The 72,089-nt window shown below is 40.4% G+C and overlaps 3 protein-coding genes across 3 annotated transcripts; 2 read left to right on the forward strand and 1 right to left on the reverse strand.

The window, feature by feature from the left end:
* The first annotated feature begins 29,005 nt into the window (after window positions 1-29,005).
* LOC138901419 (uncharacterized) lies at window positions 29,006-29,605 on the forward strand. Its single transcript, XM_070189180.1, has one exon. It carries the CDS (start codon window positions 29,006-29,008, stop codon window positions 29,603-29,605), a length of 600 nt encoding a protein of 199 aa, XP_070045281.1.
* A 27,322-nt stretch (window positions 29,606-56,927) lies between these two features.
* LOC138901420 (uncharacterized) lies at window positions 56,928-57,526 on the reverse strand. The gene is made up of 2 exons (XM_070189181.1): window positions 57,277-57,526; window positions 56,928-57,187 (listed from the first exon to the last, which is right to left on the reverse strand). The coding sequence occupies exons 1-2, from the start codon at window positions 57,524-57,526 to the stop codon at window positions 56,928-56,930; spliced, it is 510 nt and encodes a 169-aa protein (XP_070045282.1).
* Window positions 57,527-66,995: 9,469 nt separating this feature from the next.
* LOC104099205 (uncharacterized) lies at window positions 66,996-68,078 on the forward strand. The gene is made up of 3 exons (XM_009606124.2): window positions 66,996-67,304; window positions 67,347-67,551; window positions 67,669-68,078. The coding sequence occupies exons 1-3, from the start codon at window positions 66,996-66,998 to the stop codon at window positions 68,076-68,078; spliced, it is 924 nt and encodes a 307-aa protein (XP_009604419.2).
* Window positions 68,079-72,089: the final 4,011 nt, after the last annotated feature.

The raw sequence follows: 72,089 nt of genomic DNA on the forward strand, positions 1-72,089 counted from the left end.
TAGAACAATAGCTAACAATGAAACTGATTAATATGGACACTCAAATAAGTTTCTTTGTTACACTAGTTTATGCAAAATGTGACTCGATAGAAAGGATCGAATTGTGGGATACTTTATATGCATTAGCTGGAGATATGACTTTGCCATGGTTGGTAGCTAGAGCGTTTAATGTTATATGGGATGAAGAAGAAAAATTTGGGGGGCTGCTAGTGTCTCTAATTGAAGTCAATGATTTCAGGCATTGTATCAACACATGTAATTTATTTGATTTGGGATTTAAAGGAAGCATTTATACTTGGTGGAATGGAAGAGCAGAGGAGGATTATATATTTAAACGATTAGATAGATGTTTCGCTAACATCGAATTCCAACAGATGCTGCCTGGAGTAGAGATCACTCATCTATCAAAAATAGGATTTGATCACTCTCCAATGCTGCTCACATGCAATCCTACAACAGTGCCAATTAAGAAAACATTTAGATTTTTAAATTTCTGGACTAAGCATCCAACTTTTAAGGAAGTTGTTAGGGAGAACTAGACTGATGAGTTTGCTGGGAATCCATTTTTTGTGTTTAATCATAAATTAAAGAAGCTGAAGAGAGCCTTATCTTTGTGGATCATAGCTACATATGGGGATATTTTCAGAAGATTGCAAGTTTAGCAGAGGTGGTATTAATCCATGAAGCTCAATTCAAATAGAATCCAACACAAGAGAATAGAGCAAGGCTTCAAAAGGTACAAGCAGAGTTGATCAGATATTTGTCTTTGGAGGAGGAGTTTTGGAAACAAAAGGCAGGAATGAATTGGTTTCAAGATGGAGATAGAAACACAAAGTTTTTTCACGCGTAGGTAAATGGAAGAAGGAAAAGGCTACAGCTTAAGAGAATACAAAACAGTGATGGGAATTGGCTAGAAGATAATGAAACTATGGCAGAAGAAACAATCAAGTTTTAACACAATTTCATGAAGAGCAGGTTCCTACAACATTCATGTTCCAACAATGGTTGATTACGAGTAGAATCAAGAATTGATAAAACAACCTACAAGAGAGGAAGTAAAAAAGGCTGTCTATGGGCTTAATGGAGATAGTGCAGGAGGGCCAGGCGGCTTTACTGGTTGTTTGTTTCATAGATGTTGGGATATAATAGGGGAGGGTATTGTGGAAATGGTGAAGGCTTTCTTCAATGGTCAAGAGCTGCCCAAATGCATAACTCATATGAATCTGGTATTGTTACCTAAGAAGAAAGATGTGATCTCATTCTCAGACATGCGACCAATTAGTCTCAGCAACTTTGTCAACAAGATTTTCTCAAGAGTTATTCATGAGAGACTAGTAGGCTATCTTCCTAATCTGATCTCAGACGAGCAGGCAGGATTTATGAAGGGCAGAAGCATAGTTAAACATATCCTGTTGATGCAAGAAATAATCACTGATATAAGGTTGAGGACTAAGGCTGGGCCAAATGTTGTTATCAAACTATATATGGCAAAAGCCTATGATAGGCTATCTTGGCTCTTTTTGACTAAGGTTTTGAGGAAAATGGGATTTGGAGAAAGGTTCATTGGCATAATCTTCGGAATTATTTCCAAATCTTCGGAATTATTTCTAATAATTGGTATTCAATATTGCTTAATAGATAACCACATGGTTTCTTTAAGTCGACGAGAGGTGTGAAGCAGGGTGATCCTTTATCACCAACCTTATTTATTCTTGCTGCTGAAGCATTATCGAGGGGACTCAATGCACTACATATGAACCTTTACTTCTGTGGTTTTGGACTTCCTAAGTGGAGCCCTAAGATTAATCATTTAGCTTATGCTGATGATATGATCATATTTTTCTCCTCTGATGTTGCTTCTCTGTATTTGGTGATAGAAGTCTTGGCTACATATGAAGCTGCATTTGGGCAGCTTATTAACAAGAACAAGTCTGCTATCTACATGTATCACTTAACCAGTCCAGAGGTGGTAGAAAAGGTTGAAAGGATAACTGGGATACACAAGCAAGAATTCCCATTTACCTACCTTGGTTGCCCGATCTTTTATGATTGAAGAAGGACATACTACTATCAAGGACTGATGAACAAGGCATTAGACAAGTTGCAAGCATGGAAAGGTAAACTATTGCCAATTGGAGGTAGGGCAATTTTGATCTCGCATGTTCTTCAAAGTCTGCCAATCCATCTCCTTTCAGTAGTAAACCCTCTTGCTTGTGTGATTAGTAAATTGCACAAGATATTTGCTCAATGTTTTTGGTGTAATTCTGTTCATGGAGCAAGTATGCACTGGGCATCGTGGACCACGTTATGTATGCCTTGCGAGGAGGGGGGAGTTGGATTTAGATCGCTTCATGATGTATCAAAAGCTTTATTTTGTAAATTGTGGTGGAATTTTAGAACGAAGCTGAGTTTATAGAGCTCATTTATGAGCCAAAAATACTATAAAAAATTGAATCCTATAGTGGTGCCATAGAGGCAGGGATCACACATTTGGAGGAAAATGATCGAGTGTCGTGAGTTGACTGAACATCAAATTGTATGGCATACGAAGATGGGATCTTCTCTTTTCTGGTTTGAAAATTGGACTGGTTTAGGGGCTTTATATTTTGTCACACCTCCAAATTTTTTCTCTAATGAAACAATACATAATATGAGTGTTGTGGTGCAAGAAGGGCAGTGGGATGAAAATCTGATTCGACAAATCCTACCAGAGGAGATTGAAAATCATATTCTGGAGAATTGTAGACCACCAGTGATGTAGGATGTACTCGATAAACCATACTGGACATTGGAGCCTAATGGAGAATTTAGCCTAAAGTCAGCTTGGGAGTATGTGAGAATGAGAAATGAGCCATTTAATGCTTACAAAAAAATTTGGGTGACGGGTTTACCTTTTAAAATAGCCTTCTTCATGTGGAAAGTATGGAAGAATAAGCTAGCAGTAGATGACTTCTTGAGAAAACTTGGCTATTTGGTGGCTTCTAAGTGCTGGTGTTGTACTGAACCTAGGGAGGAAATAATGCAACACTTGTTCTTCATTTCAAATGCAGCTAGAAGAGTGTGGTCGTATTTTCTGTCTCATGCAAGAATTGGAATAGACGGGCTCACATTTCATCAAGTTATAATTAAGTGTTGGACTATTGAAGGAGTTCCAAGATTACAGTCCATAATTCAAGTACTACCAGCGATTATCATATGGGAGTTGTGGAAGAGAAGAAATAGTTTCAAATATGGAGATGTTGTAACTGTGAGTAGGGTGATCTACCAGGTAGCATCTACACTACAATCACTCGTCAAATTTAGGAAGCCTAGACTCATTCATGTACCTCATAAATGGCCAGATTTAGTTACGATGATGGAGCAGTATCTTCCTAAACTGAAGACAACAAAGGTGTTATGGAAACTTCCAGAAGCAAGATGGATTAAAAGTGAACACTGATGGGGCTAGCGGGGGCAACCCAGGGAGAAGTGGTATTGGTTTTGCATTGAGAAATGAAGAGGGGGATGTCATGTATGCGAGTGGTAAAGAAATTGCTGAGGGAACTAATACTGAGGCAGAAGCAAAGGCTATAGTCGAGGCTCTTAGATATTGTTTTGAACATGAATATATCCTTATTGATTTACACACAGATTCAATGATAGTGAAGAAGGCAATAGAAGGTGAATGGTATGTTCCTTGGTCTATAGCAAGAGAAGTGGAGGAGATCAAACAACTGATGACAAGAAGCAATATTACAATTTCACATACACTTAGAGAAGGAAATAGACTTGCAGATCACCTTGCAAATTACGCACTGGATGTTGGCTCTATTAAATACAGTTGTTTTGATGATTTGGATATACAAGGAAGGAGTATAGTGAACGATGATAAATCACAATGTCCATATCTCAGAATCAGAGTTGTTGGAACATAGAGGAGAAGGAAAAGAGGAGCACAAAGGGAAACAAAAAGAGCTGCAATAAGTTAGGAGGAAAGGAGGAAACAAGGTGGAATAGCAAGCAGGCGGCAACTGGAGTAGTATTATTGGAATCCCATACTCAAATCTTAGAGGAAGAGAGTAGAAGGGACTGCTTTGCAATAGGAATGATGAAGCTGGGAATCAAAAAGAGAATGGAAGGACATATAAAATGATATGATCGAGGAAATGTTACTATAATCATGCCTCATTATGTGACTATACTTCTATGGGTGGTATTAGCAATATGTGCTCATTTCCAGGAAGGGAATTTACAGTTTGCAGGTCTGAATATAAATCCATATTCTTGATGTAGCTACAGGGTTTTTGGACCTCTAGAACTGGAGCAATGTTTGAAATGTTGTTGAGGAAGCTCAAGCTCAACTATTTGTGCACAAAAACTGTCAACTGGTACTACCTCAATAAGGCAGCAAACAATATACAAAAGGTGCACACAATTGGAAGATTACTGCTTCCATTACAACTGCTACACAGCCAAATACAACATGGAGTTATCTACAGGGAAGATCTCTAACTACAAAAGAGGCAAAAAACAAAAGATCAAGCTTCACAGCTGCGCACAACAACTGTCATCTGCTTATGCTGTCTCGAAGGTTTACTGTTTATTATTTTTTTATTGAATCAATACCCAGTGGTATTAGCATGTTATCATGCTCACTCTGGGTGTTGTTCGAGAGATTACATTCTAGAGTTACCAACAGGGAAGATTTATAATTACAAAAGAGGCAAAAAATAGATTCACAACTTCTGTACAACAACTGCCAGCTGCTTATGCTCAACAAGAGGACTGCTCTGCTGCAACATAAGTATAATGCTGCACATATGATTAGCCTTGTGGTTTCACATGGCATACTACAGTACTGTCAATTTGCTGCATTCATCAACTTCATGCAGAGTCCTCATTGAAAATCCATTTGAAGTTCCATTGAAGCAACACTGTTGTTGAAGTAACGCATGCCCAAAATGCAGATGTCCAAACTGATTCGCTCCACAACTAATGGATTATACATACCTATTTGCAACATGAATGTGAATTCATTGTCGTCGGCAATAATTGGATGTTTCAAATTAATATTTGTGTACTTTTCAATTTTCATTATGCTACTACTACACTGTATTTGGTAGCAATAGCCATTGGATTTCTTTGGCATATTGTTTGTTTGCAGTTCACTTGAACAATTTGTAATTTCTACCCAATTTGATATTTGTTATATATAACAGCTACTAGGTGAATAACCTAGTAGAATATTTACTAAAAAAATGTATTCAATATAAAATTCATGATCTAATTATGTTTTGATAAATCATGCATAAGTTATGATGAGAGGTTAATGTAACGTAGGCTTGCTCGACTAGGTTCACTCGGTTGAGCGCCAGTCGCACTCCATGAGTTTGGAGCATGACAAAATAGCTTGGTTATGATGTTCTTTTTATTATTATGCTTGTCTATGTGTTGGTTTTATGGATGAGTTTATAAGCTAGAAGAAGAATGGCCACATTATTTTTTGAAGTTGTTCATGTTGTTTTTACCTCTTGTTAGGGGTGTTTAGTGTTGTTGTGAAGATGGATATAAGGTTGGAAAACCTTTATATAAACTTGTAGTTATGCTGGATATGTTATTATATTGAAGTAAAGGCTTAAGAAGGGTAAAATTGGTTCCAATTCAAGCTTGCCACTCGTCGTGTTAAATAGTAGTTTGTGCACTTGTTGTTGTTAGTTGTTTGGTGTGTTGTGGTGCAGAAAGTATATAGTTTAAGGTTTTATGTGTTATTCTTTTTTTTTTTGAATTGGGGAAAGAAAATAAGGGAGATGCTGCATGTTTTAATATAAAATAAACTTGTCATTCGTTGTACGATAGTTGTATCTTTCGTAGCTTAACGATGCGCATATCGTGGTCTGTAGTGCCAGACGGAGGAACTGGATGTACTGGGTGCCTCCTAATATCCTCTGGAGGAGACAGAGAGGTATGAGACGGCATCTCACTCTGAGGCTCACTTTGGCCTGCTATGGCTGGAGGCACCTGAATGTTACCCTCTCCTACAGCTGTATCAAGCCGTTTACTAATCGCTTGCTTCCTAGTCGAAGGCATCGCTAAAAGAAAACAAGGTGAATATTAGATATGAACACTTACGACTCAACTCTACGCACGATCTAGATTCAGGAAGAAGGTAACAACCCTAGATGTCACGTAGCCTCCTGATTATAAATGTGGCGCGCTACACATCCATAATCAAAACTCTACTAGACACGGCTCATAGACAACCCCTAGGACAGACTTGCTCTGATACCAAGTTTGTCACGACCCAACTGGAGGGTCATGACTAGCACCCGGGCCATACTTGCCGAGCACCAACGTACATTTTATCTAACCTTCCTTATTATCTTTAAGGGCCGACAAGATCAATATAAATAGTAGACATGGATCATGAACATCCAACAATGAAAGATAATGTCATGAACATACATAACATGGGACGACAAGACTGTCAAGAAACTATATATAAGGTACGAGCTATCATGATGCCATGAAAGACTATACAACAAAAATCAGCCGAAAAGGCATTCTAAACCATACATAAGTCGACACCTGTCTATGAGCCTCTAAAGGAACATAAGTGCTACAACATTGCCGGAACAGGGCCCCGACATACCCATAATGTCTATAACAAAAATGCATACCAAGACCACGGCAAGTCCGGAGAAGGGATCTCGCCAATAACCGCTGAACTGGACAGCCTACTGTGGTGGGGGAGCTACGTCTACCTGTCTATCAGGACCTGCAGCACGACATGCAGCGTCCACAAATAAAAAGGACGTCAGTACGAATAAAGTACTGAGTATGTGAGGCAAGAAAGCATAAGTAAGAACAGTAATGTAAACAGGGATAGAGAATATACAACCTGTGACATCTGGGTACCTCTGAGGGCTACTGACATGAAATACATGATACATACATATATATACATAAACTTTTAAAACATACGCCTTTGTGGGCATCACCATCATCATATCGTACCCGACCATAATAGGCTCGGTAAAACGTACCCGGCCATCATAGGGCTCGGTAGAATCGTACCCGGCCACGTGGAGCTCGGTAAAACCCAACTGATCAGTGGTTGCACAATAGGTGCCATACCCGGCCGACTATAGCGCAGCTCGGTAGAGTAAAATAGATACATATATATGATGCATGCTGGACTCATTGGAATAACATTTTGAACCTTTCGGAGTGACGTAAGGTTGGTATCCTTCGTACACGTTATTAATATTAACTCTTCATCAAGAATCTTATAAGAATCAGGAACTACCAACAACATTGATAATATAAGAATAAGAGAAGTAACATTAATATCAATCGTTTCATAAGAAGGGCAGCAATGTAAGTACTGCTAGCTTCTAAGAGTAGAGTATCTTTGGGAGCTCGTCATTACATTATGTACAATCGGAGTCATACAAAAGAATGAAGGGGATAGCCTCACATACCTTGTATATACTGCCCAACCTCAAGCTATGCAAATGTCACGACTCCTTAGTCTACAATAAGACAAATGACACTATCATTATCGTTTAAGCGTCGTAACTATTATGTATCGACCACAACCTATTTTACGATGAAACGGACAGCACCTCCCCTATTTATATGACTTCCCACAAGTCAATACAATCACCAAACAGCCCAAACAACATCATTAATAATCATATTGAGCCTCCAAAATAGTCCACCAACCAACAACATTACTACCAAGCCTTTCGATATATATTTCACAAGTTCTAGCTTCAACGACTTAGCTGCAACTTGGATAATCTTAAATATATATAGAGTAAGAGGTTCCTTACCTTTAAACAGAAAGAACAACTCCAATTTGACCTTAATTTTCCACGAAATATCCCTTCAATTCTGCCACAAGAACAAGGAAGCGAAACTAGCAATTAATTCGGGTTTTTCGGCACTAGAATTACTTTAGAAGACTTGAAATCACCTAGGGTTGATATTAAAAACTTGAAGGTGTATTTAAAGGACATAAAACACTTAAAACAACCTCCCACACGAGCTGGAAAAACACAAAAATCAGCAACAACAAGAAGAACAAGAAACTTACTAGCGCCACGGGATTCCCGACATTTGATTTGTGTTGTTTGCCCTTTGTTTGGGTCTTGGATCATGAGAGAACCTTGAGAGACTGTTTTTAGGGTTATAAGGTCTGAATATACTGAAAAATAATGACTTAAAACGGGGTTGAGGTATCTTATATATGTCCATATGTCTTAAACCGCCTTTGTGGGCCCCATAGAGAGCAGCTTGGCGCACTCTCGCAAAAACGCGAATATCTCTCTATTCCGAGATCGTATTGACAAACGGTTTAATACGTTGGAAACTAGACTCATAGATCTTCAATTTGATAGGTATATCACCCCATAATTCCAAGCACATTGGGAGAAAAATGCAGTAACATTTGAGCTAAAGTTTAAGTAAAATTATAAACCTAAGTTGCAACAACTTTTATCGACTTTTGTTTCATAACTCGCTTGACTTCAAGACTTATGATGCGGATATTATATGATTCAAATACATTAAAACAAGACCTCTTGGGACAATTAATCACCTCTAGTGTTACCCGAAAATATGGGTTACAACATCCTTGATTCGTTTAACTTCAAATACTTGTTAACCACTCTTATACACCCTTGTATCGTTTAAGACCAATAAGATTAACTTCTTTTCATATCAAAGATAATCTCTTCTTGGATTTATGTCTACTAACTTACGGCGTGATCTATGGTATGCAAATTTGGGTTGTAACAGTAAACCTCACATTACACACTATATATAAATGCCACAAAATCATTAGCGTGTGCACAATAGTTGCTAACTCCAAATCATGGACCATACAAGTCTAATCCATCAAATGGCGTGAACATAGGCAATTACTTTACCGTCCTGCATCAACACACACCCAATAACAACACACAAAGCATCACAATAGACAGTACACATCCCCAATCTTGAAGGAAACACCAAAATTGGAGCTATAGTCAAAGCGGTTTTCAGCTTGTATGTAATGACCCGGCCGGTCGCTTTAAGAGTTGTAGCCCCGTTTCCCTATTTTCTGCTTCTTTTGTGTTCTACAGCTGTTATATGACTTACCGGGTTAGTTGGTTTTGGTCCAGAGTGATTTCAGAGTGAATTGAGACACTTAGTCTCTTAATTAGAAACTTAAGTTGGAAAAGTCGACCGGATGTCGACTTATCTATAAACAACCTCGGATTTGAATTTTGATGATTCGGTTAGCTCCGTTAGGTGATTTTGGACTTACAGGCGTGCCCGGAATATGATTTGAAGGTCCGTAGTAGAATTAGGCTTGAATTGGCGGAAGTTGGAATTTTGGCAAATTTGACCGAGAGTGGAATTTTTGATATCGGGGTCAGATCAGATTTACGGAAATTGGAGTAGGCACTGGTGCCATTTATGACTTGTGTGCGAAATTGGAGGTCAATCGAACGTGATTTGATAGGTTTCGGCGTCATTTGTAGAATTTGAAAATTCCGAAGTTCATTAGGCTTGAATCCGTGTGTAATTCGTGGTTTGAGGTTGTTTGAGGTAATTTCAGGATTTGACTAAGTTTGTATTGGGTTATAAGACTTATTGGTATGTTTGGTTGAGGTCCTGGGGGCCTCGGGTTGATTTCGGGTGGTTAACGGACCTTGTTTTTGAAGTTGGAAGACTGCTGAAATTTGGACTCAGCCAGTGTAATTGCACCTATGGAAGTTTAATCGCAGGTGCGAGCCCGCAGAAGCGAAGAGGGAGGCCGCATAAGTTGGCAAGGCCAGGAAGGGCAGGGAACACAGGTGCGTAGGAGAATGCACATCTACGAGCCCGCAAATGCGTGAATGGTTCCGCAGATAAGAAGTTTGAAGGCTTGGGTATTTCTGCGGAAGCGGACGAAGAGCCGCAGAAGCGCCTCCGCAGGTGCGAGACCTGGAGCGCAGGTGCGAGCTCAGTGGCTTAAGTATTTTTTGCAGAAGTAGAGGTATAACCGCAGAAAGGGTTCCGTAGGTGCAGATGAGAGGCTGCAGGTGCGAAAGGCCTAGGCAGAACATATAAATACGGGACTTCGAGATTTTTCACTATTTTCACCACTTTGAGCTCGGATTTTGGAGTAGTTTTAGAGGGATTTTGAAGTGATTGCTGAGGTAAGCTCCTTGTGTCCATTTATCTTTAATAATGATGTTTTCCCACTGATTTTAGACCTAGTTGGTGAGTTTTTGAGGTGCAATTTGGGGGTTTAGGACTAGAGATTTGGAGAGTAAATTTTGGGCATTTGGATGATCAAATGGCATCGGATTTTGATAAATTAGGTATGGTTAGACTCATGATTTAATGGGATTTTGGGTTTTGTGACTTTTGTCGGATTCCGAGATGTGGGCCCGGGGCAGGGTTTGAGCCAATTTTGGATTTTTGCTTATAATTTCGTGTTATTTCTTATGGAATTTATTCCTTTAGCCTACATTAATTGTATTGTACTGCTTGTGGCTAGATTCGGGGCATTTGGAGACTTATTCGAATGGCAAAGACACTTTGGAGTTGAGTTTTACGCAGTTCGAGTTAAGTAATAGTTTTAAATTTGGTCTTGAGGGTATGAAATCCCGGATTATTGTATTATATGAGTATTTTGGAGGTGACGCACATGGTAGGTGACAGGCGTGTGGGCGTGCACCGTGGGAATTGGGACTTGGTCCATTCCGTGAGACTAGAAAGTTGAATAAGCTTGTTGTAAGCTATGTTCCCTTTCTGTGCTATAGAAATTTGACAGTGAATAATGTTAGAAATCATGCTTAGGCTATGTGTTGGTGCTGTAAAGACCCCCAGTGGTCGTGATACCTGTTGAACCTTCCTGTTTATTGTTACTTGTACTCAGTCATAGTATTACTTGCATATTATACTTCAGTCTCTATTATTCCCTGTTGATACACTATATCATTCTATTTTGGGCTGATTCCCCTTTATTACTAAGGGCCGTGAGACTAGAGAGGTTGATGACTGAGTGAGGCCGAGGGCCTGTTTGTGAGGTAATGACACCATAGCACATGAGTTGTCCGCGCGGATCATGATATTTATACTATAGCACGTGATTTATCGGTGCGGATTCTGATATGATACTGTAGCACGTGAGTTGTTCGTACGGATATTGATAGGATACTATAGCACGTGCGTTATCCGTGCAGTAGGTGAGTTGTCCGTGCGGATTGGAGCACTTGGACTGTAGGAGCCTCTCCGGAGTCTGTATACCCCCAGTGAGCGCAGGTACCTATTGAGTGTGAGTATTGAGGGTTGAGAGCCGAGTGTTGAGCTATTGAGAGAGCTCGAGGGACTGTTGCCATTAGAGGTTGCACTTGTTTCATTTGTTGTTGTACTTAGATGATTTATGCCATTGTTCTAAAACTTCTGGAAAATATTGTATCCAGTTCTCCTGAACTTGTTAATGTGTAACTAACTTGGCTTAAATTGCCGGAATTGAAACATGTCTACTTTCATTGCTTAAATTACTGAAATGAACTGTATTTGTATAACTCGTCACTACCTTTCAGTTCCTTAATTATTATTGTTACATACTGAGTTAATTGTACTCACGCTACACCCTGCACTTCATGTGCAGATCCAGGTGTTTTCGGTCACGGTGGATGTTGATATCGTGCGCGGTTGAGTATCGGATATTCACAAGATAGCTGCCGGCGTTCGCAGTCCTTGTCTCTCCTTCGTTGTTATCTTTTCTTTTTTGTATTTGTATTTTGATATAGACTCTTGTAGACACTGTTTCTTAGACTGGTTGTGTAGATGCTCATGACTTTGTGACACCCGATGTTTGGGGCTATTTTGTTTCTCGCACTGTACTTTGAGTTTAACTCCTGTTTTTATGAAAACTCTGTCATGTAAAAGCTTTTGACTTATCTTTTGTGAAACATTGGAAGTATTTTTGAGAATCGGCTTGCCTAGTACCATCGATAGGCGCCATAACGATAGGTTAGGATCTTGGATCGTGAAAAGTTTGTATCAGAGCCTAGTTTACATAGGTCTCACGAGTCATGAGCAGGTTTAGTAGATTCTTGCGGATAGGTATGGAGACATCTGTACTTATCTTCGGGAGGTTGCCGAACCCTTAGGAAATTTCACATTCTTGAATTCTTGTCATGCGAATCTTTTGATTTTGGTAACTAAATTTCTGTTGTTCTAATTCTCTCACAGATGGTGATGACACGTACTACGGGGCAGGATGGACAGCCACCAGTACCACTAGTCAGGGCCACGAGAGGCCGAGGTCACGGTAGAGGCCGTGGTAGGGGCAGAGGTGCAGCTCGCACATCAGCTAGGGCAGCACCGGTAGATCCACCGGTTGCCCCAGTTCAGGAGCAGGCTCCAGTTGGGGATGAGCCTGTGGAACCAGCTCAGGCACCACCTATGCCCATTGTGATTCCAGGCCTTCAGGAGGCCTTAGCTTAGATTCTGACTGTGTGCACCAGTCTTGCTCAGGCAGTCTTTGTTCCGGTCGTAGCAGCCACTTTTCAGGCCTGGGGAGGTGCTCAGACTCCCACTTCCTGCACACCAGAGCAGGTGGTTCATGGACTTTAGACATCGGGGGTACCACCAGCCCAGCCGGTTGCAGCTGCTCAGGACTATGTGGTTCTTGTCATGCCCGATGATGAGCAGCATAGATTGGAGAGGTTTGGGAGACTCCAGCCTCTATTTTTCAGTGGTACAGGGGGAGAGAATGCATATGGCTTCTTGGATAAGTGCCAGAGTATACTCCGTACAACAGGTATTCTAGAGACCAGTGGGGTCTCGTTAACTACTTTTCAGTTCTCTGGGGCTTCCTTCAGTTGGTGGGAGGCTTAAAAGAGGCGTAGGCCGGTCGGCTGTCATGACCCAAACCGATGGGCCGCGACGGGCACCCAGTGCCTTACTCAACCGAGTACCAGTGTTAAATATCATTCTTATCGTACTGACATTGGTAAATGGGCCAAACAGGCTGTCATAGGCTAACCATAATATACATAAGGGAATACTCAATATAAGACGACCCAATCTGATATAAAAACTTATACATGTGACATAAGGCTTATAAGACCAAAATAACCACTCGTACACTGAACATAGGCTGACAAGGCCATGCAATCGTTTATGCATATGACATTTGTCTACAAGCCTTTAAGAATACATAATTGTCATAAAGTTCAGGACAGAGCCTCGCCATACCAAACAATACACATCCAAATCGTGCTGGCCAAACATGCAACTTCAGAGTAAATGAAGTGCACTAACATCTTCCGCTGAGCTGATTGCCTACTTGGAGGACTCTCGACCTATCTATCGAGACCTGCGGGCATGAAACGCAGCGTCCCCATGCAAAAGGGATGTCAGTACAAATAATGTACCAAGTATGTAAGGAATAAAAATTAGTAAGTAATAGACATGAGAGAAACATGGAGTAGAAGACTCGACATGTACGCCTGCATAGCACTGTGAATAATTTTATTTTTTATAACGTCATGCATATTCGTATAAATGCCATACCATGCATAGGTATATGTGTTCATAACATCATCAAGCCTCTGAGGGCATCCCATCATATCATTTCGGCCACTGTGGGAAATTCATTAATGTATACCAACTGATCAGGTGGTGGTGCGTATATAACTCCGTAACCTTTTCCCATATCCCATATGCATATAATATATATGTATATAATGCCATCTGGTCATGGGTCAATGTATATGTATAAATGCATGAAATGCATAAGAAATATTTTAATAAGATTTCTCAGAATGTCATACAAATAATATGCCTGTCGGATGAATTTTATCAAATACGTATTTTTCTGAGACCGATGAACAAAAAATATAATAATAATTCACATGGGGAATCAAGAATATAGACACCCCTAATATTTTTATGAATAGTTATTTATGGAAATTGTGCATTTGATCGTTTCGTTTGTATCATATAGATCATACCAAAAAGAAAGAAGGGATAGCCTTAACATACCTGGAGTAGGGAAAAATCCGTGTGATATTCTTGAGAAGGATTACACCGTACTCTCTTAGAATCGAAAAATTCCGTTGCTATAATATTATGAAGTGACTATCGTCCTTGGCTTTGTATTCTGTATAACTCATTTGCCAAATGAATTTTGGTATTCATAAAAGATAAGAGTTCTTGGCTTTGCATTTTTATAACCCACTTACGAAATAGATTCTTGATATTCATTCAAGACAAGAGTTCTTGGCTTTGCATTTGTATAACCCACTTACGGAATGGATTCTTGATATTCATTCAAGACAAGAGTAGGGATAAGTATTATGCCTCCTCTTTCTATGTGTCTGCAAGAAGTGTCTTAGAAGATTATCCATGTGTCGTCTTAATTAATTGTCCAAAGTCAAGTCTTATCCAATCCTTCTCTACTTGCTGCTACGTGGGGGGGCTTTGTCCCCACCTACAATTATCCACAAATCCTTAATTACATGGTTAATCTCCCATTAAACTAATAATTAACCAATTACCCACGTAATTAAGAATTATCTCAAATTACTTAAGATACTACTTATTTTTAATACACCTTATACATCATACTATCATGGTCATATGGTACCTTGTATGGCACTAGTCCATAAATATGAGGTATTATAGCTTGGACCGTATTTTATCTCAAAATATCAAACTTCGACGAAAGTTCATTTTCTTTGATTTGATTACCCTCTCACCTTCACGAATTTACTCATCACTTGTTTGAAGTAGCATAATGCTTATAATCTCTAAATAATCTCATTCCCAAACTTTCATCAATTTATTTATGGCGTACTTTCACGTACGAAAATATGGGGTGTAATATCAGTCCCCCCCTTGGAACATTTCGTCCTCGAATGTTGACTGATGCACTTATCATTCTCATAACCCATAACTCTTGCGAATATTTTAGTACTCCTCTTGCCATCTAGGCAACTGTTCTGTGAATGAATCCCAAATGCCAGGGCATTCCGGCCCTTTTGCCTCTTTCTCATACCACGACTCGTGGTCGGAATCATTCCAATCTTGTAACTGTTGCTATCTTTTATCATGCAACCTGTACGACTCTGACTTTCTAAGTGCGCTGATGCGAATCTTCTCTCCTTTTTCCTCCAGCTTTTAGCCAATCCCTAGGCCTCATTTTGTGAACATATACAGAGCTTAATAAAATGTCCCTCTGGGCATCTATAAGTGCAATGAAGTTCTTCACTCGATACTTTATTGAACTTATGAATATTGTTATATCTTATTTTGTATACCCAGTTATCCATTCGTATGACTTTACTGCATCTAGGTAGGTCATACTATATCATAACTCTTTCTTCGATTCATCATTACTGAGGTCTGCTACCAAACTCTAGGTTACTCTCATTGCTTATCCTATAGGTATAAATCTGAGTCCTTTAACGCTTCTTCATTACAATTCATCTTAAGACTGATGGCCTAATCTCATCTCATACTTTGTGACTTTTGTCCATCCATTGTTGATTCACCTCAATATTGATCTACAATTTACCACTGATAACTTGAAATTTCTTACGTAATCACTAGGGCCCATGTTGCATCGAGGAACATTTGAAGTGATTATATGTCACGCCCCGAACTTGGGGGCGATACGATACTATATTTCCGTAACCGTATTTTATAGTATCCCAATGTGATTTTCCTCACATGAATATTTTAATCCTATACAATTCATGAAATCATTACTCAATCGAAGTTCCAAACGTCATCCTTCATTTATCACAATTACACCCTCATTCTACTACCAGGGCAGCATTCCATCTCATCTAAATGCTACTAGTCTTAGACTCCTTTTAGTTCACTCAGGCTATACTAAGCTTTCTTTAACTTAGAGATATCATTAGCTCCCTTGTTTCCATGGGCTTAATCCTGAGGACTTATCCATTCTTGTCACCTTCGCACTCGCCCTTTCTTATCCTTACTCCTGCCTTCCTAAAAACTTGTCGCTTTACTATTCCTGTATACTGAATCCCAACGCTTCTAACCTTCTATCTGTAGTATGGATTATTCGCAACCTTCTGCATTTGAATATCTCAGACGTTGTTCATATTTACCTTACTTACCTTAAAATCTCGCATCATGTCTTCTATCTCTTTCATGACCTTGCTTTAACACAGGTATAATTCACATCGACAATTTGAAGCTCTATTATAATACTTGCACCTCTGGTGCATACACAATCCGGTGAGAGCTTCATGCTGTCTTCTTATGAGGCTGGTACTCTTCTTACTGGCTTTATCGTAGAGCTGTTATAGAATATGGTTATTGTGCTATCTCTCTTGTATTTAAGAGTGATCCTGCAATGTTCTCAATCATAATGTCTATAATTTTCTGGGTCCAATAATCAGACTCCTGATTTACTTAGTTGATGTAACTCTTTAGTTTCCTCTTCCCTCTGACCAACCTTTATGTAAGCTTCAGTTGTCTTCTGATCTGTGGCTCTTGGTATTAGTTATTACTTTAGCCCTTAATGGATGCTATGGAATATCCATGATACAATCTCCTAATAATTCAATCATTTGTCTATGACCTGGGCTTAATTCTTTCTTTTAACTTACACCTGAATCTTCTACGGCTGTATGATTGTTAGCATATATGCTGCATGGATAATACTCCGAACTCTTAAGTGCACTCATAACGTAACTAACTATGGATCATTGATCGAATAATTCCTTTCATCCTTCTAAGCTTTCTTTAAATGTAAGCTATTACTTTTCCTGGTCTTTCTGTCCCCTTGTTGCATGCATACTTAGTTTATCTTAGTTCCCATGCATGCCGGAGTTTTCTTGCAACTCATATGATCTTGAATATTACTTTTGATTTTACTCCCCGTTCATTAGCCACGGTAGGTTCCACTTTCTTTTGGAGTGCATACAATTTTATAGTGAGACTGTTGTTACAAGACCCTTTCCTTTTTAGGTCATTGTGCTTAGGTTGAAGCTCTCTTCCTTATTTCCTCAACTAGTCTTTCATTGTAGTACTTAGGGAAGACCCTTTGCCTCATGTAAAGCTGAGAGCTTATCACATCATATACCTGATGGAATTTTTGATGTCCTTCCTCGCCTATAATTATCCGTAGTTACTTACCTCCACGCCCTTGTACTTGTAGGGTTGCTCCAGAACTGATATTTTTGACTGTCTTCCCAATGGTACTCTTTTTTATTTACATAACACTCATACGGTACCTTCCCCAACTCCTATCTGATTTTTGTTTTTCAACAATTGCGATCTTGTATCTGCGAGACCGAATTCCCTATCCTGAGGTTCAATACATTTATCGTGCATGATCTATTGATTTATTTGTATCCTCTTGTCTAGCCATAGCTATACTCTTCCTGAATCAACTACTAATTATTCGTTGGTCCATTCTCATATCTATATTCCGCGTAATCTTCTTGGGTTATCTCCTTTATATTAACTTACGTCTAGCAGGTGCTTCTTATCTATCAATAACATCTCAGGCAGGAACCCTTACTTCCTCTCCTTGACGTCGTGCTTGCATAATATTTTGGAATCGTAGAACATCTGTAGGATTTGAATAAGTGCAATCTCATCCCCTTTTCATTTTTGTCGCACTCTTCCTTTACTATTCCATAGTTACTAGAATTACTTATTTTCGACTTAATGCCACGTAACTCCATATTCCCCCCCTTTAGGGGAGCACTAAGATTTAGTGCTACGATAATATACGTATAGATGTTTTACCTTCTCATCTTTGGCATTTTTCACATCATCGATGATCCTTACTCTCCTCGCGATAATCCTTCTGTACCAAGGATAGCGAAATTCCTCACCCGTGAGGGTGACATTTAGTGTAACTGGCACATACAATCCCTTAAGCTTAACTTTACTCACCTTCCTTGCTTTAGGGAAGCGTCTTCCTGAATGACCTTTAAAGGGTATTCTTCTATCGTCCATTCCATTATCACCGGGACGCAAATATGAAATTCTCATAATGCTGACTATTATCAAATCACTCAGTCCCTAATTCATGTTTAGTTTATCTTGTTCACCAGCCCATACTAATTTCCATTACTCTAGGGTCTAACTTTTCCTTCTTGTAATTATGTTAGAGTCGCAAACTTCTTTCTCGAAATGAGGGTATGACTTTATGGCCCATATTCTTTCGTTGTCTCAAGGCCTGTCACCACTCGTCTTTTCCTGCACTTGACTATAGACTCTATAATACTGTCATTTGTTTTTTTGATCTACCGTTGTCATCCATGTATCACATATTACTCATAATGCTTCATTAACTCTTTTCTTATTTCCCGCTAACATTTATGTCTATCACTTTATTCTGAAAACTCGAACAAGATATTCTTTTGCTTTTAGCTCCCCTTTGCTCCATCCAGTGGCTCTTCGGGTTGCTTAACGTTCTTGCTCTACTAGGGGACGTGAGCCACACTAATGTAATATTCATCCCTTCCAGGCTTTCAGTGCCTATCTTCTGAATTTTTTTGATCATGGTAGTATTCACATCTAATTGTAATATTCTAGAGTGCACCATCTCGGTGCCTCACAAGGAGATCTATTATCACCCTTGTAATATCCTTCAGAAACGTCAACTAACACAAACAATCCATTCACCATTTTGGGTTACTGTAAGGGCCCGTAAAAAAACTAAAAACTCGGGGTTTTGTGGTGCCAAGCTAGATTCCTGCATTATTATAGTAGAAATTCTTCGCGGCGAGCTTGCTCGCCTCGGTTCGGACTTTTTGGATGGAACAGTACCCCACAGACTTAGAGGAAAATGTTTCGCAAAAGGACGCATTTCTGCGGCCCATTATGAGGCCGCATAATCACTCTGCGGACCGCATAATGGCCGCAGAGTGAAGCAGTATGTTGGCCAATTTGAGGTTAGCTTTGCGGTCGATTATGCAACCGCATAACCACTATGCGGACCGTATATCGATTGCATAATCCCTCTTGGTTTTTTGCGGAGGGAGTTCTGCGGTGAGTTATGCGACCGCAGAATGAGTATGCGGACCGCATACTGGTCGCATACCTGGGCCGTAAGTTCAGGCCCTTGAGGGCCATTTCTGCGGTCACTTTGCGGACCACATAACCATTATGCGGTCGCATATGCGACCGCAGACCTGTGTCAGGGCACCCATTTTCTTAATTTAAAACCCAACCCCCATTCCGTTAAAACACCCCCTTTAGTCTATTTTGAGCTCATTTTCTGATACTATAGAGTGAGAGAGGGAGCCTTAGAGTGAGAAAGTAATCCTCATCAATTATTCTTCAATTCTTGCTTGAAACTTTAAAGATTATCAAGGAAAGCAATCTAGGCCTCCATCCTAGAGGTAAGAATCTATACCCCAGCCCTAAAATTTTGAAACTTATACTGAAAATGAGTGATTAATAAAATGGTCCTTGGGTATGAGGGTTGTTTATCTTGGATGCATGTATGGTAAAAGAGCGTGGAAAAGTGAACTAGAACCATGAACGTTTTCTTAATTTTGGGTTCAATTTGTATATTGCTAAGCGCAATTGAGGTATGTATGGCTAACTCTCTTCTTCTTAGAATCGAACTCATGGTGTCCGAATAATTGGTGTAAGTTCCAACTTGATTATACTAGAATTGTTTGCCTTAGTGTGTTTGATTGAAAGATTCACGTTCCCTAATTGTTTTAGATGGTTACCATGCCATCATGCTATTTGAGAACGTAATTATGATTTTCCAAGCTCCTTCCCTTATGTGTGAAATGCCTTATGTGATGGTACTTATCGACATGAATGATGATGTTATTTGAACAAATAAAAAGGTAAAGACTTAAATTGTAAAATGTGCCCAAGTGCCAAGAACTACTTAATAAATGAGGTTGTTTGTGCCATGTAATGAAGATAGGAAAGAAATGTGAATTGAGTGGACAGTTGAAAGAGGTTATGTCTCAAGTGAGATGGCTTAGCCGTTCGGGCCGAGATTGGACTCCGTGTAAAAACACGGTGGCATTGTGAGTTGTGTCTTTGGCACTAAAGATTATTAATCTAAAAAGATGGAAAGATTGAATTGGAAACTATGTGATCCTTACTTGGTGTTTTCTTTGTATTTCTATGAAGTACTTATTGATTATTATGACTGCCTTCTCTTTGTTTCACTATTCATTCTACTAAGATTGGTGTCTGCCTTACATACTAGTAATATTCGATAGTACTAACGTCCCTTTTGTTAGGGGCACTACATCTTTGAATGGATGTTGGTGGTTCCATCGCAGATAGTGCCGATCGCAGATAGTGGTGCTCTCTTTCTCTCCTCACAGCAGTCTTGGTGAGCCCCATTTCTCCTAGGGGTCATGTAGTCCTTCTTTTGTATAAGTTTTTACATTTTGAGGTATAGCCGGGGCCTTGTTGCCGGCATTGTCATGTTGCTCTTTTGTATCCTTAGAGGCTCCACAGATATTTATGTAGGTCGTGTATGTATGTTGGGGTGGTCGTTGGATCGAGTTGTATTTTGGAAACTCAACTCTGGCATAATGTATATAAGGAAAATGAACTAGTAATGTTTATATAACTGATCTCTCCCCGGTTTTACAAATGGTGATGCGATCCCTTTTTGGATTATGGAAGAGTCAGGTAGGAAAGGTTTAATAGGCTTGCTCGACCGGGTTCACTCGGTTGAGCGTCGGTCGCGCTCCCCGAGGTTAGGGCGTGACAGTTACCCTAACCCCAGCTAGATCCTGATATCCCGCCTTCTCTTATACTACTTTTGCTAGCTCCCACAGGGTATAACTGAGATCAGTATGGCCAATTTTACATACCTCTATTATTGTTGAAGGTAACTCAAAAGGAATATATTCCTCAACCTGAATTGTATATACTGATAGTCTTCATTAGCTGGGTACCTCGTACCCTTTTTCACCTTGCTTCTTTTACTTGTTGAAACTTATATCTACCTCCTGAATCTCTCATTGATTTTCACCATATGGGTAGATATTCTTACGTTAAGGCTCCTTATCAAGAAGCTTACACACATGTTCTACTGAAAACTTCACATTTACTCATCATAAGCATCATGAAAAATCGAGTTCCTCTCACTCAACTTTTCCATAGCTATATCTCTTACCAACCATCTTTCTGGATATATGCATTGTTGTATTATGAATAAGATAGAGTTTAGGAAATTGAGTTCTTACAACTGAGCTCTACCACACGATCTAGAGTAAGAAGAAAGAGTGACAGTCCTAAATGCCCTGTAGCCTTCTGCTTATAAGTGTGGTGCATGACACACCCATAAACAAGACTCTACTAGACATGACTTGTAGACTCCCTAGAACAGAACTGCTCAGATACAACTTTTGTCACGACCCAAACCGATGGTCCGCGACGGGCACCCGGTGCCTTACTCAACCGATTACCAGCGTTACATATCATTCTTATCGTACTGACATTAGCAAATGGTCCAAACAGGCTGTCATGGGCTAAGCAGAATATACATAAGGGAATACTCAATATAAGACGATCCAATCTGATATAAAAACTTATACATGTGACATAGGGCCTATAAGACCAAAATAACCACTCGTACACTAAACATAGTCCGACAAGGCCATACAATATTTTACGTATATGACATCTATCTACAAGCCTCTAAGAATACATAATTGTCATAAAGGTCGGGACAGAGCCCCGCCATACCAAACAATACACATCTAAATTGTACTAACCAAACAGGCAACTCCAGAGTAAATGGAGTGCACCAACATCTTCCGCTGAGCTGATCGCCTACTTGGAGGACTCTCGACCTGTCTATCGAGATCTGCAGGCATGAAACGCAACGTCCCCAGGCAAAAGGGATGTCAGTACAAATAATGTATCGAGTATGTAAGGAATAAAAATCAGTAAGTAATAGACATGAGAGAAACAAAGAGTAAAAGTCTCGACATGTACGTCTGCATAGCTCTGTGAATCATTTCATTTTTTATAACTTCATGCATATGTGTATAAATGCCATACCATTCATAAGAATATATGTTCATAATATCATCAATACTCTGAGTGCATCCCATCATATCATTTCATCCACTGTGGACAATTCATCAATGTATACCAGCTGATCTGGTTGTGGTGTGTATATAACGTCATAACCTTTTTTCATATCCCATATACATATAATATACACGTATATAACGCCATCTGGTCATGGGTCAATGTATATGTATAAATGCATGAAATGCATAAGAAATATGTTAATAAGATTTCTCGGAATGTCATAAAAATAATATGCATGTTGGATAAACTTTATCAAATAAATATTTTTCTGAGACCCATGAACAGAAGATATAATAATAATTCACAAGGGAAATCAATAATATAGACACCCCTAATATTTCTATGAATAGTCATTTATAGAAATTGTGCATTTGCTCGTTTCGTTCATGTCGTATAGATCATGCCAAAAAGAAAAAAGGGATAGCCTTAATATAACCGGAGTAGGGAAAACTCCGTGTGATATTCTTGAGAAAGATTACACCGTACTCTCTTAGAATAGAAAAATCCTGTTGCTATAATATTATGGAGTGACTATTGTCTTTGGCTTTGTATTATTTATAACTTATTTCCCAAATGAATTTTGGTATTCATTCAAGATAAGAGTTCTTGGCTTTGCATTTGTATAACCCACTTACGAAATGGATTCTTGGTATTCATTCAAGACAAGAGTTCTTGGCTTTGCATATTTGTATAACCCACTTACGGAATGGATTCTTGATATTCATTCAAGACAAGAGTAGGGATAAGTATTATGCCTCCTCTTTCTCTGTGTTTGCAAGGAGTGTCTTAGAAGATTATCCAAGTGTCATCTTAATTAATTGTCCAACGTCAAGTCATATCCAATCCTCATCTACTTGCTGCCACGTAGGGGGGCTTTGTCCCAACCTACAATTATCCACAAATCCTTAATTACATAGTTAATCTCCCATTAAACTAATAATTAACCAATTACCCACGTAATTAAGAATTATCTCAAATAACTTAAAATACTACTTATTTTTAATACACCTTATACATGATATTATCATGGTCATATGGTACCTTGTATGGCACTAGTCCATAAATACGGGGTATTATAGCTTCAACCGTATTTTATCTCAAAATGTCAAACTTTGACGAAAATTCATTTTCTTTGATTTGCTTACCCTATCACTTCCACGAATTTACTCATCACTTGTTTGAAGTAGTATAATGCTTATAATCTCCAAATAATCTCATTCCCGAACTTTCATCAATTTATTTATGGCGTACTTTCACGTACAAAAATATGGGGTGTAACATCGACGCAACACCTCTTACCCGGTAGCAGTTCTCCGTTTTCTTCCTGGTGAAGTTTGTGCCTTAGTCCGTGATGCAATATGAGATGAGATTTTCTGATTTGGTCCGTCATGCTGTCTGGTTGGTTCCCACCGATAGGGAGAGGATCAGGAGGTTCATAGATGGCCTCACTTTTGCAGCTGCGATTGTTTATGACTAGAGAGAGTGTGTCTGGTGCTACTTTTGATGAGGTTGTCGACATTGCCTGTCATATTGAGATGGTTCGCATCCAGGAGCGGGTTGAGAGGGAGGCTAAGAGGCCTCGTGGACATGGTGGATTCAACGGTGTTCCTTCTGGGGGTCAGTTCCACCACGGTAGGGGTCGTCCTTTCAGACATGCCCAGACGGCTCACCCAGTTCAACATGGTGCATCATCTGGCCATGGTTCACATAGTTATCAGCAGGGCCAGTCTTCATTCAGTGCACTACCAGCACAGAGTTCTCACCCTGCCTTGTCAGCTCAGGTGTCTACGGGTAGTTCCTTGGGGTATTAAGAGCAGCAGTTCCATCAGAGGAGGGGTTGTTTTGAGTGCAGAGATTTTTGTCATATTAAGAGAGTTGACCTAGGTTATTGAGTGGGACTCCACAATAGAGTTCCCGGTCGATGGCACCAACACCAACAACTCCACCACCTACCCACCTAGCTCGGGGTGGGGCTCAATCAGCTAGGGGTCGCCCTAGAGGGGGAGGCCGACCAGGGGGCGGCCATGACTGTTTCTATGCTCTCCATGCCAAACTAGATGCCATTGCTTTGGATGATGTGATCACAGGTATTGTATCAGTTTGCCACAGAGATGCCTCTATATTATTTGACCTTGGTTCCACTTATTCATATGTGTCCTCGTATTTCACTCATTATCTGGATATGCCCCGTGAGTCTCTAGTTTCATTTGTTCATGTATCTACTTTGGTGGGCGATACTATTATTGAGGACTGTGTATATCGGTCATGTGTGGTGACTATTGGGAGTCTGGAGACTAGAGTGGATCTCTTATTTCTTAGTATGGTCGATTTTGACGTGATTTTGGGTATGGACTGGTTGTCTCCATGTCATGCGGTTATAGATTATCACGCTAAGACCGTGATGTGGCAATGCCGGGGTTGCCGAGAGTTGAGTGGAGCTGCTCTATAGACTATATTCCCAATAGAGTGATTTCATAATTGAAGGCTCAGCGGATGGTTGAGAAGGGATGTCTATCTTATCTGGCCTTTGTGAGGGATGTTAGTGCAGGGACCCCTACTATTGATTTTGTTCTGGTGGTGCGAGATTTTTCAGATGTGTTTCATGCAGACCTGCCGGGCATGCTACCTACTAGGCATATTGACTTCAGTATTGATTTGGTATCAGGCACTCAGCCCATTTCTATTCCATCGTACCGTATAGCACCGGCGGAGTTGAAAGAATTGAAGGAGCAACTTCAGGAACTCCTTGATAAGGGGTTTATTCGGCCTAGCATGTCACCTTGGGGTGCATTAGTTTTATTTGTGAAGAAGAAGGATTGTACTATGAGAATGTGCATTGATTACAGGCAGCTGAACAAGGTCACAATCAAGAACAAGTATCCGTTGCTGCGTATTGATGATCTATTTGACCAGCTTCAGGGATCAAGGGTGTTCTCCAAGATTGATTTGCGGTCAAGATATCACCAGTTGAAGATTCGAGACTCAGATATTCTTAAGACAACTTTCAGAACCCGATATGGCCATTATGAGTTCCTCGTGATGTCTTTTGGGCTGACCAACGCCCCAGCATTATTCATGCATTTGATGAACAGTGTGTTTCAGCCTTATCTTAACTCGTTCATTATTGTATTTATTGATGATATCCTGGTGTACTCTCATAGCTAGGAGGAACATGCCAGCATCTGAAGATTGTGTTGCAGCAGTTGAGGGAGGAGAAGCTTTATGCAAAGTTCTCCAAGTGTGAGTTTTGTCTCAGTTCAGTGGCGTTCTTGGGGCACATGGTGTCTAGTGAGGGTATTCAGGTGGATCCGAAGAAGATAGGGGAGGTTCAGAGTTGGCCCAAACTGTCATCAGCCATGGAGATTCAAAGCTTTCTTGGTTTGGCTGGTTATTACCGTCGTTTTGTGGAGGGTTTCTCATCTATTGCATCGCCCTTGACCAAATTGGACCAAAAGGGTGCTCCTTTTAGGTGGTCAGATGAGTGCGAGGAGAGCTTGCAGAAGCTCAAGACTACATTGACCACGGCTGCTATTCTATTTCTACCATCAACTTCTTGTTCTTACATAGTGTATTGTGATGCTTCCTAGATTGGTATTAGGTGTGTTCTGATGTAGGAGGGTAGAGTGATTGCTTATGCTTCGCACAAGTTGAAGCCCCACGAAAAGAACTATCTTGTCTATGACCTTGAGTTAGCAGCTATTGTTCATGCCTTGAAGATCTGGCGGCACCGATCCATTATGAGATTTACACTGATCACCGGAGTTTGCAGCACCTGTTCAAACTAAAGGATCTTAACTCGTGTCAGCGGAGGTGGTTGGAGCTTCTTAAGGACTATGATATCACCATTTTGTACCATCCCGGTGTAAGGCCCCGTAAAAGTTTTCCTAAAAACCTAGATTATGTGATGCCAGACTTTTTGGATTGAGGAACGCACAGGGGAGTTGAAGGAAAATGTTGGGCAGAAGTAGGCATTTCTGCGGCCCGTTCTGCGACCGCAGAATGGCCGCAGAGTGGAGCAGTCTTTTGGGCCATTTTTAATGTCATTTTTGCGACCCATTATGTGATCGCATAACTATTTTGTGGGATGCACTCTTGTCGCATATCCCGCTTTAGACTTTCTCGGAGGGAGGTTTTACGGTGCACTATGCGATCGCATAACCATTCTACGGTGTTTTATGCAACCGCAGAACAAGTCTGCGAGCCGCATTGTGACCGCAGACCTACTCAGTTCCTTTCCAGTTTTGGCACCCCAATTTTCTGCTCATTTCGCGGACCGCATAACCATTAGGCGGTCGCATGTGCGACTGCAAAGCCTGTTCCGGAGCTTCATTTTTGGTTTTTTAAAACCCGACCCTACTTCATTAAAATAGATGTAAGGGGCCATTTTTTTAGCAAAACCTAATACTTTAGAGTGTGAGAGAGAGTCCTAGAGGGATAAAGTGATCTTCATCAAATTACTCTTCAATTCTTGCTTAAACCTTTGAAGATTATCAAGAGAAGCACCCTAGGTCTTCATCCTAAGAGGTAAGATTCCATCACCAAGCTCTTGATTTCGAAATGTAATTAGAATGGGCAATTAGTAAGGTAGTTCATGGGGATGAGAGTGCTTACCTTACATGCATGTATTCTTAAGTAACATGGGGAGATTGTGAGTTAAATATAGAAAAGAATGGGGTGTTGGATGGTAAAGTCTTTCATAAAAAGGGCCAAGGAACCTTAATACACACATAGTATTTGATAAAATGCTCAAGTGAGCTAGAATCATGATCGTTTCCCTAAATTTTGGTTCAATTTTGTTATATTGCTAAAATAGATTGAAGTTGTTAATATCCCGGAACATCGTAGAGTTTTAAGAAGCTCAATTTAGGTATGTTGGCTAAATCCCCTCTTCTTAGAATTGAACCCCATGGTATTCATGAAATCGATGCAATTCCCAAAATTAACGTCCTAGAATTGATATCCCGAATATGCTTGTGTTGAAAATGTATGTGTAAGATGTATTGCCATGCTTCCATCAAGTTATCTCGTCGTCTGAGGAAATATTCAAAACTTAGAGTGTGTGCTAAAAATTCCTAGACTTCAAGTCAAATTCGACTAAAGACTGCTATACCAAATTGTGTGAAAATCCTCTTTGTGCCTTAGATTCTAAATTACTCACATGTGAAATCAAAAGTCTTGGATGAAAAATCGTGTTGTCATTGATGATAGTAATAATGTTGGATGTGGAAAAGAACTTGAATCATTAAATACGACCAATCGCCAAGAATAACTTTATAATTGGGGCCACTCGTGCCGTTGTATTGGAAAGATAGAAAAGAAATATGAATTGAGATGATTGATTGAAAAGGGGTGATGTCTCAAATGAGATGGCCTAGCCGATCGGGCCGATATCAGACTCCGTGTAAGAACACGGTGGTATTGTGGATGAAATTGTGAATATGGTTGATGTCTCAATTGAGATGGCCTAGCCTATCAGGCCGAGATTGGACTCCGTGTAAGAACACGGTGGTATTGTGGATGAAATTGTGAATATGGTTGATGTCTCAAATGAGATGGCCTAGCTGATCGGGCCGAGATTGGACTCCGTGTAAGAAGACGGTGGTATTGTGTATTGTCGCATATTGGCACTAAAAACCATCCAACCAAATAATGCGGGAATTGACTTAAAAAGCTATGTGATCCTTAACTTGACGTTTTAATATTATTTGAAGCTCTTATCGAATTTTTTATTGTTCCTCTTGTATTATTATTCATTCTATTGAGATGGTGTTTAGGTATACATACTAGTGCTATTCGATGGTACTAACATCCCTTTTGCCGGGGGCACTGCATCTTTAAGTGGATGTAGGTGGTTACATAGCAGACAGTGTTGATCGCAGATAGTGATACATCCTCTTCTCAGCAGACTCGGTGAGCCCCATCCATTCTGGGGTCATGTATTGTACCTTTTATTTATATTGTGGTCATGTTTTTGAGGTATAGCCGTGGCATTGTTGCCAGCACCATCTTTACTCTCTTTTGTATCTTTAGATGCTCTGTAGACACTATGTGGGTTGGATATGGGTGTTCGAAAAGTCAACGGATCATGTTGTGTTTTGGGCTTTTGTTCCACTCAGTTATAAGGATGTATGTATTTTGAAACTTAACGATGATGTAATAAAATGAAATGACTTAGTAATATATACATGTATGAACTTTCTCCTGCCTAACTAATGAGAGCATGCCTTCTCTGGATCATAGATGAGTCGGGTAGATAGTGTCTAGCAAGCTTGCTCGACCAGGTCCACTCGGTTAAGCGCCGGTCGCGCTCCCCGAGGTTAGGGCATAACAAACTTGGTATCAGAGCCTAAGGTTTTAAAGTTTCCTAGGATGTCTCGGAGCCGTGTCTGGTAGAGTCCTTCTTATCGGTGTGTTGTCGTCCACATCTATAAGTTGGAGGCTACTTGGACATTTAGGAATAATACCCTTCTTAAATATCCTGGATCGTGCGATGAAACAAATTGTGCAACTGTTCCTCCTCTAACTCGTGCATTCATTTAACATTTTGTATATGGAACACAAGAAGAGAGCAAGAACTAGCTAAGGGGCCAATGCTGCCTTAGGAGTGGCAGTTGACCCTTTATTTGATGATGCGGGTGAAAACCCGAGGGGTGAGGATAATCCCCCGACTGCTTCACTGCCTGTTTCGACTACACCTGGCCAGGCCACACTAGTCCCTGCACCTACAGAGGGTGCGACGGTCCCTCCACCTGATATTCTGGTTCCACCCCCAGCCCCAGCTTCCGGTTCTGGTATTTCTGATGGGTATCTTAGGGGAGCTATTCAGATGCTGACATAGATAGTGGCTTCTTAAGCCCAATGATCAAATGTTGCACCCACTTCTTCTAGCCAACAAGGGGATTCTAGTGGTTCCATGGTGAATAGGTTTTTTTAGTTGGATCCTTCGGTGTTCATGGGTGCTAATCCCGAGGAGGACCCACAAGACTTCATTAACGAGATGCATAAGACTCTCTCGGTTATGAGCGCTATTGAGACGGAGGGAGTGGAGTTGGCCGCCTACCGCTTGAAAGGGGTAGCCTATTCTTGGTTTGAGCTGTGGGAGGACTCTCAGGAGGAGGGGAGCCCTCCAGTGAGGTGGAGCGAGTCTGCTGATGCTTTCATGGACCATTTTTTGCAGGCCGAGACTAGGGCAGCTTGTGCCGTAGAGTTTAAGAACCTTAAGCAAGGAAGTAAAAGTGTGTGGGAGTATCACATGGAGTTTGTGCGTCTATCTAAATATGCCATTCTCATGTTGCCCACTATGGAGGCTAGAGTGCGCCGGTTTGTGCAGGTCCTTAGCCCCTTGGCTATCAATGAGGCCGCTAGAGCTGCCTTGAATTCAGATATGAACTATGGGAAAATGGTAGCATTTGCTCAAGCTACAGAGGACCGTAAGTTGAAGAACACAAGGGAGCGAGAAGGTACTAGAAAGGCCCGTTCCACAAGCAACTTTGGGAAGTCATTTGGTGGGGGAAGATCAGCTTTCAGGGGAGGGTCATCAGGGCCATCCTAGTCTTTTCTTCAGTCTTCAGCCAGTGTACCACCAGTAGGGCCCAGTCAGCAGCAGGGGATCCCACCAGCAAGGGCCAATCAGGAGGGAGATTCCAGCAGCAACGGAGGCCCCATGCCCCAGGTGTGGGAAGATGCACTCGTGGATCTGCTACATGGACATACCTATATGTTACAGATGCGGATTGATAGGTCATATTCAAAGGGAGTGCCGTTCATCCCGCCAGGTTGCGGGCAGGGGCAGAACATAACCGTCCAGTTTTGCAATTGCCATGCCTTTACCACCCCATCCAGCTCGAGGCGCTCTGGTGCCACCAGGGCGTGGTGTAGCTAGGGGTGGTGCGTAGAGTTCAGGAGGACCCAACCGTTTCTATGCTATGAGTGGTTTCCAGTGTGCAGAGGCTTCTCCAGATGTTGTCACAGGTATATTGACTGTCCAATCTCATGATGTATATGCTCTTATTGATCCCGGTTCCACCTTGTCCTATGTTTCCCCTTATGTTGCTATGGAATTTGGGATAGAACCGGAATAACTTCATGAGTCGTTCTCTGTATCTACTCTGGTTGGCGAGTCTAGTATGGCCGCACGGGTTTATAGGGGTTGTGTTATCACGGTACGTGATCGGGACACCGAGGCCGATCTCATTGAATTGGGGATGGTCGATTTTGATGTAATTATGGGAATGGATTGGCTTTATTCATGTTTTGCCAAGCTCGATTACCGAACTAGAACTGTGAGGTTTAAATTTCCTATTGAGCTAGTTGTTGAGTGGAAGGGGGATAATGTGATGCCAAAAGGTAGGTTTATTTCTTACCTTAAGGCCACAAAGATAATCAACAAGGGGTGTATCTATCACTTGGTCTGGGTTACGGACACCACTGCTGAGGCACCTACACTCGAGCTATGCCAGTTGTGAATGAATTTCCAGAGGTCTTTCCTGATGAACTCCCTGGGATTCTGCCAGATAAGGAGATCAATTTTGGGATTGATGTGATGCCAGGCACGCAACATATATCTATTTAGCCCTACATGATGGCACCAGCAGAACTGAAGGAACTAAAGGAACAATTGAATGATTTGTTAGAAAAGGGTTTCATCCGATCGAGTGTGTCACCATGGGGCGCACCAGTCCTCTTTGTGAGGAAGAAATATGGATCATTGAGGATGTGTATTGACTACTGGCAACTCAACAAATTCATAATCTAAAACAAGTACCTGTTACTAAGAATAAATGATTTGTTTGATCAGTTACATGGTGCTAGATACTTCTCCAAAATTGATTTACGATCCGGATACCACCAATTGAAGATCAGGGAGCAAGATATTCCGAAAACAACTTTCAGAACCTGGTATGGGCACTTTGAATTTCTGGTAATGTCTTTTGGGCTAACAAATGCCCAAGCGACTTTCATGGATCTTATGAATCGTGTTTTCAAGCCTTTTATCGATTCCTTTGTGATAGTATTCATTGACGATATTCTTGTGTATTCACGAGGTTGAGAGGACCATGCCGATCATCTCAGGGCAGTTTTGCAGACTCTTCATCAATACCAATTGTATGCGAAGTTTGCAAAGTGTGAACTTTGGCCCGAATATATCACATTCTTGGGTCATGTTGTCTCTAGAGAAGGAATTAAGGTTTATCCTCAAAATATTTCAACAGTAAAGAATTGGCCTAGACCTACATCGCCAATCGAGATTCGCAATTTCTTGGGCTTAGCAGGGTATTACAGGAAGTTTGTGGAGGGGTTCTCTACTCTTACCTCTCTGTTGACTAAATTGACTCAGAAAGCGGTTATGTTCCAATGGTCTGATGCTTGATAAAGAAGCTTCCAGGAGTTGAAATAGAGATTGACTACAACGCCAGTGTTGACCCTGCCAGAGGGTACAAATGAATTTGTGATATATTGTGACACTTCAAGAATTGGGCTTGGGTGTGTGTTAATGCAACACGACAAGGTTATAGCATACGCTTCTAGGCAACTAAAGAATCATGAAAAGAATTATCTAACACATGACTTAGAACTTGCGGCGAGGGGTTTTTACACTAAAAATTTGGTGTCATTATTTGTATGGGGTCCATGTGGATGTATTCACGGACCACAAGAGTCTTCAATATATTTTCAAACAAAAAGAGCTGAATCTGAGGCACAGAAGATAGCTTGAGTTACTCAAGGATTACGACATCGATATTCTGTATCACCCGGGGAAAGCCAATGTTGTGATGGATTCTCTTAGCCAGAAATCTATGGGTAGTGTGTCTCACTTGGAGGCATGTCAAAGGCCGTTGGCCAGGGAGGTTCATCAGCTAGCCAATTTGGGAGTTCGTCTTGCGGACTCTAGTGAAGAAAGGGTAATTGTGCAAACTAAGGCTGAATCATCGCTTGTTGTGGAAGTCAAAGAGAAGCAATACAATGATCCATTGTTGGTACAGCTGAAGGAGGGGATTCAAAAACATAAGACTATGGCTTTTGCGCTTGGCATGGATGATGGTTTACTAAGGTACCAAGGGAGACTATATGTTCCGAATGTAGATAGTCTCCGGAAAAGAATCATGACCGAGGCTCATGCTTCTAGGTATTCCGTGCATCCAGGTTCTACAAAGATATATCACGATCTCATGAAATCTATTGGTGGAATGACATGAAAAGAAATGTGGCGGACTTTGTGGCAAGGTGTCCGAGTTGTCAGCAAGTGAAGGCCAAACATCAACGACCTGGTGGGTTGACACAGAACATAGAAATTCCAATGTGGAAGTGGGAAATGATTAATATGGACTTCGTGGTAGGGTTACCGCGCACTCCGTGCAAGGTTGACTCAATTTGGGTGATCGTGGACCGCCTTACGAAATCAACTCATTTCTTGCCAGTTAAATCTACCGACATAGCGGAACAATATGCTCAGTTGTATATCAAGGAAATAGTAAGGCTGCATGGCACTCCAGTTTCTATCATCTCCGATCGAGGGGCTCAGTTCACGGCTAATTTTTGGAAGAAATTTCAGCAAGGTTTGGGTACTCATGTAAATCTTAGTACAACCTTCCATCCACAGATCGACGGGCAAGTAGAGCGGACTATTCAGACACGTGAGGACATGTTGCGTGCTTGTGTTCTTGACTTCAAGGGTGGCTGGGATGATCATTTTCCATTCATAGAGTTTGCTTATAAGAACAGCTTTCATGCAAGTATTTAGATGGCACCATTTGAGGTATTGTATGGTAGGAGATATAGATCTCCCATTGGGTGGTTCAAGATTGGGGAAGCTGAGTTGATAGGGCCAGACCTCATGCATTAGGATATGGAGAAGGTTAAGATCATAAAGGAGCGGTTGAAAACTGCTCAGAGCCATCAAAATTTCTATTCGGATATTTGTCGTAGAGACTTAGAGTTCAAAGAAGTTGATTGGGTATTTCTAAAGGTTTCCCCCATGAAGGGTATAATGCGGTTCGGAAAGAAAGGGAAATTGAGCCCGAGGTATGTCGGGCTATACAAAATCATCCAGAGGATTGGTCAGGTGGCGTACAAGCTTAAGCTACCACCCGAGATGTCGTTAGTGCACCGGCATTCCATGTGTCCATGTTGAAGAAGGTAGTTGGAGATCCGTCCGCTATTGTGCCGATTGAGACCATTGAGGTTAATGAAAAATTGTCATATGAAGAAATTCCAGTTGCCATTCTTGATAGACAAGTCCGAAAGTTGAGAAATAAAGAAATTTCCTCCGTGAAAGTGTTATGGCGAAACCAGCAGGTTGAAGAGGCCACTTGGGAGGCCGAGGAAGAGATGAAGAAGAAGTATCCTTATTTGTTTGAATAGCTGTGTGATCCTTTTTATGAACTTGTCGCTTGTGAATTTTGTATCATTTGTTTAGTTAATGTAAAGGTGTTCATTTTGATTATATGTTGTTTACATGAGGCCACAGTTGGTATTGTTATGATTTATGTTACATCATTGGATTGTGTACATGTTTTTAGAATGTGATTATGTGGCTCTCTGACAGGTGGATATGCCTAGTTACAAAGGAAACTCTGGCGAAATTTTTGGAAATTTGGGGCTGCTGGTGTGGGGTATGAAAAACTGAGTTCCATAAGGTGCTAATAGTGGACCCTGATCCTTATTCGAGGATGAATGATCTTAAGTGGGGGAGGATGTAAGGCCCCATAAATTTTTCCTAAAAACCCGGATTCTGTGATGCCGAAGTAGGCGTAGAGGTTAAGAATAGTAGAAATTCTTCGCGACGAGCTTGCTCATCGCGGTTCAGACTTTTTGAATTGAGCAGCGCACTGGGGAGTTGAAGGAAAATGTTGGGCAGAAGTAGGCATTTCTGCAGCCCGTTCTGCGACCGCAGAACCACTATGCGGACCGCAGAATGGCCGTAGAGTGGAGCAATCTTTTGGGCCATTTTTAATGTCATTTTTGCGACCCATTATGTGACCGCATAACCATTTCACGGGCCACACTCTTGTCGCATATCCCGCTTTGGGATTTTTTGGAAGGAGGTTCTGCGGTGCACTATGCGACCGCAGAACCGTTCTGCGGTGCATTATGCGACCGCAAAACAGGTCTGCGGGCCGTATAGTGACCACAGACCTGGTCAGTTCCTTTCCAGTTTTGGCACCCCAATTTTGCCATCATTTCGCGGACCGCATAACCATTATGTGGTCGCATATGCGACCGCAGAACCTGTTCCGGAGCTTCATTTTTGGGGTTTTAAAACCCGACCCTACTTCGTTAAAATAGATGTAAGGGGCCATTTTTGAGCAAAACCTGATACTTTAGAGTGAGAGAGAGTGTCCTAGAGGGAGAAAGTGATCTTCATCAAATTACTCTTTAATTCTTTCTTAAACCTTTGAATATTATCAAGAGAAGCACCCTAGGTCTTCATCCTAGGAGGTAGGATTCCATCACCAAGCTCTTGATTTTGAAATGTAACTAGAATGGGCAATTAGTAAGGTAGTTCATGGGGATGTGAGTGCTTACCTTGCATGCATGTATTCGTAAGGTATGTGGGGAGATTGTGAGTTAACTATAGAAAAGAATGGGGTGTGGGATGGTAATGACTTTCATAAAAAGGGCCAAGGAACCTTAACACACACATAGTGTTTGATAAAATGCTCAACTGAGCTAGAATCATGATCGTTTTCCTAATTTTTGGTTTAATTTTATTATATTGCTAAAATAGATTGAAGTTGCTAATATCCCGGAACATCTTAGAGTTTTAAGAATCTCAATTGAGGTATGTTGGATAAACCCCCTTTGCTTAGAATTGAACCCCATGGTATTCATGAAATCGATGCAAGTCCCAAAATGAATATCCTAGAAATTACTATCCCGAATATGCTTGTTTTGAAAATGTAAGTGTAATATGTATTCCCATGCTTCCATCATGTTATCTCGTCATCTGAGAAAATGTTCAAAACTTAGAATATGTGCTAAAAATGCCTAGACTTCAGTCAAATTCGACTAAATACTGCTATGCCAAAATTGTGTGAAAAGACTCTATGTGCCTTAGATTCTAAATTGCTCACATGTGAAATCAAAAGTCTTGAATGAAAAATCGTGTTGTCATTGATGATAATAATAATGTTGGATGTGGAAAGGAACTTGAATCATTAAATACGGCCAATCGCCAAGAATAACTTTATAATTAGGGCCACTCGTGCCATTGTATTGGAAAGATAGAAAAGAAATATGAATTGAGATGATTGATTGAAAAGCGGTGATGTCTCAAATGAGATGGCCTAGCCGATCGGGCCGATATCAGACTCCGTGTAAGAACACGGTGGTATTGTGGATGAAATTGTAAATATGGTTGATGTCTCAAATGAGATGGCCTAGCCTATCAGGCCGAGATTGGACTTCGTATAAGAACACAGTGGTATTGTGGATGAAATTGTGAATATGGTTGATGTCTCAAATGAGATGGTCTAGCTGATCGGGCCGAGATCGGACTCCGTGTAAGAAGACGGTGGTATTGTGTATTATCGCATATTGGCACTAAAAACCATCCAACCTAATAATGCGGGAATTGACTTAAAAAGCTATGTGATCCTTAACTTGACGTTTTAATATTTTTTGAAGCTCTTATCGAATTTTTTATTGTTCCTCTTGTATTATTATTCATTCTATTGAGATGGTGTTTAGGTATACATAATAGTGCTATTCGACGGTACTAACATCCCTTTTGCCGGGGGCACTGCATCTTTAAGTGGATGCAGGTGGTTACATAGTAGACAGTGTTGATCGCAGATAGTGATAAATCCTCTTCTCAGCAGACTCGGTGAGCCTCATTCCATTCCGGGGTCATGTATTGTACCTTTTATTTATATTGTGGTAATTTTTTTGAGGTATAGCCGGTGCATTGTTGCCAGCACCATCTTTACTCTCTTTTGTATCTTTAGATGCTCCGTAGACACTATGTGGGTTGTATATAGGTGTTCGAAAAGTCAACGGATCATGTTGTGTTTTGGGCTTTTGTTCCACTCAGTTATAAGGATGTATGTATTTTGAAACTTAACGATGATGTAACAAAATGAAATGACTTAGTAATATATACATGTATGAACTTTCTCCTGCCTAACTAATGAGAGCATGCCTTCTCTAGATCATAGGTGAGTCGGGTAGATAGTGTCTAGCAGGCTTTCTCGACCGGGTCCACTTGGTTGAGCACCGGTCGCGCTCCCCGAGGCTGGGGCGTGACACCTGGGAAGTCCAATGTGCTGGCCGATGCCTTGAGTCGCCGGGCGAGGTGTTTGGGGAGCTTAGCATACCTTCCAACAGTAGAGAGGCCATTGGCATTGGATGTTCAGGCCTTAGCCAGCCAGTTTGTTAGATTGGATGTTTCTGAGTCGAGTCGAGTATTGGCTTGTGTGGTCTCTCGATCTTCCCTTTATGATCGTATCAGGGAGCATCAGTATGATGACCCCCACCTTCTTGTCCTTAAGGACACGGTCCAGCACGGTGATGCTAATGAGGTCACTATTGGGGATGATGGTACATTGAGGATGCATGACAGGCTATGTGTGCCCAATGTAGATGGTTTGCGTGAGTTGATTCTCCAGGAGGCTCACAGTTTGCGGTATTCTAGTCATCCGGGTGCCGCAAAGATGTATCAGGACTTGAGGCAACATTACTAGTGGAGGAGAATGAATAAGGACATAGTGGAGTATGTAGCTCGATGTCTAAATTTCTAGCAGGTGAAGTATGAGCATCAGCGGCTAGGTGGGTTGCTCCAGAAATTAGAGATTCCAAAGTGGAAATGGGAGCGGATCACTATAGATTTTGTTGTTGGGCTTCCACGGACTCAGTGAAAGTTTGATGCAGTTTAGGTGATTGTGGATAGGCTCACCAAGTCAGCTCATTTTATTTCTGTGATGACTACTTATTCTTCCGAGCAGCTGGCTCGAGTTTATATCATCTCTGACTGGGGTATGCAGTTTATATCATGATTCTGGAGGGCTGTACAGCAGGAGTTTGGTACTCGGGTTGAGTTGAGCATATTATTTCAACCTCAGACGGACGGACAGTCCGAGCGCACTATTCAGATACTGGAGGATATGCTCCGTGCTTGTGTGATAGATTTTGGGGGTGCTTTGGATCAGTTCTTTCCACTTGCGGAGTTTTCCTACAACAACAGTTATTAGTCGAGCATCCAAATGGCACCGTATGAGGCTCTGTATGGTAGGCGGTGTCGGTCTCCAGTGGGTTAGTTCGAGTCGGGCGAGGCTAGGCTATTGGGTACAGACTTGGTTCAAGATGCTCTGGAGAAGGTTAAGGTGATTCGGGATCGACTTCGCACAGCCCAGTCCAGATAGAAGAGTTATGCGGATCGGAAGGTTTGCGATGTCGCATTCATGGTTGGAGAGCGGGCCCTGCTATGGGTGTCACCCATGAAGGGTGTTATGAGGTTCGGAAAGAAGGGCAAGCTGAGACCAAGCTTACCGTCCTATTTGAGGTGTTGCGACGTGTTGGGGAGGTTGCTTATGAGCTTGCCTTGCTTCCCAATCTAGTAAGAATTCATCCAGTATTCCATGTTTCGATGTTCCGAAAGTATCACGGCGATCCGTCCCATGTGTTGGATTTCAGCTCAGTCCAGTTGGATAAGGATTTATCTTATGTTGAGGAGCCGGTGGCAATCTTGGATAGACAGGTTCGAAAGTTGAGGTCGAAGAATATTGCTTCTGTGAAGGTTCAGTGGAGGGGTTAGCCGGCCGAGGAGGCGACTTAGGATACCTAGCAAGATATGCGCAACAGTTATCCTCATTTTTTCACCACTTCAGGTATGTCTCTATACTCGTTCGAGGATGAACGTTTGTTTAAGAGGGGGAGGATGTAACAACCCGGCCGGTCGTTTTGAGAGTTGTAGCCCTGTTTCCCTATTTTCTACTTCTTTTTTGTTCTACAGCTGTTATATGACTTACTAGGTTAGTTGGTTCGGGTCCGGAGTGATTTCACAGTGAATTGAGACACTTAGTCTCTTAATTAGAAACTTAAGTTAGAAAAGTCGACCGGATGTCGACTTATGTATAAACGACCTCGAATTTGAATTTTGATGGTTCTGTTAGCTCCGTTATGTGATTTTGGACTTAGGGGCGAATCCGAAATGTGATTTGAAGGTCCGTAGTAGAATTAGGCTTGAATTGGCCAAAGTTGGAATTTTGGCAAATTTGATCGAGAGTGGAATTTTTAATATGGAGGTCAGATCGGATTTCTGGAATTAGAGTAGGTTTGTGGTACCATTTATGACATGTGTACAAAATTTAAGGTCAATCGGACGTGATTTGATATGTTTCGGCGTCGTTTGTAGAGTTTGGAAATTTCGAAGTTCATTAGGATTGAATCCGTGTGTAATTCGTGTTTTGAGGTTGTTTGAGGTGATTTGAGGATTCGACTAAGTTTGTATTGGGTTGTAAGACTTGTTGGTATGTTTGGTTGAGGTCCCGGGGGCCTCGGGTTGATTTCGGGTGGTTAACGGACCATGTTTTTGAAGTTGGAAGACTGCTGAAGTTTGGACTCAGCTAGTGTAATCGCACCTGCGGAAGTTTAATCGCTGGTGCGAGCCCGCAGAAGCGAAGAGGGAGGCCGCAGAAGCGGGCAAGGCCAGGAAGGGCAGGGGACATAGGTGCATAGGAAAATGTGCATCTACGAGCCCTTAGATGTGTGAATGGCTCCGCAGATGCGAAGTTTGAAGGCTTGGGCATTTTCGCGGAGGCGGACGAAAGGCCGCAGAAGCGCCTCTGCAAGTGCGAGACCTGGAGCGCAGGTGCGAGCCCAGTGGCTTAAGTTGTTTCCACAGAAGCAGCAGTATAACCGCAGAAGCGGTTCCTCAGGTGTGGATGAGAGGCCGCAGGTGCGAAAGGCCTGGGCAGAACATATAAATACGGGACTTCGAGATTTTTCACCATTTTCACCACTTTGAGCTCAGATGTTGGAGGATATTTAGAGGGATTTTGAAGTGATTACTGAGGTAAGCTCCTTGTGTCCATTTATCTTCAATAATGATGTTTCCCCACTAATTTTACATCTAGTTGGTGAGTTTTTGAGGTGAAATTTGGGGGTTTAGGGCTAGAGATTTGGAGAGTAAATTTTGGGGATTTGGATGACCAAATGGCGTCGGATTTTGATAAATTTGGTATGGTTAGACTCGTGAGTGAATGGGATTTCAGGTTTTGCGACTTTTGTCGGATTCCGAGACATGGGCCCGGGGGACGGGTTTGAGCCAATTTTGGATTTTTGTTTTAGAAAATTATACTACTAGGCAAGCCTAGTAGCTAGTTTATTAATAATAAAATAAAAGAAAAAACCACAACCGAAGAGTACAAGTAAGGGGGGAAAAAGCTACAGTAATGTTGCCTCTATGCCTTGGCTATATAATCACTCCTCTGCGCCTCCATTGCGTTAGATGGCAGCCTCATGTAGAAGAGCATGGTTTAGCTGCCGGCAAAAGTCTCACGAGGGCATATAATCTCATAGCCGCTTGGATCTTCCCAAAGGCATAGGAATATAGCAGACACATACTGTGCTAGACCTTACCTTATAAATCATATTGAGGCACAATTTTGGATTTTGGCTTATACTTTTGTGTTTTTTCTTTTGGAATTGATTCCTTTAGCCTACATTAATTGTATTGTACTGCTTGTGGCTAGATTCGGGGCATTTTGAAACCGATTCGAGAGGCAAAGGCACTTGGAGTAGAGTTTTGCGCAGTTCAATGTATGTAACAGTTTTAAATTTGGTCCTGAGGGTATGAAACCCCGGATTATTATTTTATGTGAGTATTTTGGAGGTGACGCACATGCTAGGTGACGGGCGTGTGGGTATGCACCGCGGGACTTGGGATTTTGTCCATTCCGTGAGACTGGAAAGTTGAATTTGTTTGTTGTTAGGTATGTGCCCTTTCTGTGCTATAGAAATTTAACAGTGAATCATGTTAGAAATCATGCTTAGACTATGTGTTGGTTCTGTAAAGACCCCTAGTGGTTGTGATACATGTTGAGCCTTTCTTCTTATTGTTACTTGTAATCAGTCACAGTATTACTTGCATATTATACCTCAGTCTCTATTATTCCCTATTGATACACTATATCATTATGTTTTGGGCTGATTCCCCTTTATTACTAAGGGCTGTGAGACTAGAGAGGTTGATGACTAAGTGAGGCCGAGGGCATGTTTGTGAGGTAATGACACCATAGCACGTGAGTTGTCCGTGCGGACATGATATTTATACTATAGCACATAAGTTGTACGTGCGGATTCTGATATGATACTGTAGTTGATATGATACTGTAGCACGTGAGTTGTCTGTGCGGATCTTGATATGATACTATAGCACGTGAGTTGTCCGTGCGGATTGTAGCGATTGGGCTGTAGGAGCCCCTCCGAAGTCTGTACACCCCCAGAGAGCGGAGGTACCTATTGAGTGTGAGTATTAAGGGCTGAGAGCTGAGTGTTGAGCTATTAAGAGAGCTTGAGGGACTGTTGCCCTGAGAAGTTGCACTTGTTTCATTTGTTGCTGCACTTAGGTGATTTATGTCATTTTTCTGAAACTTCTGGAAAATATTGTATCCGGTTTTACCTGAACTTGGTAATGTGTAACTGACTTGCTTAAATTGCCAAAATTGAAACATGTCTAGTTTCATTGGTGAAATTACTGAAATAAACTGTATTTGTATAGCTCGTCACTACCTTTCGGTTCCTTAATTATTATTGTTACATACTGAGTTGGTTGTACTCACGCTACACCATGTACGTCATATGCAGATCCAGGTGTTTCCGGTCATGGAGGACGTTGATCTCGTGCGCGGTTGAGTATCAGGGATTCACGAGGTAGCTGCTGGCATTCGCAGTCCTTATCTCTCCTTCCTTGTTATCTTTTCTTCTCTGTATTGGTATTTTGATACAGACTCTTGTAGACACCATTTCTTAGATTGGTTGTTTAGATGCTCATGATTTGGTAACACCCGATGTTTGGGGCTAGTTTTTTTCCGCACTGTATTTTGAGTTTAACTCCTGTTTTTACGAAAACTTTATCATGTAAAAGCTTTTGACTTATCTTTTATGAAACATTGGAAGTATTTTTGAGAGTCGGCTTGCCTAGTACCATCGATAGGCGCCATAATGACAGGTTAAGATCTTGGGTCGTGACATTGTAAAAGCTCTCCTTGGACTCGTCAGTCCACCTGAAGGGAACACCTTTCTGAGTGAACTTGGTCAATAGATCTGTAATAGATGAGAATTCCTCTACAAAGCGACAATAGCAACCAGCCAAACCTAAGAAAATTTTCATCTCTATAGTGGTAAAAGGTGTAGGCCAACTCTGAATTGCCTCAATATTCTTTGGATCCACCTTGATCCCATCACTTGATACCACGTGGCCCAAGAATGCTATAGAATCCAACCAAAACTCACACTTAGAGAATTTAGCATGCAACTTCTTCTCCCTCAAGATCTGGAGCACAATTCACATATGTTGATCATGCTCCTGCCCGCTACGGGAATACACCAAGATATCATCAATAAATACAATGACGAATGAATCCAGATAATTTTGGAACACACTGCTCATCAAATGCATGAAAGTTGTTGGGGCATTAGTCAAACCGAAAGACATCACCAAGAATTCATAATGCCCATAAGGAGTTATGAAAGCCGTCTTAGGGATGTCAGGAGCCCTAATCCTCAACTGGTGGTAGCCCGACCTCAAATCAATCTTTGAGAAAACCCTAGCACCCTAAAGCTAATCAAACAAATCATCAATATGAGACAATAGATACTTGTTCTTGATATTGACCGTTTTCAACTGCTTCTAATCAATAAACATCCTTATAAAGCCATCATTGTTTCCACAAACAACACCGGTGTTCCCTATGGTGAAACACTCGGCCTGATGAGCCCCTTAACCAACAACTCTTGCAATTGTTCCTTTCATTCCTTCAAATCAGTTGGATCCATGCTGTCATGCCCCGACCTCGGGGAGCCCGACCAATGCTCATCGGAGATACCCCGGTCGAGCAAGCATGTACAATGCCATCTACCCAATTCACCCATGAATATAGAGAAGATACATTTCATTAATGAGGCAGCAAGAGGTCATGTGAATAACACCAGTTCATTTCCATTAGTTAAGTCATTGACATGTCTCCAAAATAGTACACTATACAATCGTAGTTTGAAGTGGAACATGTGATACAATTACAACATTTTTAATTTAACTTTCCCAACGCAAGATAGAACCCGCACTAGGTCTACGGAGCCTCTAATAGAAACCAAAGGGTGCTACGATAGTGCCGGCAATAAGGCCCCGGTTATACCTCAAAATGCTATGTACAAAGGACAAAAGATACAAGACCCCGAAATAAAATGGGGCACACCAAGTCCACTGAGGAGAGAGTGTACTGCTATCACTGCTCAATGCCGCCCGCTGTGGAATCACCTGCATCCATTAAAGATGCAGTGCCCCGGCAAAAGGGACGTTAGTACATATGGAATAATACTAGTATGAAAAACTAAACAACCCCTCAATAGAACGAGTAACAGTACAATGAGACAAAAACATGTAATGAATGAGGGCCTCAAACAACATTAAAATATCAAGTTAGGAGAAATGATAAATTTCCATAAGTTTCAATACTTTTAATTTGAGAGATCTTTAGTACCTATATACCACCGTACTTTTAGCACGGAGTCCGATCTCAGTCTGATCGGCTAAGCCATCTCACTCCAAGACATCCAATCACAACACCACCTTATGCGCGGCATGGCGTCGGATCTCGACCCGACCGGCTAAGCCATCTCACCACAATGCCATGTGGGTCGACATCACATTACATCTAGCTAGTAGTAATTTCATCCCATTTATGGGGAAATATCTCAACACATCAATCACATCCCATATAAGGGGAACCAATCTCATCGCATCAACATGGGGATTTACCCCTCAATCACTCTTACACCGGCACGTGTAGTTTTGGGGTTAGATTATCTTGACCTATCCTTCCTCGGTGACTAGCGATACTCCCAAAGCATTTATTATTTAAAGGATTTACAGCTCATTTCAATGTCTTTTACACGTCACTTCAATTTATTGGCACTAGTGGCCCCAAATGTAATATCATTCTTGGCACGTTTATTTCATGACTCATGCTCACCTCTTTCACTTTCAAACATTATCATGGATTATCAACAACAAGGCATTTCTATTCAAGATTTTAAGTACACACGTGAGCATATAAGAGTCTTAGGCACATTGAGATTTCTTACATAATTTGGCATGATAGCTCTCATTTGAAACATGACTTGAAGTCATACACGTTAATACACAGTCCATACTTAGATCACATTCTCGTAGGATAACACAATAAGATAAGAGCATTCAGAGCACATTTTTAACATATAACTTTTGACATAAAGCTTGTTCAAAATAGTCCAATTTATAATGAACAACTCGGGACTTACAAGATCATTGTGGGATTCAATTCTAAGAGAAAAGTTTAGCCAACATACCTTGTTTGAGCTTCCTTGAATTTTGGTTGAATTCTGTAGCTTTTCTTGAGCATATTATTTTAGGTGAGGGTATCCGGGTTGATACACAGAAGATTGAGGCAGTGAAGACTTGGCCTAGTCCCACGACACAATGGAGGTTTGTAGCTTCCTGGGTTTGATAGGTTATTGTAGGAGATTTGTAGAAAATTTTTCTTCTCTTTCAGCACCATTGACAAAGTTGACTCAGAAGGTTTCAGTGGACTAATGCTTGTGAGCGGAGTTTCTAGGCATTAAAGGACAGATTGACTTCAGCAACCGGTTCTGAAACTCCCAGAGGGAACCGATAGTTATGCTATCTATTGTGATGCTTCGGGCATTGGATTGGGTTGTGTATTGATGCAACATGGTATGGTTGTTGCTTATGCTTCTAGACAACTAAGAAAGCACGAGAAGACTTAACCGACCCACGATTTAGAGTTAGTGGCGGTGATTCATGCACTAAAGATGTGGAATCACTATTTGTATGGTATACATGTTGATATCTATATGGATCATAAGATCCTTTAGTATATCTTCAAGAAAAAGGAATTTAATTTACGTCAGAGGCGATGGTTGGAGCGACTGAAAGACTATGATGTTGATATTTTATACCATCCAGGGAAGGCAAATGTAGTAGCCGACGCACTCACCCATAGATCTATGGGTAGCCTATCATATTTACAGCTAGAGAAGAGTGAGATAGTCCATGAGATTCATCAGCTAAGTAGTCTTGGAGTTCGATTACTGGATTCAGGTGATACCGGAGTTACTATTTAGGACACGACAACATCCTTTTTAGTAACTGAAGTGAAGGAGCGGCAGTATGAGGATCATGTGCTAGCTCATTACAAAGATACTTTCCCTCTAAAGGAGAAGACACTATTTGAGATTACAGGAGATGGAGTCCTCAAATATCGAGGTCGATTATGTATTCCTAATGTGGCAGGGCTACGCCGGAAGGTTATGGGAGAAACTCATTATTCTCATTATTCTATTCATCTAGGAGCGACAAATATGTATCTTGATATCATGGAAATATACTGGTGGGACGAAATGAAGATGGATATAGTAGAGTTTGTTGCTTAGTGCCCTAATTATCAGCAGGTTAAGATTTAGCATCAAAAACCCGGTGGATTATTGCAGTCTATAGAGATTACGACTTTGAAATAGGAAGTAATTAATATGGATTTCATAATAGGCTTACTTCGTTCCCACCATAAGTTCGATTCTATATGGGTGATTATTGATAGACATACAAAATCATCTCATTTTCTGCCTGTTAGGACTACGTATTCAGCAGAGGATTATGCAAGGCTTCACATTATGGAGATATTACGACTTCATGGTGTCCTTATATCTATTATCTCAAATAGAGGTGCTCAGTTTACAACTAATTTTTGGAGGTTCTTCCATAAAGGATTGGGGACTCAGGTAAGTCTTAGTACATCCTTTCATCCCCAAACAGATGGCCAGATTGAGCGTACTATTCAGACACGTGAGGGTATGCTACAGGCATGTGTTATAGACTTTAGGGGTCACTGGGATAATCATCTTCCGCTTATTGAGTTTGCATATAATAATAACTATCATTCCAGCATTCAAATGGCTCCATACGAAGATCTTTATGGATGGAAGTGTAGGTCACCTATCGGATGGTTCGATGCTGGGGAAACTAAGTTAGTAGGACCAAAGTTGGTACAACAGGCAGTTGAGAAGATTAAGCTTATACAGGAAAGGCTATTAGCAGCTCAGAGTCGTCAGAAGTCCTATGCAGATAATCGACGACGAGACTTGGAGTTTCAGGTAGACGACTTTGTAATCCTAAAGGTATCACCAATGAAAGGCGTTATGAGATTAGGTAAGAATGGAAAGCTTAGACCTCGGTACATTGGACCTTATAAGATTATACACAGAGTAGGCCAGGTAGCATATGAGTTAGACTTGCCTTCCAACTTGGAGTATATATATCCAGTCTTTCATGTGCCTATGCTCCGTAAGTGTATCGGAGATCCGTCTAGAGTCATTCCAGTTGAAGATGTTCAGGTCACAGAGCATCTATCATATGAGGAAGCTCCCATTGCTATACTAGATAGACAGGTTCGAAGATTGAGAACTAGCGAAGTAGCTTCGGTTAAAGTGCTTTGGAGAAACAAAAATGTGGAGGAGATTGCTTGGGAAGCTGAAGAAGATATGAAGTCTAGATATACTCACTTGTTTTTGCTTCCGGAGGAGGAGCCGACTGAGACATCACAAACTTTAGGTGAGTATACGATACAGGATTTTTATGATAGTTACTGTCATTAGTCGTATGAGGCCATTGGTGTTATTCATGATTGTGGCTCCATGTGGCTTGTATTGTTGGGTTTTCTGCGTGTCAGATTGGTAGTGGTACCGTTACAGAGGAGACTCAGCCAAAATTTCTATAGGATCTCTGGGGGTTTAACATTCGAGGACGAATGTTTCTAATGGGGGAAGATTGTTACATCCTGTGCATCCCAAGATGTCGTATAATGAATATGAGACGTGCTAATCATAATTTAAATGAGTATAAAGTCACAATATGACTTTATATGATGTTTAGATATAAAATATAAAGTTTGAAAAAAATCGGATTTAAGTTGCAGAAAAACCGACTAACGATTTACCTTGTAATGAAGCTTTTCGAGCAATACATTTCGTGTATTATATGAGGTTTTTTGGGACATATTATATACTAAATTGATAGTCTTGGAATGTAGTTCCCATACTCTTAACCGTTCATTCATACGACATCCAGATAAAAAGATATAAGCGTTTGAAGAAGGGCCAATGCTAGGGTGCCAAGCTAGCACCTCTTTGACTTTTTAAAAGTGGTTATATATATATGCCTTATGTCTTCTTTTTCTACATTTTTCCAGAGACCACAAAAAATTAGACCTATAAACTTACCTTAAGCTTTCTACAAGGGTTTAAAAAGGATTACCATCTCGGGTACGAAATCAAGAAGCGATAACATTAGAACGATCTCTACGACGTAAGTATCGTTATACCGCCTCTATTTTTCTTTGTAGTTTGAGTTTGGGAAGGTACTTCATAGTTAATAAAACGCCTACTTGCTGTATTTAAGCTTTTAAATCTCAAGGAAGGTTGATAAATTTGTTTCGTAATAGTTAGAACTCACCGGATGGTGATCGGAAGCCGTGAGTACGATTTATTCCACTTGTAGTGGATTGTTTTGTAGTCCACTCATGCTGGCCTATTGTGCTGCTGATTTATTGAGTTTGGAAGGATAAATGGCGTGGAGAAATGCCACATGTGGTATTATAGTGGGCTGATCTCTCATCGTTGCAATTTCAAGCTAATTGATACCTTGTCGATTGGGTGCGTTATGGTATATTTAGGCTTTTTGTTGTATTAACGGTCCTGAATTGTAGTTAGGTTGTTTTTGAGTTACTGATTGTATTGTGTTGTTGTCTCGCCTATAGTAGGCTTCATGAAGTAGTAAAATCAGGGGAAATGCTGCCCGTTTTTGTTACAGATTAAGTTACTTTCGTTATATAAATGAGAGAGTCATTCGTAGCTTGACAATAGTTGCACTGTCGTGGTTGTAGATTAAGATGAAGTGAGCTGAGTTTAGCATTGTTATTGGAAATATTTCTATAATGTATGTTAAGTCTATCCCTTCTTTCCTTTTGGCATGATCCATATGATACAAAAAACGAGCAAACACATAACTTTCACAAATGGCTTTATTCTTAGAAGTACTAGGATTGCCTATGTTCTTGATTCCCCATATGTACTATTATTATATCGTCTTTTCATGGGTCTTAGAAAATACGTAAGTTGATAAAGTTTATTTCGCGATATTAACTGAAGGCATATTGATATGCATTGCTTTCATTTATATATGTACATTGACCCATGACCAGATGGCGTTACATACGCGTATATTATATGTATTTGGGATATGGGAAAAGGCTACAGTGTTATATATGCACCACCACCTGATCAAATGGTATACGTTGATTATTTCTCCCACTAAGGCCGAGATGATACGATGGGATGCCCTCAGAGGCTTGATGATATTATGTACGCATAGACCTATGCATGATATGGCATTTATATGCATATGCATGACATTATAAATGTTTCATGATTCACAGAGCTATTCAGACTTACAGGTTGAGTCCTTTACTCCATGTTTCTTTCATGTCTTTTATATACTGTTTTTTTATGCCTTACATACTTGGTACATTATTCGTACTAACGCCTCTATTTCTTGGGGTCCTGTGTTTCATGCTCGCATGTGCAGGTAGATAGGCCGACGGTCCCCCTTCTTAGGATCCTTTCTCAGCGAGAGTTGGTGTGCTCCATTTGATCAGGGACTGCTATTAGATTTTGGTATTATGTTTGTGTATACATATATGGGTATGATAGGGCCCCGTCCCGTCCTTTATACAGTTGTACACTCTATTAAAGGTCTGTAGACAGTCATGTATAGTTGGATAGTATGTGGCCTTGTTGGTTTCTAATTTGATATATAGTGGTCCATAGCAGCCTTGTCGGCTCGCCCTACCGTGTTCCTAATATATATGTTTTTTGGGCATGTTTTCTCATGTATGTTATTCACATGATTCAGCAGTTTATTGATAGATGTTATGCATGACCTACCCCTATTTCATGTTTATATCGTAGACGTATGCTTAGGGGTGCTCAACAAAAAGGATTCGGGCACCCGTCATGGCCCATCGATTTGGGTCGTGACTGTAGTTGCTCTGCCTCATGCCGCAACTGCATGACCCCTACTAGGAGCCTTGTCCCTACCCCGGCCTCTGCCTCTCCCGACTACGGCCATTGCTAGTGCCACTCTTGTACATGCTACTACTGTCGGTGCACGTGTTCTCACCATTTGTGAGAGAGTAGAAGAGAGAATTTAAGCTCAGGCATTAATTACTGCATGACAATGAATAAATAAAATGTAAGTTTCCTAAAGCCCTATAGATTTGGGGAATATATACTGACATCTCTGTACTGGTCCATAAGACTCGACTAGGCCTACTCGTGACTTGTGAGACCCTTAGAACTTAGAGCTCTGATACCAACTTGTCATGACCGAAAATCCACTGAAGGCGGTGATGGCGTGTAACTTGATTATTAATCCCTGACCGAAAATCTCACATCAATAATAGAATTCAATTATTAATCCATTAACTGATTCATGAGATAAAGCAAAGCAGAAATTATCATAACTCAAATAAAAAATGTGCATAAATCTCAGACAGGTTCTACACATGACCACAATTGTCTCACAAACTCTCCTAGAACCAATCTGGGTGTCACAGCTAGCCACAAACATCTAAAAAGAGTACAAGATCTCAACTAGATACGAACTCTGTCTGGGAATAACAAATACACAAGAAAAATATAGAGTAATGAAGGGGGAGTCCATGGGCTGCGAATAGGATCAAGTAAGTAGCTCACAACGAAGTCTCCAAAAGCATTCCTATTATGTTGGGTGAATACCTCCAAAGCTACTCTTAGAAATTGCATAAATATGCACAAGTGTAGTATGAGTACAAAACACGGTACTCAATACGTATGAAGTCCAGTTGTGGCGAGAGGTCAATAGCACCTACTATTAGCTCTTTAATCATAAGAGGCATAAACAACATATGGAATAAAGCATAACCCTATCAATCAAGTCTACAAGTAAAAGCACAGTAAAGCTAGTATGTAAACATTCTTTCCAAACAATAGATAGCACACAATATTTGATATTCAAATATTTCACAATCATGATACGAGTCAAATAACAATTAGATAATATAAGAGCCACTGCATAAGTTTAAGCTACAATGCACGCTCACACACCAATATCAATTCTCACTGCACATCCACATATACCCAACACTGGCAGAGTGTCCATATCAATTCCAATCTGAGTATTATGAGTTCTTAGTGCCCAAAGTAATATGGGTAATCATCTGATTCTGGAGGGATGGTACCAAATCCAAGAGTTGTTTCGTCTTGCAACCCTCTACACAAATTGTAATAATAAAGTTGCAGCGTGAAATTCAATCCACAAATATTCTCGTGATAACATCAAACCAATAATCAAAGATTAAATCATTCTCTTAACTTTCAAAACTTCAGATTTTGTCGAACGCATCTGAACCACACTTAGCCATTCCGGATAAAAACCAAACTTCACACACAAGTTACAATCAACCAAATGAACCTATCTAAAGTTTCAAAATCACAATAGGAGTCTAATAGCACCGAAGTTAATTCCTCGTCAAACCTATGAATTCTCCAATTCTTTTAAATTTCCAACCTTTAACAAATAGAGCAAAAACGTCTTAGGAATATCCAAATCCAAATGTGAACATATGCCCAAGTCCAAAATCACCATACAACCCTATTAAGACCATCAAATCTCAATTTTGAGGTCGTTTACTCAAAATTCAAACCTTGGTCAACTCTTCTAACTTAAAGTTTCAAAATTGAGAATCACTCTTCCAAATCATTCTTGAACAACTCAAAAATCAAAACCCAACCATATATGCAAGTTTTAATAAATTATATGAAGCTACTCAAGGTCTCAAACCGTTGAACGAAATGCTAAAGCTCAGAATGACTGGTCGGGTCTTTACATTCTCCCCCACTTAAACATATGTTCATCCTCGAACGTTCCAAGAGTCATTCCAAAGTCATCAAATCATTGTATAAAGTCATCATACACATATCATGGGTGATCCCACATCACCACAATCCATATAAGTCCATTAGATCTAATTCTCATATATATGTCATGCCCCGACCTCGGGGAGCCCGACCGACACTCAACTAAGATACCCCAGTCAAGCAAGCCTATTCAATGCCTTCTACCCGAGCCTACCCATGAATAAAGTGAAGGTGCATTTTCATTAATTAGACAATAAGAAGATCACATGAAGAACAAAAGTTCATTACCATTAGTTACTTCATTTATAAGTCTCAAAATACAATACACATTCATAAATTGAAGTGGAACATGTGATACAAATACAACATTTATAGTTTGACTTTCCCAACACCAATATACCACCCACACTATGTCTACAAAGCCTCTAACGGATACAAAGGAGTACCATAGTAGTGTTGGCAACAAGGCCCCGTCTATACCTCAAAATATTATACATAAGGAACAAAATATAGAAGACTCTGAAATAAAGTGGGGCTCACCAAGCCAGCTGGGAAGATGGTGTACCGCTATTACTGATCGATGCCGCCTGCTGTGGAACCACCTACATCCATTAAAGATGCAGCACCCCCGACAAAAAGGACTTCAGTACATATGGAATAGTACTAGTACGTAATACTAAACACCCTCTTAAAGAATCGAGTGACGGTACAAGGAGAAACAACATAAGATCAATGATAGCCTCAAACAATATAAAAGCATCAAGTTAGGAGCGAGGTGTCACGCCCCAAAACCGAGGAGCGTGACCGGCGCTCAACCGAGTGAACCCGACTAAGCAAGCGTGTTAGATTTCATTCGACCCAAATTCATTCGTAAATAAAGAGGAGATGTACTCCGTTAATCAAATACTGAAGAGATTTCATTAACCGCTCCCATTTCATTCCCATTAACAGCATCATTTAATATTTCCAAAATAGTACGAGTTTATAGATTTAATGAAAAACATGTTGCCAAATACCAACAGTTCTAATCCAATTACCAACATCAAATACCACCCACAACCTGTCTACGGAGCCTCTAAGTACAACTGAAGAGTAATATGGAAATGTCGGCAACAAGGCCCCGGCTATACCTCAACCACAAAGTACATGAGAAACAAAAATATATGATCCCAAAATGAAGTGGGGCTCACCAAATCGGCTGAAAGGAGTGTACTACTATCACTGATCAATGCCACCTGCTATAGAACCACCTGCATCCATTAAAGATGCAGCGCCCCCGACAAAAGGGACGTTAGTACTGTCGAATAGCACTAGTATGTATAGCTAGCAATCCTCTTTCAAAATAGAATGCCCATATAATCTATACGTGGAACACATAATATAATGTAATTGAAACAACCTGTACAAACATGGACAACAAAAGGGGCACCTATTGTCTGCATTATTAATGTGTCTCATTAGACAGTCATTAGTGTTCACATATCATATTATACACTTATGCATTTCATAGACCGTCCATAGTGTTTATTCATACCGTACATCTATACCTCTTATACACAATACACCTATGCATTTCATAGACAGTCAATAGGATTTCATATCACAATGGATTTCATAACACAATGTATCTATGCGTTCATAGACCGTCCACAGGATTTCATGTGACAGTGGATTTCATAACACAATGTACCTATGTGTTCATAGACCGTCCACAGGATTTCATGTCACAATGTACCTATGCGTTCATAGACCGTCCACAGGATTTCATAACACAATGTACTTCATAACACAGTGTACCTATGCGTTTCATAGACCTTCCATAGGGTTTCATAACACAATATACCTATGCGTTTCATAGACCGTCCATAGGGTTTTATACCACAATATACCTATGCGTTTTATAGACCATCCATAGTGTTTCATAACACATTGAAAACAAAAGTACAAATACGTACATCTCACCACCTTTCACACCACATATCACCTAATCCGTACTTTTAACCACTTACAACATTATTATTTCATTGGCTCTCTTGGCCATACATATGATTCTTTATTCATGGTGCAATGGCCATATTTCATATTTCACACTTTCATTTCTTCCCTTTCATAGATCATCATCATAATTATCAACAAGTAGAATATTTCGGAAATCACAACTTTAAATTCATTAGAAATGAAGGCTTTTAAACAAAATCGATTTCTTTCCAATAATTGGAGTAAAATGATTGGAAATCGAAGTACAAGTTAAAATCATACACAATTTCCACTCATGAATATGTAAGAATGCAAAACACATTGAAAATTACTTACAAAGCATAACATTAGCTAAAACAGCCACATATGGGCATCACTTGAGTTCATAAACTTTTAGCCGATTATATTGTCGAAGTCAATTTTGGAATAGTTGAGTCAAAGCTAATTTCATAATATTTATCACATTATTTCATTTCATTGACACCATTGGTCACAAGTATAACTTTCACTATTGGCACGTTGGCCACACTTTATATTCCCAATTTACTGATTTCACTTCCAACCATCTTTATAGGTTATCAACAATAAGACATTCCCAATCAAGACTTTAGTTACACATATGAGAAATTACGAGTCTTAAGAATATTGAGATTTTCTCACACAATTTGGCATACTAGCTTTCATTTGAAATACGATTCAAGCCACCACATTTTAATACGCAACCCATACTTTGAAACTCATGGAAACATTATGGAATTCAATTCCAAGAGAGAATGTTTAGCCAACATACCTCAATTGAGCTTTCCTTAAATTACTACAACGTTCCGGGAATTCTAGCAATCTCAATCTATTTGAGACATAATAAAATTGAACCATAATTAGGAAGATATTCATGGTCTCGGCTCATTTGAGCATTTTATCAAACACTAAGTGTGGATTAAGGTTCAAGGTCCTTTTATGGAGGATTCCATCATCCCACAACCCAATCTTTACCATTTTTAGCTCAACAATCTTTCTACACCCTTTGATAACACATGTATGTAAAAAAATCAACTCTCATGCCCAAAAATTATCTTGGTAATTACCCATGTTCAGATGATTTCGAAATTAGGGTTTATGGTGTAGAATCTTACCTCTAGGATGAAGACCAAGTGAGCTTGCCTTCTTAATCTTCCAAAACTTGAGCAAGAATTGAAGAACAAATATTAGAGTACACCTTCTCACTCTAGGGCACCATCTTTCACTCTAAAATGTCAGATTATCGCTCAAAAATGAGCCAAAGAGTGTATTTAACGAAATAAGGTCGGGTTTTAAAAACTCAAAAATGGAGCTCCGGAACAAGGTATGCGATCGCATATGCGATCGCATAACCGATATGCGGACCGCCTATCGGTCGCATAGTTGATTACAAAATAACCAAAAGAACTGTCTGTGTATGCAGTCACTATGCGGTCCGCATAACTAGTATGCGGTCGCATAATGCACCGCATAACAGTTATGCGGTCGCATAGTCGACCATATAGTTGCTTCCAACTTACCCAATTAACTGCCTCACTCTGCGGTCATTATGCGGTCCGCAAAGTGGTTCTGTGGTCGCATAATGGACCGCAAAAATGCACTTTTCCGCCAAAAAAGTTTTCTTTACTTTCTGGTGCATTGTTCAACCCAATCCTAGTCCGGCACCATGAAATATTATTTTCTTTGCAAATTTTACCGGGCTTTACACTTAAGTTCTTTAAAATTTTTTGGGGTGTTACACAAGGTAAGTTTTCAAGTAATTTTCAATAATTTAGGTTGGGAGATCTTTAGTACCGATATACCACTGTGTTTTTAGCACGGAGTACGATCTCAGCCCGATCGGCTAAGTCATCTCATAACAATGCCGTGTGGGTCGACATCAATTTCCACTAGCAATCATCTCATCCCATTTAGAGGAATAATATCAACACATAAATATCATCCCATTTAAAGGAAATAACCTCATCACATCAATACGGGGTTTTTACCCCTCAATCACTCCTACACCAGCACGTGTAGTTTCAGGGTGAGGCTATTTCAACCTACCCTTCCTTGGTGACTAAATGATGCACCCAAAACATTTATTATAAAAAGAATTTATAGCTCATTTCATAGTCTTTCACTCGTCTTTTCATTTCATTGGAACTGGTGGCCACAAGTGTATTTTTGTTCTTGGCACGTCGGCCGTATTTCATATTTCATACACACTCTTTTCACTTTCTGACATCATCATGGATTATCAACAACCAAGCATTTCTAATCAAGACTTTAAGTATACATGCAATACATAAGAGTCTTAAGCACATTGAGTTTTCTTCCACAATTTAGCATAATAAGTTGCAATTGAAACATAATTGAAATCATAAAATTCCGACACATTGGTCACATTTGAATATATTCCCGAAGGAGAACACAATATGATAGGAGTATTTAGCACACATTTGTAGTATATATCTTTCAACACAAGCTTATTCGGAATAGTCAAATTACGGAATAACTCAGAACATAAGAAATAATGGCTTGGCCCTTGATACTTAAACTTACGAGAACACCGAGGGATTCTATTGTAGGAGAGAAGTTTAGCCAACAAACCTCGCTTTAAGCTTTCCTTAAATTACTACAATATTCCGGTAATCCTAGAAACTTCAATCTATTTAGAGACATAATAGAGTTGAACCATAATTTGGAAGATATTCATGGGTTCAGCTCATTTAAACATTTCATCAAAAACTAATTGGGCATATTCGACTATAAGGTCCTATGGTGATGTTCCTTCACTTAACAAGCAATCCCCACTTCACTAGGTCACCCATATATACTACGTAACCTCCCTACCACATTAATTGGCACATGCATGCATCATTAACCAACTCTTATTCTGAATGCTTGCATTATAGCTGTTGTTGTAGGCAAATTCTCTGCTTCCGCAAGCTCGCTGCAAAGAATTTCTACAAACCTCAAACACATATGCTTATCTCAACACCCCAAAACCCTAGGTTCTAGGTGAAATTTTACGGGGCTCTACATCCTCCACCACTTAGGATCATTTGTCCTCGAATGACGGTCAAAATTCACGATCGACATCCAAAATAACTTAGCTCTTACATCATATACCAGTAGTTCCAAATTTGAATAACTCCCCAAATTTCCAGATACTTCGGCAGAGTTTGCCCTATAACTGGTCCTATCCATCTGTCAGAGAATCCCAGAAGCTAGTCCTAATAGCATAACCACAACATAACGATGTACCACAACATGAAAACAACATCGACCATGACGTCATAGACCTTATATTACCAAAAGGAACATCTTCAACATAAATTGTACAAGTGAAACATAATTCATAGAAGGTAAACTCATAACATTTTAATAGAACACAACTTCATAAATACATAGTTATTTAATGAAATGAGGGTTCTTCTTCTTCATCTCTTCCTCGGCCTCCCAGGTGGCCTATTCAACTTGTTGGTTTTGCCATAACACTTTCACGGAGGCAATCTCTTTATTCTCAGCTTTCAGACTTGCCTATCAAGAATGGCAACTGGAATTTCTTCATAAGCCAGTTCTTCACTAACCTCAATATTTTCAATCGGAACAATAAGTGTCGGGTCTCCAACTACCTTCTTCAACATATATAGATGAATCACCGGGGTGCACAAACGACATCGCTGGTGGTAGATTAAGCCTGTAAGCCCCCCGACCAATCCCATGAATGATTCTGTATGGTCTGACATACCTCGGACTCTATTTCCCTTTCTTCCCAAACCGCATTATAACCTTCATGGGGGAAACCTTCAAGAATACCCAATCATTCTCTTTGAACTCCAAATCCCTGTGACGCATATCTGAATAGGACTTCTAATGACTCTGAGTAGTTTTCAACCATTCCTAAATGATCTTCACCTTCTCCCTAGCCTGATGCATGAGGTATGGCCCTATCAACTCTGCTTCCCCAATATCAAACCACCCAATGGGAGATCTACATCTCCAACAATATAGAGTCTTGAACGTTCCATCTGAATGCTAGCATGATAACTATTGTTGTAGGCACATTCTCTGCGTCCGCAAGCACATACGAGGTGAACTTTTAGAAACATCAAACACAAAATCCTACCTCGGCACCACAAAACTCTGAGTTCTAGGTGAACTTTTACGGGGCCTTACATCCTCCCCCGCTTAGGATCATTCGTCTTCGAATGAAAATTAATATTCACCATCGGCATCCAAAGCAACTCAGCTCTTAATTCACATACGAGCAGTACCAAATTTGACTAACTCCCCAAATTTCAAGAAAATTCGACAAAGTTTCTCCCATAATTGGTCCTATCTACCTATCAGAGAATCCCATAAACCAGTCCTAATAGCATAAACACAACACAACGATATACCACTACATGAAAATAACATCGACCATGATGTCATAGACCTTATATTACCAAAAGGAACATCCTCAACATAAACTGTACAAGTGAAACATAATTCATAGATAGTAAACTCTTAATATTTTCATAGAACACTTCATAAATACATAGTTATTCAAACAAATGATGGTACTTCTTCTTCATCTCTTCCTCCGCCTCTCAGGTGGCCTCTTCAACCTGTTGGTTTTGCCATAACACTTTCATGGAGGCAATCTCTTTACTTCTAAGCTTTCAGACTTGCCTATCAAGAATGGCAACTGGAATTTTTTCATAAGTCAATTCTTCACTAACCTCAATATTTTCAACTGGAACAATGAGTGTCGGGTCTCTAACTACCTTCTTCAACATAGATATATGAATCACCAGGTGCACCAACGACATCTCTGATGGTAGATCAAGCCTGTAAGCCACCCGACCAATCCTATGAATGATTCTCATGGTCCGACATAGCTCGGACTCAATTTTCCTTTCTTCCCAAACCACATTATACCCTTCATAGGGAAAACCTTCAAGAATACACAATCATCCTCTTTGAAGTCCAAATCCCTGCGACGCATTATCGAATAGGACTTCTAATGACTTTGAGCAGTTTGTAACTGTTCCTTAATGATCTTAACCTTCTCCACAGACTGATGCACGAGGTCTGGTCCTATCAACTCCGCTTCCCCGTTCTCAAACCAGCCAATAGGAGATGTACATCTCCTACCATATAGAGCCTTGAACGGTTCCATCTGAATCCTAGCATGATAACTGTTGTTGTTGGCAAATTCTATGAGTGGAAAACGATCATCCCAACTACCCTTGATGTCAAAAACACAAGCGCGCAACATATCCTCAAGTTTCTGAATAGTATGATCTGCATCTCCGTCGGTCTATGGATGTAAGCCTATACTAAGATTCACCTGAGTACCCAACCTCTGCTGAAATTTCTACCAGAAATTAGTCGTGAACTGTGCCCCTCGATATGAGATAATAAAAACTAGAGTGCCATGCAACCTGACTATTTCCATGATATACAACTGAGCATATTATTCTGTGGTGTCGGTAGCCTTAATAGGTAAGAAGTGTGTTAATTTTGTGAGTCGATCCACAATCACCCAAATCAAGTCGAACTTGCGAGGAGTGCGAGGTAGTGCTACCACAAAGTCCATATTGATCATCTCTGTAAGGCCCCATAAAATTTTGGCAAGGAATTAAAGGTTCCGAGGTAGGCTAAGGTGTTCGAAGGTAATTGAAGGAAATTTTTGGCAGAAGAAGGCAATTTTGCGGTCAATTTCACGACCGCAAAACCATTTCACGGGCCGCATAATCATCATGGAGTTAAGCAGAAAATAGTTAAATTTTGAAAGTTGTTTTGCGGTCCATTATGCGATCGCATATTTGTTTCACGGTCCGCACTTTCGTTGCAGATTTGGCATGAAGACTTTTGGAGGGTGATTCTACGATCCACTCTGCTGCCGCATAAGTGGTCTGCAGACCGCAGACCTGTTGTTGACCGATCTAGGCCATCCCCATTTTTGGCATCAGTTTCACGGTCCCTTATGCGAACAACATATCTGTTCTACGGTCTATTCTGCGGCCGCAAAGTTGTGTTCGGAGGATCCATTTTCTATTTTTGTAACCCGACCCCATTTTTTATTAAATGACTTTGGGGTTATTTTGGGCTGGGTGAAACACATATTTTAGAGAGAAGTGAGAGTATCTTAGAGAGAGAAGGAGAAGACCTAGCATTCTAATCATCCATTCTTGCCCCAATCTTCAAGAATCGTGGAAGCCACTCACTAGACCACCGCCTATCCGGGTAAGTTCTTGTCCTACATCATCCATGCAAGTTTGTTCAGGGTCTAAGTAGATTGTAGAGTTGGAGATAGGCCATGTATGTGACAATAGGTGGTAGTATGTGAGGGTGTTGAACTATTTGAGGTAGTTTCTTGTTGAAATTGGTTGAGGGAGGAAAAGATTACCATTGTAGGGCTTTATAGTCGATTTTTTAATTTAGGTGTTTGGCAAAATTCCTAAGAGAGTTACACCATGAGAAGCCCTCTAATTATTGTCCAATTTTCGCTATCTTCCTATAGATTGATATCGCTAGAAGTGTTGGGACGTTGTAGTAACTTAAGGAAAGCTCAAACAAGGTATGTTGGCTAAACTTCCCTCTCATAATCGAATTCCATGATGTTCCCATAAGTTTCAAGTATAGTTGGCCCAAGTTCATAATTCCCATATTCCGAGTTATTATTTATAAATTTGACTATTCCGAATAAGCTTGTGTTGAAAGATATATACTAGAAATATGTGCCGAATTCTCCTACTTTATTGTGTTCTCCTTCAGGAATGTATTCAAATCTGACCACTGTGTCGAAATACTATGATTTCAGTCATGTTTACATTGCAAGTTATTATGCCAAGTTGTAGAATAAAACCCAATGTGCATAAGACTCTTATTGTTCATGTACGTATTAAACCTCGATTTCCAAATGTCTTTATTGTTGATAAACTATGACTATGTTTGGAAGTGAAAGAAGTAAGAGTGAGATACAAAATGTGGCCATAGTTGTTGTAACTAGAGCGTATCGTTTAAGTTTGTGCTTCAATCGTAAATCACCAAAATCTCCTTTGTAAGGGTTTCCAATGTGATTTGGGTTCTTATTTACCCATGATTTGAAATTGTGCATTGCCTTGGTAGAGAAGTAATTCAAGAATAAGTGGTGTATCTCTCGTTTATGATTTTAACTTGTGCTTCAATTGCTAGTCATTTTGCTCCATTATTTGGAAAGGAATCCATTGTGTTTAAAGCCTCCATTTATAATGAACTTAAGATTATGATTTCTAGAATATTCTATGTGTGTATGTTTATGATGGTGGTCCTTGAAAGTAAAGAAATGACAGTGTGGAATATGAGTTACGGCCGTCGTGCTTTGAATGGGGAATCATATGAATGTGGTTGAAAGTGTTAATAAAACTATATATGGTGTGAAAGTTAAGGAGGTGAATGTATTTGTACTTCTATTTCCTTCGTGTGAAAAACAAAATTTTTTGGGGAGTATCATTAGCCAGCCGAGGAAGGGTGGGTCGTAAGGCCCACACCCGAAACTACACGTGCCGGTATAGGAGTGGATTGTGAATATTCCCCTTATTTGGGATGAGCTTGAAATATTGATGTGATGATATTATTCCCCTTTATTGGGATGAGATTGATGATAGCTGTGACTTGGAAATGATAAAGTCGACCCACACGGCATACGTGGGAAGGTGGCCTAGCCGATCAAGTGGAGATCGGACGCCATGTTGCACGCATGGTGGTTCCTACTCTTGGTAACACCTTTCTTTTAATACCACCTGTCAATCCACATTGTTCGTGGAGAGATGGCCTAGCTGATCGGGCGTGATCGGACTTCGCGCTAAAAACACGGTAGTTTATCGGTGCTAATGATCTCCCAACCAAAATATATATATATTATTTCCGTATTTGAAAATTGTTATGTTTTGACTTGGCATTTGGCTATCATTGATTGTTGCTTGCTATTTCCAGTTTTCCCTTTCTTATATTGGCATCTATTTCAAAAGAGGATATTTAGCTTTACATACAAGTACTATTCCACATGTACTAACTTCCCTTTTACTGGGGGCGCTGCATCTTCAATGGATGCAGGTGGTTCATCATTGGGCAGTCTTGATTCTCGTTAGCAGTTACTCTCTATCCAATAGGTTTTGGTGAGCCCTACTCTATTCTGGGCCTGATGTCAATGATGTTATATTTTGTGTTTTGAGATATAGCCAGGGCCTTGTCGCCGACACTTCCATTCTACTCTTCTGTTGTCCTTAGAGACTCGGTAGACAGGTTGTGGATGGTGTTTGATGTTGGGAATTGAACTAGAAGTGTTGATACTTTGGCAAACATGTTTTTCATCATATCTATAAACTTGTAATATTTTGGAAATTGTAAATGGACCGCTTTTGAGTAATGGAAAAGAATGTGGAACACTTTACTCTTTTCATGTGTATATCTTGCTACTGATTTTTATATTGTTCATGGGTAAGGTTGGATAGAAGGCATCAAGTAGGCTTGCTTGACCGGGGAATCTCGGTTGAGCGCTGATCGCGCTCCCCGAGGTCGGGGTATGACAATCTCACACTTCCGCATTGGAATATCTATGTTTTGTGCCAACCCAACGAGCCTTTGGTGTTCGGCCTTCACTTGATGACAATTTAGACATCTTGCCACAAAGTCTGCTACATTCCTCTTCATATCATTCCACCAGTATATCTCCTTAAGATCATGGTACATCTTTGTAGAGCCAGGGTGCACGGAGTACCTAGAAATGTGAGCCTCGATCATGATTATTTCACGGAGACCGTCTATATTTGGAACACATAATCGCCCTTGGCACCTTTATGTACCATCATCCGTGCCAAGAGAAAAAATTATAATTTTATGTTTATGAATCCCCTCCTTCAACTGCACCAACAACGTATTGTCATATTGCATCTCCTTGATTTCCGCAACAAGCTATGATTTAGGCTTATTTTGCACCATTACCCCTCCTTCACTAGAGTCCGCAAGACGAACTCCCAAACTAGCCAACCGATGAACCTCCTTGGCCAACTACCTTTGATATGCCTCCAAGTGAGCCAAACTACCCATAGATTTCCGGCTAAGAGCATCCGCCACAACATTAGCCTTCCTCGGATGATATAAAATATCGATGTCGTAGTCTTTGAGTAACTTAAGCCATCTTCTCCTCCTCAGATTCAATTCCTTCTTCTTGAAAATATATTGAAGGCTCTTATGGTCTGTGAATATATCCGCATGGACCTCATACAAATAATGACGTCAAATCTTCAATATAAATACCACCACCGCAAGCTCTAAGTTATGTGTTGGATAGTTCTTCTCATGATTCTTGATTTGCCTAGAAGCATAAGCGATCACCTTGCCATGTTGCATAAATACACACCCTAGTTCGATCCTTAAAGCATCACAATATACCACAAACCCATCTGTACCCTCTGGTAAGGTCAACACCCGTGTCGTAGTCAATGTTGATTTCAACTCTTGGAAACTCTTTTCACAAGCATCTCACAACTGGAATTTAGTTGCCTTATGTGTTAGTTTAGTCAATGGAGAGGCAAGACTAGATAACCCCTCCACAAACCTCCTGTAATACCCAACTAAGCCCAAGAAACTACGAATCTATGTTGGGTTTGTAGGTCTAGGCCAATTCTTCACGACTGCAATATTCTGAGGATCAACCTTGATTCCTTCACTAGAGACGACATGACCCTAGAATGAGACAGATTCAAGCCAAAATTTGCACTTTGAAAATTTTGCATACAGCTTGTGCTGATACAGAGTCTGCAGAAGTGCCCTGAGATGATCGGTATGGTCCTCTCGACTTCGTGAATATACAAGAATATCGTCAACGAACACTATCACAAAGGAGTCGAGGAAAGGCTTGGAGTGTCGATTCATAAGATCTATGAAAGTTGTGGGGGCATTTGTTAGCCCAAAAGACATCACCAGAAATACGAAGTGCCCATATCAAGTCTGGAAAGCTGTTTTCCGTATATCCTACTTCCTGATTCTCAATTGGTGATACCCAGATCTTAAATCAATCTTAGAGAAGTACTTAGCACCCTACAATTGGTCAAACAAGTCATCTATCCTTGGCAGTGGGTACTTATTCTTGATTGTGACCTTGTTGAACTGTCGATAGTCAATACATATTCTCAGTGACCCATCTTTCTTCCTTACAAAGAGAATTGGTGCACCCCAAGGCGACACACTCGGCCGAATAAAACCCTTCTCTAACAAATCCTTCAATTGTTCCCTTAGTTCCTTCAATTATGTCGGTGCCATTCTATAGGATGGAATAGATATAGGTTGTGCGTCTGGCATCATATCAATCCCAAAATCAATCTCCCTATCTGGTGGGATCCTGGGGAGTTCATCAGGAAAGACCTCTAGAAATGCATTCACAACTGGCACGGACTCAAGTGTAGGTGCCTCATTATCGCTGTCCATAACCCGGACCAAACGGTAAATACACCCCTTGTTGATCAATTTCATGGCCTTAAGGTAAGAAATAAACCTACCCTTCAGCACTACGTCCTCCCCCTTCCACTCAATAATTGGCTCATTTGGAAATTCAAACCTAATGGATCTGGTTCGGCAATCAAGCTTGGCAAAACATGAATAAAGCAGTCCATCCCCATTATTACATCAAAATCAACGATCCCCAATTCAATGAGATCGGCCATGGTGTCCCGACCATGCACCGTGACAACACAATCCCTATAAACCTCCGCGGCCATAATAGAATCACCGGCTGGAGTAGATACAGAGAACAACTCATGAAGCTGTTCCAGTTCTCTTCCGAATTCCATAACAACATAGGGAGTGACATATGACAAAGTGGAACCGGGATCAATAAGAGCATATACATCATGAGATTGGATAGTCAATATACCTATGACAACATCTGGAGAAGCCTCTAAACTCTGGCGACCCCTCATAGCATAGAAACGGTTGGGTCCTCCCGAATTCTGTGCAGCACCCCTAGATGCACCACGCCCTGCGGGTGCTGGACAACCTCGAGCTAAAGGAGGTGCTGCGGATGAAGTAGCTGCAGAACTAGATGGTCGTGTCGTACCCCTACCGACACTCTGGCGGGATAAACGACAATCCCTCTGAATGTGACCCCTAATACCGCACTCGTACCATATTGGTAGGTCCGTGAAATAGGTCCCTAAGTGCATCTTCCCACATCTAGGGCATAGGGACCTCCACTGCTGCTGAAATCACCCACCAGGCCGACCCTGCTGGTAGGATCCCCTGTTGCCCTGACCGGGCCTGAAATAGCTCCACTGCTGCTGACCAGGCCCTGATGGTTGTGCACTGACTGAAGACTGAGAAAATGACTGGGATGGCCCTGATGACCCTTCTTTGAATGTTGACCTACAACCACCACCACCGGAAGAACCACCAAAGTTGCCCGTGGACTGGGACTTATTGCTACCCTCTCTCTCCATTATATTTTTCAATTTGCGGGTCTCTGTGGCTTGAGAAAACACCACCATCTTCCCATAGTTCAAATTAGAATTCAAGGCAGCTGTAGCGGCCTCATTAATAACTAAGGGGTTGAGGCCCTACACAAACCGGCGCACTCTAGCCTCCATAATGGGCAACATGTAAATAGCATACATGGACATGCGTGCAAATCTCATATGGTACTCCCACACACTTATACTAACTTGTCTCAGGAGCTCAAACTCAGCGGCATGGGTTGCCTTAGTCTTGGCAGGCAAGAAATGATCAATGAAGGCATCGGCAAACTCACTCAACCTTGTTGTAGGTCTCCCCTCCTCACGGGACTCCTCAAACATCTCAAACCAAGAGTATGCCACCTCTTTTAGGCGGTAGGAGGCCAACTCCACTGCCTCCTTCTCAGTAGCACGCATAACTTGGCGAGTTTTGTGCATCTCATCAATAAACTTGTGGGGGTCCTCCTAAGGATTAGTACCCGAGAACACTGGAGGATCTAACTGAAGAAACCTATTCACCCTGGAACTAGTAGAATCCCCTTGCTGGTTCAAAGAAGCAAGTGAAATATTCGATCTCTGGGCCTGGGAAGCCACCATCAGAGCCAACATCTGTATGGCTTCCCTAAGGTCCCCATGAGAAACACCAAGACTGGAAGTTGGGGCTAGAGGTGGAACTGGCATATCAATGGGTGGTGGAATAGTTGCACCCTTCGTAGGAGTAGGGATTGTTGAAGTCTGAGCAGGAGTAGTAGAATCAGGCGGTGTAGTAGTTGGGGTAATATACTCACCCCTCGGGTGCTCCCGCCTCATAAAGTATAGAATTAACTGCACTGATTATTAGAATTAGGACTCAATGTCATGAAAAAAAAATTCTCTCTAGCAAAACCCTAAACCCTAGCGATTTCAGGGGATTCTGCATTTGAGCGCTGCCATGGCCGCTCCGGCCGGTGACCAGTCATCTTTTCCTGCTGATCACCGTCCTCCCTCCCTCGCCACAAATAATGTAACCACAAACAGCAATTCCCATGCAGACGAACCCTACTTCAAAACTTACTGTCGAGCCTATATAATTACGACGAGCCACTGTTTTAAATGGAGAACCTTTCGTCAAATTCACAGAAGCTGAGGTTGATCACATGAACATAATTGAAGGATTACAATATGCAGTTATTGTAAAGCTATGGTATGGTGGCCAGAACTCCAGGAATTACGCAAAATTATCCCAAGTCAATGTGGAATCAAAGGAGAATGTAGTGTTGGTTTCCTTCGAGATCGACATGTCTTGATAAGATTGACGTTATGGGAAGATTTCATAAATTTTATGTCAAAAAATGCTTATTATGTCAAAGACAAGGATGGTTATGAATATCAGTTGCGAACACAAATTTACGATGCAAAATTCAAGGCCGGGGATGAAACACCAATGGATATGGCATGGATCTCCTTTCCAGGTTTGCTACCTACATTCTTTGTAAATGAATGCTTGTTTTCATTAGCCTCAGCTGTGGGGAAGCTTTTGCATCTTGACATGGCTACAATTAACAAAACTCTGCCTAGTTGTGTGAGAGTTAAGGTCCTAGTTGACTTGTTAGAAGATTTACATAAGAAGATTCATATGGATATCGAGAATGAGGCTACATGGGAAATAAGGACTGAATGGGTGAAAATCAATTATGATTTTCTGCCCAAGCATTGTAAGCAATGCAAAATTCAAGTTCATGATCAGTTTGAATGTTGGCGACTTCATCCAGAGCTAGTGGAGTCTAATGACAAAGTGAAGCATGCAGTTACTGGTAACGCTGGAAAACAGGAACAAAATAAGGGTCCTTTAATGATCCTTTCAAGTGGAAAAGTTGTTGGTAATATTGGTGAACAATGGAAGGAAGTGCGAGATATTCGTGTCAAGAAACCTGTTCAACAGGAAGAAACACAAGGCAGTAGTAGGAAAAAATTTATTCCTGTTGATGATGTTCAGGCGACTAATAAGTTTGCTGCTTTGGTAGAGGATGCAGATGATAATGAAGAGAACAATCATCTAGCTTTATTGGAGCAAAATCAGGTCAATCGCAGCACTAAACCTACCCCTACTGAAACTGGGAGAACCTTGAATCCATCTGCACCAATTTATAATCCTTCTTCACCTGGGATTGCAGCTCGTAAGGATATTGGCAAAGAATGTATAAACCAGAAGGATAAGGAGAAAGAACAAGCAATGTTAAAGAAAACCACAACACAAAGGGTCAATAGAGCCTTTGGAGGCAACAATGTTACTACTAATTATTCATGCCAAGAGATCCATTCACAAACGTTGAACACTCAAGAAAATACTGTCAATCCAAGGACCAATGAGAATGATGTCTCAAAGGGAATCGATGCTAGTGTGACTAATGAACAAGGAGGAGCATATGTGAAACAAATTGATAGGGATGATCAGTCGAACAAAGAAAAGAATTTTCCTACAGGAAGTCCACTGATGGGGAGATTATAGAGTCAACAGGTAGAGGATGATTTAGAAGAAGAAGGAGAATTACAATCAGATGATGAGCTAGATAAGGAGGTAGTTGCTAGTCAGATTGATGATCACGAGTCTGAAGATGGAGTTCACTTCTTAGAGGAAGATGAGGAAGATCGTGAACTGATGAGAGTAGATGCTGATGGAGATAAGCAGGAGGAAGCTGGTAACCTGATGCCTAAACCTTCTGATATACAAAATAGTTGTCCTAAACCAGCTGTTCTTAATGTAAGCCTCAATCACAATGACCAAATCCTCACCCCAGAAAATCCTAATCCTAATCTTAACACTAACCCCAATACTATCACTAGCATCCAAAGAAAAGAATTACAGGAAAATAAAGAACTGCAGTCATTTTCCAAGATGCAAAATATGACTAAGGAATCTACTAGCAGGGTAGTAGTTCCTAAACCTATTAAAACTCAGGTAGCTAAACAATCTCTAGCAGTAGATGATGAAGAGAATGGACAAAAAAAAGGGAGAGACATGGATGAGGAATCCACGGCTCAGATTTTCAGGAATGTTGCTCGACAAGGTGACATATCTCCTAGGCATATGGATAGAGAAAAATCTACAGGCAGAGGTAGGAAGAAGCAGCAAAAAGAAACTTATAATATTCTCGTCCCTGGTACATGAGTTCAAACAAGAAGGACACTCTCCAAATCTACCAATTAATGATGAATGCATTAATTTAGAACATTAGATCAGTGAATAAACAACAAGCCTTTGAAAGGCTAATTACAATGCATAGACAACAACATTTCAAATTTGTGGGTTTAATGGAGCCAATGCAGCAATCTAGAAAATTGGATAGATACAAAAAAAGGATAAGTTTTGCTCAGGCTTTTGTAAATATTTCTAACAAGAACTGCGCATTTGTGGATGAAAATTGTGAAGTTACAGTAATATTCGATATGGAGCAGCGGATGACCTTAAGACTGGTGGATTCTAATTCTCAACAGGAAGTAATTCTTACCTTAGTTTATGCCAAGTGCGATGCTATTCAGAGGATTAAAATGTGGGACACATTATATGCTTTGGCTTCTGATATGGTAATCCCATGGATAGTTGGGGATGATTTCAATGTGATTTAGGATGAGGAGGAAAATTTTGGAGGCCTACCAGTACACCTCAATGAGATTGATAATTTTAGGCATTGTGTAACAACATGTAACTTGCATGATATTGGTTTTAAAGGTAGTATCTTCACTTGGTGGAATGGAAGGACTGAAGAAGATTGCATTTTTAAGAGGTTGGATAGAGTATTAGCAAATATGGAGTTTCAACAAATGTTCTCAGGTGTGGAGATTACTCATTTGTCCAAAATAAATTTGGATCACAATCCCTTATTAATCACGTGTGTTCCCTATTTAATACCTGTGACGAAGCAATTTTGATTCCTTAAGTTTTGGACAGAACATGCCACCTTTCAAGATGTTGTGAAGGAAAACGGGACGATAGACTTTAGTAGTAATCCATTCATAATCTTCAATCACAACTTGAAGAAGTTGAAGCGAGCATTATCAGTATGGAGCAGGGCTACATATGGGGATATTTTCCAAAAGATTGCTAGCTTGGAAGAGGTGGTACTTGTTCATGAAGCACAGTTTGAAATCAATCCAACAAAGCTTAATAGAGAAAGTCTTAACAAAGTTCAGGCTGAACTTATCAGAGTTTTGTCTCTCGAGGAAAAGTTTTGGAAGCAAAAGTCTTGCATGTCATGGTTTAAGGATGGAGATCGCAACACTAAACTCTTTCATGCAAAAGTGAATGGTAGGAGAAGAAGATTGCAATTAAATAGGATTCAGAATAGTGAAGGTAACTAGATCGAGGGCAATGAACAAATGACAGCTGAAGTAGTCAATATTTTCCATAATCAATTCCATGAGGATGTCATTCCTACTATTTTTGGGATCATTGATCATGTTCCTAACATGGTAAACTTTGATCAAAATCAAGAACTACTGAAACAACCTATGAAAGATGAAGTCAAGAGGACTGTCTTTGGCTTAAATGGGGATAGTGCTGGAGGACCAGATGGATTCACTGGGAAATTCTTCTATAGCTGGTGGGACATAATAGGGGATGATGTATTTAATATGGTGAGGCAGTACTTTAATGGTCATGAACTACCAAGATTTATTACTCATACAAATCTGGTGCTATTGCCTAAGAAGGCGGAAGTTGCTACTTTTTCTGATATGCGACCTATTAGTTTGAGCAACTTCTTTAAAAATATTTTTTCAAGAGTTATTCATGAAAGGCTTGTTCCTCTATTGCCTAATATCATCTCAGATGAACAAGCAAGTTTTGTTAAATAACGGAACATCGTATAAAATATGTTGTTAACTCAAGAAATCATTACTGACATTAGGTTAAGGACAATGGCAGGACCTAATGTAGTGATGAAATTAGACATAACCAAAGCTTAAGATAGGCTTTCCTGGATATTCATGACTAATGTATTGAGGAAAATGAGCTTTTGTGAAAGGTTCAACGGTGTAGTATTTGGCATTATGTCTAACAACTGGTATTCAATTTTAATTAATGGCTAGCCGTATGGATTTTTCAAGTCCACCAGAGGAGTTAAGCAAGGGGACACCTTGTCACCTACATTATTCATTTTAGCTACTGAATCTATGTCTAGAGGTTTGAATGCTCTTCATCTAAACTTATACTTTTGTGGATTTGGCTTGCCAAAGTGGAGTCCTAAGGTTAATCATCTAGTGTATGTTGATGATACTATCATCTTCTCATCGTCTGATGCTACTTCATTACAACTAATTATAGAGGTATTGAGTGCCTATGAGGTAGCTTCTAGACAATTAATTAACAAGGCAAAATCAACAATCTATATGCACCATTCAACAAGTTTGGAGGTTTTGAACAAGGTGGAAAGAGTGACTGGAATTAGCAAGTAGGAATTTCCTTTCACTTACCTAGGCTGTCCAATTTTTTATACTAGAAGGAAAATGGACTACTATCAAGGGCTTGTTAACAAAGTGCTTGACAAGCTTCAATCATTGAAAGGTAAACTTCTATCGATTGGTGGCCAGGTTGTATTGATTTCACATGTTCTACAAAGCATGCCAATACATTTGTTGTCAACTATGAACCTTCCAGCCTCTGTTATTAATAAACTTCATAAATTATTTTCTCGTTATTTCTGGAGTAATTCAGTAGGAGGAAGAGCTAAACAATGGGCATCATGGGACACATTATTCTTGCCACAAGAAGGAGGGGTTGGATTTAGATCGTTACATGATATGTCTAAAGCCTTATTTTGTAAACTATGGTGGAACTTTGGAAAAAATCCTACTTTATGGAGCGCATTCATGAGTCAAAAATATTGCAAAACATTGAATGCATTAGTGGTTCCTTGGAGAAATAGATCTCATGTGTGGAGAAAGATGCTTGAATGTAGGAATGACATTGAACACAAGATAATATGGCAGCCAAGGATGGGTTCTTCAGTGTTTTGGTTTGATAATTGGACAGGCTTAGGATCATTATACTTTGTTACTCCTCCAGATTTCTACTGTGATGAATCTGTCCACCACGTATATGATGTGATAGTAGATGGCTCGTAAGATGAAGGTAGGTTACTAGATAGTCTTTCTCAAGAGTTAGCACTTCATGTAATTGAGAATATTAAACCTCTTGTACTATATAATGAATTGGATAGACCATACTAGACGTTGGATACTAGGGTCAACTTCACTATTAAAACTGCCTGGGACTATATTAGAAGGAGAAGAGATTCTAGTGTTTCTTACAAAAATATATGGGTGAGAGGTTTGCCTTTTAAGATTGCTTTCTTCATATGGAAGGTTTGGAAAGGCAAGTTACCTTTTGATGACGATTTTAGAAGACTGGGTTATTTCATGCCATCCAAATATTGGTGTTGTATTAATCCATCAGAGGAAACAATGTCACATGTACTATTTAGATCATATGCAGATAAGACAGTGTGGCAGTACTTCCTCTCAAATGCAGGCGTTAATATGGAAGGATTGTTGATGCAGTAGACAGTCCTAAAATGTTAGGCAGCTCAGGTGGTGCCTAGATTAAAGCCTATATTCCAGGCTTTACCTTTGATTATAGTGTGAAAACTTTGGAAAAGAAGGAATAACTATAAGCATGGGGAGGCAATGACAGTAAGTAGGGTGATTTACCAGATCACATCTACACTACAAGATCTGGTAAGACTAAGTAAACCAAGTTTACAAAATATTCCTCATAAATTGCTAGATTTGTTACATGTAATGGAGCATTACATGCCAAAGTTGAAGGTGACGAAGGTCTTATGGGAATTACCTGAACAAGGTTGGGTGAAGGTGAATACTGATGGGGCATCAAGGGTAAATCCGAGAAAGAATTCTATTGGTTTTGTGTTGAGAGATGAATATGGTGATATCCTGCATGCACAAGGAGAGGAGATCCATGAAGGGACGAACACTGAAGCTGAAGCTGTGGCTATGCTAGAAGCACTGAAGTACTGTGTGCAATATGGTTACACACACCTTATGCTCCAAACTGATTCCATGATGTTGAAAAATGTGGTGGAGGGAATTTGGGTTGTACCATGGATAATTGCAACACAAGTATAGGAGATCAAAGGCATTACGGGGAGATGTAGCATAAGGATATCACATATTGTGAGACAGGGTAATAAACTTGCTGATTACTTAGACAACTATGCTTTGGATAGAGGTAATTTTGTGACTGACTGTTTCACACAATTGGATGTACAAGGTCGAAGATTGGTGAATGATGATAAGTCACAATGTCCATATTTGAGAGTGAAGGTTGCGAAGAACTAGGAGGATGGGGGATATGAGTGTAAGAAGAAGGGGAAGCAGCCATGATCATCATTCTCAGATCTCTACAGAGGAGAGGGTGATGATTCTGTTTTTCACTAACTCTATTTATTTTTTTGCAGGAAATGTTACTGTATCCATGCCATACTACTTTATATAAATTCAGTGGGTGGTATTAGCACCTAGTGCTCATTCCCTTGAAGGAGTATTAGTAGTAGGCATAGGCATGGAAGAAAGGAGGAACTCCAGTATACTAGGGTCGACTTACAGTCATCGAAAGATGGATTTTGACATCCAGCACCCTAGTGCTTCAATCCTTCATCTGAACACCAGTAATTTCATCATAAAGTTACAAGTAAAGGATTCACAACACTAGAGTTATAACACAAGAATGCGCAGGAGTTTAATCGTGACAATCATGCCAGTTATGGGTGACTTAGGCTTTTGGCATTTAAAAATAGGATAAATGGTTGCATTATGGAGTAAAACCCCAATGCATTTCATTCACTCTATATCCGAGGAATGGTGCCAAGCAAATGTTTTGATAGATCACTGGTGGAGTCCGCACGATTTCCTCACTAATCAGTGCATACCCATTCTCGTGCATAATTGCTAGATACTTGAAGCAAGGAGGAATGCATGTGATTTTACTAATCCTTATACTAATGCAAGTAATCTACTGGATCCTAGACATCAAGAGGCAGGAATTATAGGGTGTGTCTGGGATGTAAAATGCAACACTATGCAAGGAGTAGAAGAAACGCATCATGGATATGGCAAAATAGTGAACGGTACGCTACTGGACACTACACAATGTGGGGATGATCACATGAGCTCCATACAAAAGGAAGGTACAACTAGAGATTTGAGAGGAAAACTAATGGCAACACAATTAGATTCATTCTCGTATCCAGTTCTGAATAAGGAGTACAAACGAAATCCAAACATGCGATTCAATTGGGATGATATAGCATGGCTAGTTTATTTCCTTTTTAGATTACAATTTGTACTATCACT

The sequence above is a fragment of the Nicotiana tomentosiformis genome, chromosome 11 (genome assembly GCF_000390325.3).
Source record: "Nicotiana tomentosiformis chromosome 11, ASM39032v3, whole genome shotgun sequence".
Classification (NCBI taxonomy): Eukaryota; Viridiplantae; Streptophyta; class Magnoliopsida; order Solanales; family Solanaceae; genus Nicotiana; species Nicotiana tomentosiformis.

What these genes read in the sequence shown, in the direction of transcription:
- LOC138901419 (XM_070189180.1), top strand. Translation starts at nt 29,006, where the DNA reads ATGGGTGCTAATCCCGAGGAGGACCCACAAGACTTCATTAACGAGATG.
- LOC138901420 (XM_070189181.1), bottom strand. Translation starts at nt 57,526, where the DNA reads ATGTTGCGCGCTTGTGTTTTTGACATCAAGGGTAGTTGGGATGATCGT. An exon ending in ACAGTTACAAACTGCTCAAA is followed by an intron (nt 57,188 to 57,276) that starts GTCATTAGAAGT and finishes TTCCCTATGAAG; the next exon opens with GGTATAATGTGGTTTGGGAA.
- LOC104099205 (XM_009606124.2), top strand. Translation starts at nt 66,996, where the DNA reads ATGCATAGACAACAACATTTCAAATTTGTGGGTTTAATGGAGCCAATG. An exon ending in ATGCTTTGGCTTCTGATATG is followed by an intron (nt 67,305 to 67,346) that starts GTAATCCCATGG and finishes AATGTGATTTAG; the next exon opens with GATGAGGAGGAAAATTTTGG. An exon ending in GTTTCAACAAATGTTCTCAG is followed by an intron (nt 67,552 to 67,668) that starts GTGTGGAGATTA and finishes AGTTTTGGACAG; the next exon opens with AACATGCCACCTTTCAAGAT.